At 34.0% G+C, this 70,383-nt stretch overlaps 8 protein-coding genes, 1 long non-coding RNA gene and 3 other non-coding genes across 14 annotated transcripts; 8 read left to right on the top strand and 4 right to left on the bottom strand.

Annotated features, from left to right (window-relative positions):
• Positions 1-2,293: 2,293 nt before the first annotated feature.
• Positions 2,294-5,470, bottom strand: LOC130499744 (uncharacterized). 2 transcript variants are annotated; one of them, XR_008938619.1, is made up of 4 exons: positions 5,313-5,470; positions 4,892-5,141; positions 4,189-4,489; positions 2,294-2,467 (listed from the first exon to the last, which is right to left on the bottom strand). It is a non-coding gene; the product is annotated as an uncharacterized LOC130499744 (long non-coding RNA). The 2 variants fall into 2 exon arrangements; XR_008938618.1 differs by having other exon boundaries at positions 4,892-5,134.
• A 20,506-nt stretch (positions 5,471-25,976) lies between these two features.
• On the top strand, positions 25,977-28,420 carry LOC130499509 (zinc finger BED domain-containing protein RICESLEEPER 4-like). Its single transcript, XM_056993642.1, has 4 exons — positions 25,977-27,400; positions 27,488-27,818; positions 27,889-28,036; positions 28,179-28,420. Exons 1-3 carry the CDS (start codon positions 27,110-27,112, stop codon positions 27,984-27,986), a joined length of 720 nt encoding a protein of 239 aa, XP_056849622.1. The 5' UTR covers positions 25,977-27,109; the 3' UTR covers positions 27,987-28,036; positions 28,179-28,420.
• LOC130500054 (zinc finger BED domain-containing protein RICESLEEPER 2-like) lies at positions 26,239-27,090 on the top strand. Its single transcript, XM_056994754.1, has one exon. The coding sequence runs from the start codon at positions 26,239-26,241 to the stop codon at positions 27,088-27,090; it is 852 nt and encodes a 283-aa protein (XP_056850734.1).
• A 350-nt stretch (positions 28,421-28,770) lies between the features above and the next one.
• Positions 28,771-31,238, top strand: LOC108828315 (uncharacterized). The gene is made up of 8 exons (XM_056994544.1): positions 28,771-29,140; positions 29,214-29,353; positions 29,419-29,518; positions 29,585-29,683; positions 29,822-30,169; positions 30,250-30,342; positions 30,436-30,642; positions 30,713-31,238. Exons 1-8 carry the CDS (start codon positions 28,820-28,822, stop codon positions 30,980-30,982), a joined length of 1,578 nt encoding a protein of 525 aa, XP_056850524.1. The 5' UTR covers positions 28,771-28,819; the 3' UTR covers positions 30,983-31,238.
• A 373-nt stretch (positions 31,239-31,611) lies between these two features.
• Positions 31,612-33,268, bottom strand: LOC108828314 (uncharacterized). Of its 2 annotated transcripts, none has more exons than XM_018601961.2 (6): positions 33,058-33,268; positions 32,882-32,974; positions 32,524-32,770; positions 32,330-32,426; positions 32,188-32,253; positions 31,612-32,056 (listed from the first exon to the last, which is right to left on the bottom strand). In XM_018601961.2, exons 1-6 carry the CDS (start codon positions 33,227-33,229, stop codon positions 31,859-31,861), a joined length of 873 nt encoding a protein of 290 aa, XP_018457463.2. In that variant the 5' UTR covers positions 33,230-33,268; the 3' UTR covers positions 31,612-31,858. The 2 variants fall into 2 exon arrangements, with proteins under 2 accessions (XP_018457463.2, XP_056850525.1); XM_056994545.1 differs by having other exon boundaries at positions 31,999-32,056; positions 32,188-32,248; positions 32,320-32,426; positions 33,058-33,261.
• Positions 33,269-33,602: 334 nt separating this feature from the next.
• Positions 33,603-33,712, top strand: LOC130500544 (small nucleolar RNA Z107/R87). Its single transcript, XR_008939165.1, has one exon. It is a non-coding gene; the product is annotated as a small nucleolar RNA Z107/R87 (small nucleolar RNA).
• Positions 33,713-33,834: 122 nt separating this feature from the next.
• Positions 33,835-33,932, top strand: LOC130500603 (small nucleolar RNA R30/Z108). The gene has a single exon (XR_008939220.1). It is a non-coding gene; the product is annotated as a small nucleolar RNA R30/Z108 (small nucleolar RNA).
• A 75-nt stretch (positions 33,933-34,007) lies between these two features.
• On the top strand, positions 34,008-34,100 carry LOC130500558 (small nucleolar RNA snoR31). Its single transcript, XR_008939178.1, has one exon. It is a non-coding gene; the product is annotated as a small nucleolar RNA snoR31 (small nucleolar RNA).
• Positions 34,101-43,086: 8,986 nt separating this feature from the next.
• LOC108825965 (putative lipase ROG1) lies at positions 43,087-45,651 on the top strand. The gene is made up of 10 exons (XM_018599330.2): positions 43,087-43,332; positions 43,416-43,483; positions 43,558-43,628; positions 43,703-43,951; positions 44,265-44,428; positions 44,516-44,571; positions 44,642-44,694; positions 44,767-44,878; positions 45,110-45,207; positions 45,349-45,651. Exons 1-10 carry the CDS (start codon positions 43,199-43,201, stop codon positions 45,418-45,420), a joined length of 1,077 nt encoding a protein of 358 aa, XP_018454832.1. The 5' UTR covers positions 43,087-43,198; the 3' UTR covers positions 45,421-45,651.
• A 564-nt stretch (positions 45,652-46,215) lies between these two features.
• On the bottom strand, positions 46,216-47,223 carry LOC108827265 (ethylene-responsive transcription factor ERF105). Its single transcript, XM_018600643.2, has one exon. It carries the CDS (start codon positions 47,088-47,090, stop codon positions 46,425-46,427), a length of 666 nt encoding a protein of 221 aa, XP_018456145.1. The 5' UTR covers positions 47,091-47,223; the 3' UTR covers positions 46,216-46,424.
• Positions 47,224-50,482: 3,259 nt separating this feature from the next.
• Positions 50,483-51,933, top strand: LOC108826614 (oleosin 14.9 kDa). Its single transcript, XM_018600004.2, has 2 exons — positions 50,483-50,873; positions 50,992-51,933. Exons 1-2 carry the CDS (start codon positions 50,557-50,559, stop codon positions 51,122-51,124), a joined length of 450 nt encoding a protein of 149 aa, XP_018455506.1. The 5' UTR covers positions 50,483-50,556; the 3' UTR covers positions 51,125-51,933.
• Positions 51,771-53,621, bottom strand: LOC108835383 (uncharacterized). Its single transcript, XM_018608642.2, has 7 exons — positions 53,369-53,621; positions 52,941-53,154; positions 52,691-52,857; positions 52,484-52,608; positions 52,336-52,396; positions 52,191-52,239; positions 51,771-52,034 (listed from the first exon to the last, which is right to left on the bottom strand). The coding sequence occupies exons 1-7, from the start codon at positions 53,531-53,533 to the stop codon at positions 51,967-51,969; spliced, it is 849 nt and encodes a 282-aa protein (XP_018464144.2). The 5' UTR covers positions 53,534-53,621; the 3' UTR covers positions 51,771-51,966.
• Between the last annotated feature and the right edge of the window lie 16,762 nt (positions 53,622-70,383).

Here is a 70,383-nt window from a genome sequence, read left to right as displayed (position 1 = left end):
GTTGCGACAGGTGTCACCATTTGCCCCTCTCACAAAGATATCGTGGATAGCCTAAGAGGCAGATTCTTCTACTTTATTGTATTAGATTATATTATTTTAATTCAAATCGGTGAAACTAAATCATTTTGATTCTTACTAAAAACATAATAAGTGGCATTTGGTAAACCAAAATATTGACCTCAACCATTAAGCCACATATGATATCAATTGAACCACGTAATAATACTTAATGCAAATTGAAAATTAACCCATTTCTCTCATCTTCCTCTTGCTTCTGCAACCGAAAACAAATGTTCACACAGCTCATAATAACTTTCATGGTTGCTTCAAACAATTCTTTCTTACAGAGTGCACCAGTTATGTGATTATAATATAGCTTTTCCTATTAAACATCTCAAGTGCTTCTTCGATCTTACCCGTTTTCAGTGGAATTCAATAATGTTTGAATATGTGACTGTGTCTAGAGATCAATGTTTGCATAAAAATCAGTTCGAACATGTGTAAAAATTTCAAGAGACGAAGAAGATATAGTAATGGGTTGATATTAGAGATATATTGGACCAGAAAATATGTATTTTACGGACCAAAATTGTGAAGCCTGTAAAACCCATGAAGACCCTCAAAACTAAAAGGAAAAAACTTGAAGAGTAAGTTAGTCTCAATATATTCTTAACATATTTACATTAAATGTTTAGGAAAGTTAACATTATCTATTGTTAAGATTATTTTAACGTTAGCAATATATATATGCATTTTGTATTCTTATATTAAACACAACACAATAATATTATTCATATTCTATTCAATTTTATTTTACAGACCGGGTAAATTGGTCCTATGTATCTTACGGGTACCATAAACCCCTGATTAATATTAACCCTTAACCCGAGTTAAACACAACACAACACAAAATCAGAGTCCAAATCCTAAATACTTTAAACTCTTAATTAATATTAATCCTTCCCGACCGGATATATAGGTCGTAATTAACTCGTTCGACCGAGTAAAACTGTCTTAAAATTCCGAGATTTCTGGCCGATAAGAGCCATCATCTCGAGGAGGGGTATTACGGATATATATCCCACATCGGGAATTCTAAGAGACAGTAACTACTATATAAAAGGTTAGTGCGAATCCACTAATCACCAATTGTTTTTAGGTTGGAAGCCTATAGTAAACCCGATTTTTACATGGTATCAGAGCAGTCGATTTATTAGAGATCAAAATTAGAGCTTTCGCAAGTTTTAGAATTTGATGATTAAGGCCATCGGTGGTGTTGACAATGAAGATGGTGAAGATGATCCGGGCGACGACGATGTTGATTCACGTGAATTTGGTCTTAAGATTCACGTGTTTTTGCTTTAACATAAGTTATTAGGGTTTGATTTTTTTTAATTATTATTAAGGTAAAAAAAGAAAAAAAATGTTAGTGGTTGGGTACGTCCAATTTCATTAGACGTGAGGCTTTTTTTATTATTAATGATTTGGTTTTAATATATGAGCTACAGTGTTGGTTGGTGCAAAAGAATTTAGAGGGTTTTAGTATTGCTAAGGGTTTGTGGTTTCACATGGGTTATTGTTATCTAAGATTTTCAATAGCTTAGAATTTTTTAAGATGTTTTTTGTTATTCCATAGTTTGGAATTTATTGGTTATAGTTTAACCATTAAAAATGAGTTTTAGTAGAACACTCGAGTTTTTATGTCAATTTGTTAGTCCTAGTTACGGACTGTCCGAGATAAGGACGATATTTGTTTTTTCCGGAACTGCAGTTGCGCTCACAGGATGTATTCCTATTGTTTAGACCAAAAAAGAGCTGAATTTTTCATCCCCATTGTCGAAGTTGAAGTCTATTCCCGGAGAAACCTACTGATTTTTGTTTTCTTGGACATAGTGTCCACGACATATATAGTCTTTTTTGTGATTGCAGATTTGCGTGTTGCATCCCATGTTAGTCGTGCGGGGAGTACTAGAGATATATTGGACCATAAAATATGTATTTTACGGACCAAGATTGTGAAGCATGTAAAACCCATGAAGACCCTCAAGACTAAAAGGAAAAACTTGAAGAGTAAGTTAGTCTCAAGATATTCTTAACATATCTAAACTTTTAAACTATTAAAGGGGAAGTACAAATTGTATTTACCCCTTAAAGTTGCACAAATATTACAAATAATGCCACTGATGTTAAAACATTGTGTTTTGTATTTGAATTGAACCGACACGATGAACTTAAACCATTCAATTGTTGTGATAATTACAGAACCATTTCAAGGCTTTAGTCATTCATATTTACAATCTGATGCCATTGCCCTTATACTCTGCCGTTTCATTAACTTCAAGACACATCGATTTTGTTTATTTACTTTACTAAACCGGTGCATTCCCAATTTAAAATAAACCGACATAGCCCAATTTGAATTAAAGGCAACTCTCCCTTCCCGCTTCCTTTTGCCTTGCTGGTCAAACTGAAAATAAATATATAAATAATTATAAGCACTTAAATCTAAATATCATTTATTAGTTTCCAAAATAACTTATTCTAAAATTGTTACCTACATACACGCAAGAATAAAAAAATTGACTATATCAAACAATATTATAGAACAATTCTAACCAATAAATTTAGTAATTCCTAAACTATATCGCATTCAATTTTTTTAACCATATTTCAAAGATCTTACTATCACAAAAGATATCATTAACTAACAAAATCGGAATATTCTTAAAATCAAACTTGCAAATCACGTTTACCTAATCTTTATTATAAAATATCCTCTTTTTATCATGATTAAACCAAACAAGGAATGTATAATTAATAATTGTAAAAAGTATATGCCGATATCTAACTTTCGAATCACACCTAAAAAAATATTTACTTAATATCTGCCATTTAATGTACCTTTTCATAAGTACCTATAAATACGTCTATTAAGTTGCATCAAACGTAAAATCAAACCTTCCTCAATCTAAACATGTCTTTAGCGATCAGTTCTGTCCACTCACAAAAGTCAATGTAACGCCCCGACCGCCCACGGCTAATGAACCACCCACGTCCACTCTCTCAGCCCGTGGGCCCCATTCCATCTGACGGTCGGTCGTTAATTTTCTAAGACTCGAAATCATTGTTTACTGACCCTGCAATCACCACCCGACCTTTCCCGTGCTTTGGCCTCACTTACACGGTATCGCGAATCACTTCTCGATAGGTCACCCATCCTTCCACTACTCCAGCTCAAACACGCTTAACTCTGGAATTCTAAACGAATGTGTAACGGAAAAGGTAAGTCAACTTTGGTGACATAGATAGCCAAATCAATTCTCTTAAGCTTTTTCACATATCACAACTCGGGATGTTACAATTCACCCCCTCTCAAAAAACGCAACGCCCTCGTTGCGCCCCACGGCAGGTCTCAAGACGCCTCTCAGATCATAAGTGAGACGGCTAACCAGCTCTGATACCACTTGTAACACCCCGACCGCCCACGGCTAATGGGCCACCCACGCCCACTCTCTCGGCCCGTGGGCCCCATCTCATCCAACGGTCGGTCGTTAATTCTCCAAGACTCGAGATCATTGTTTACTGACCCTGCAATCACCACCCGGCCTTTCTCCGTGCTTTGGCCTCACTTACACGGTATCGCGAATCACTTCCCGATAGGTCACCCATCCTTCCACTACTCCAGCTCAAACACGCTTAACTCTGGAGTTCTAAACGAATGTATGACGGAAAAGGTAAGTCAACTTTGGTGACATAGGTAGTCAAATCAATTCTCTTAAGCCTTTTCACATATCACTACTCGGGATGTTACAGTCAAACCTTTCAAGAATAATTGGCAAGTCCAAGTAAAATGCTTACATTCATATAAGCAAAACACATCGTTTGGTTGGGAGACCTTCGAGTTGGTTCTAAAGGATCCAATGGTTACTTTTATTTCTAAACTTCTGAAAATTCTATATATTGCTTTCTAACTATAATCTAACTTTTCATCTGTTTCTTTGTAGGGTAATAAGATCCATGCGAGTTGCAAAAAACTCACATGGCTGATTAGATATCCATAAATCAGTCAAACCAGACGAAGTAACAAGTATATCTAAGGCAGAGTTATTTTGATCTTATAACTACTTCTAAACTGTCCTACATTGTTTAATCTTATAAATGATTTAGGATAGATAAGTGATTACTAACCGGAGTGATGTTTATTTTCTTCCGCAATGTTGACGTTTACATTTGCACCTTGATTCCGAAAGCTTGGTTTTCAGAACGTCCAATAGCTCAGTAAGACAGTTTAAAAGCTGATATCAGTATATAATTTATTCTATAAATTATCAAAACAATATAGCAAAACGATATGTACGCATACAACCAATATTTTTGTCAAAACAATTACTTACCATTTTTTTGTTTCTTTGCTATTATTCTGAACTGATGGTTCTCATCTTCTGTCCTTCTACCAAAACCTAAGCTTTTCTGTGCATCACCTCCTCATCTGAGTCACACAATATGAATACCCGTGTTAGTAGAATTGATTATCTAACTTTGAACTAAATTGGATGGAGCCATTTAAACAAGATTATATTCAGACAGTTTCAATCTCTAGCCACTTCATATCTGTCGCATTCTAACATCTCTCCACTTTTCTTCACTGACTGATGTGAATAAATAAAGTTACCTTTATATGTCGATTCTGATTGAATTATATATGTTTGTTCTTCACTTCAGGAACTCATAATCATATGATGAACACGTAAATATATAATAAAGAGTAAATTTAAGAAACTATGGTTTAGTTTACAAAAAAAAACACTATGGTTCCAAATCAACAATCTGAAACCTCACAAGCTAACATAAAGTTTCAATCTTAAAAATCACATAAAAACGAAAACTTTACCTTATACACAATTGGTCTTTAGCTTTGGCAGCAGCTATACGTTAGCCAAGCTTCGATCTTTGAAGCTCCATCTCATATCCACCGACATGTTTATTTGTTGCAACTCAAGCCCCTTTGCATCTCCCTTCCTCTGTTTCACCATCCTTTGCTTTGAACCTTTGATCCTCCCGTACACCTCTGCTAAATTCTGAATCACACTCGCCAGCTCCGGAAACGACGACGATCCTTCACCTTCACTCGGATCTACATTCTCCATGACCCAAATAAAGAGATTAGTTTTATCTTCTTCGGATTTTGGTATATATCATACATACTGGTGCTGATTTACATGATTTATATCAATTTCCTATGTAAGAAAACAAAACCCTAAAATCACCAGAAAAAACGATCACAAAATAAAGAAAATAAACCAACTACAAACCTTAAGTGTTATTGACTCAAGATCTTGCTTAGTTGATTCGCTTCCACTGTTTGGTCTTTATGTCTGGAGTTGTGGTAAATAGAGAGGAGGTTGAGGACAGAGATAGCCTCTGTTCAGAAAGAAACGATCAATTTTTTTTTTCTGAGCAGGAAGGGTCGTTTGTTTCCCGGAGAAAAAAAAAAACAGAAATCTAATGGGCTAATGTCTTCTAACTGATAATACTATGGCCCAAATTAAAATTTGTTTTTTTTATGAATGAGTATGGCCCAATTTATATACATATATAGCACTAACATATCACTTATATATATACATAGATATATTTGTATTAACATATTAATTATTTATATACGGAATTTTTACAAAGTATAAATATATTAATAATATAAACCGTAAACTATAACATATAAAAATAAGAATGTTTATCGTAAACATTAAAATAAATAAAAATATATTTGATTTTTAAAGAAAATTATTAATAGTCACAATTATATTCTAAACTCAAAAAAACATTACTATTTATGTTTTAAAAAAAAATATAATCCCATGTCCATGATCAAATTTCTGCATTTATATAGTTTTACAGTTATAGTTTTATTTTGTATATGCAGTTTTATACCACTATTCATGCTAATAATATTTTATATTTAAATTTTAATTTTAAAATCACAAAAAGATTAACTCTAATACAACCATTCATGTTTTTTATATATAAACTAAAAGCTAATGCAAAACCACTTTTTCATTTATATTTACATAATTTTTTTTTACATCATTTTGTCGTATTATGTCAATCTTTAAATTAAAATCCAAAAATTAAAAATCAAAATCTAAAATCCAAAAACTAAAAAACAACTAAAATCCATAAACCATTTAAAAAATCGACACCCTAAACAAATATTAATTATGTACATCTTTTATATATATAAGATTGAAATGTTGAAAATGCTATTTTATTAATAAAAACATAGATAGAAAAAACAATTTATTAAAAAAACATCTGCGCGGGTCAAAATCTAGTTTACATTAAGTGTTTAGAAAAGTTAACATTATCTATCGTTAACATTATGTTAACGTTAGCAATATATATATATATATATATATATATATATATATATGCATTTTGTATTCTCATATTAAACACATCACAATAATATTATTCATATTCTATTCAATTTTATTTTACAGTTGACTTTGGTACCGTACAATTTAGTACTAAGATGATGTATTGCATAGATTAAAATGCAAGTGGCTCAATGGTTGAGTTGAAAATTATCGTCACCCTGGTTGATGGTTCGAACCAGCTCAAACAAAAATTTGTTGCGCTTTTAATAAATGTCAAAACGACGTAGTTTCACTGATATTGATATAGACTTCTTTTTTTTAGCAACATCGATATAGACTTCTAAACCAAATTAAAACGGTTTCATGTTTAGAAAACCATGTCAATAATAGTCAAGCCATGTCAGCAATGGACAACAATTAAACCGAAATTAGTTCCGGTTATGTAAAAATTAACCGCATTGAAATATTTTGTGTAGGAAATTTAAATTTTCATTAGTTCGTGTGATATTTTAGGACTCGAACGTTTATATATGAAAACAATGAAAGAACTAATTTTATGGTGGAATTGGCTGTCCCCCCCCCCCCTCGGCATCATAATTTACGATAATTTATGTGTCAGCAATCTGATTGACCCACTCCCGAGAGAAAAGGAATTAATTCCTTGCGATATCTAGCAATTCCAGAAGACATTCCACTGAATTGTAGCCTGATACCAAACTCGTAGACTGTCGAAGACATACAAAATTGGGTAAAATCAAGACACTTTTTTAAAAATAAATTTAGAGGCATCAAAGGAGGTCCCCAAGATATTAGAACCTTGCACCAATAGTTTGAATTCTAAGGTGCTGTCGATTAAAACTTCGAGGAAGATCAATCATTTCATGTGACATGATCTATCAGATTGTATTCCAGTATGCAGCTGCCTTTCAGATCGTCGTTACAGCACTGATAGAAATTGCCCTAGGTGTAGATCTGACAAGAAAACTATTAACCATATGATTTTAATACTCGTCCTGTGTCCAAGCTTAGGCTTAATATAATGTACCTTACTCTTGGGGTGCTTTCCTGAACACCTCGATTTATAGTAATCTCAATCATCTATTTTAGCGTGCCAAAAATCAAGGTGTTTCAGTGTTGATCCTCTCAAATGCGCCATGGATCTTGTGGTATCTTTGGAAATCACAAAATGAAAAATCCTTCAGAAAGAAAGATATTTCCCATTTAGAAATCATTCAGATCACATCGTCTGATTATATGATGAGATTTCTGAGGGAGGAAGGATCTCTTCCACCCTCCCAAGCACCACATCCTAGGCCTAAATGTCAGATCAACGCTTTGTGGCGCAAAGATGACATTTATTTTGGTGGAAGCGTGATCCTGGAAACTGAAGATGGGACAACGACTTTTGGTTGATTCATTAGTAACTGAGTCTTAACCTCCCTACATACAGAGTTTTATATTCTGTTGTGGACTATGAATCTTTAGCTTAACTAGACCAAATTTAATGGTTTTCATCTCATTCACTATACGTTTAATATTGCTCATAAATATATGTAAAATTAGTAATAATTACATTCATAATTATATATATATATATATATATATATACAAAAGTTGTTAGAAAGAATAGTGTCAATATTTAGTTAATTAATACAAATCAAACTAATTTTCAAAATAATTATTATTTTTAATAATACTTATAGTATACTGTTTTCTTTAAAAAATGCTCATATATAAACATTTAATTTTAGGTTTATTTTAAACTAATTAAATAAATATTTTTATACTAAATTTTTTTTTTGAAATTATTAACATATACTCTTTGTTTATACTATGTATGAATTAAAATGTTACACATTTTCTAATTTTAGTAAATAGTTAAATATGTATATGTACTTTACACATTTTCTATTTACATGCATGTATTATACGTGAACCAAAAAATATACAAAGATATAAAGTTATTAGTTAAATCTGCTATATTTTAAAATCATTATTAAATATTATATAAATATACTAAATTTTAGTACAATATATGAAGCATATAACACAACATTTTTTTGTTGAAGTATAGAAATAATAAGTATTTATATTATTAATGATAATTTAATATTTTCAAAATTAATTTATTGTAGAAAAAATATATATTGGTTAAAAAGAAAAGTGGAACAAACAGCATGAAAAAAGAGGTGGGTTAAATTCGAGGAGATGAACTGTTTTTCTGTAGAAAAAGATAAAAGTATGCAGTTCTCATGTTTTTTTTTTGTAACTTCAAAAAAACATGAATGAGTAAAAATATGGAGGAGAAAATATATGCAGGACATTTGTTATTGTACTGCCTCCCCATTCATACACTAAGGCTTCGAATGGGTAACGCAGATCAAATAATGCAGATCAAACAGAAATGCAGATCAAGCATAACAAATGCAGATCAAGCATAACAAATGCAGATCATGCTGATCATGCAGAACATATGCAGATCCAACTAATTTAATAAAAAATGTATATTATGTAGAACAAATGTAGATCAAACTAATTTAATAAATTATTGTATTAAATAAATGTTAAAAACATTTATCGAAAATTTAAATATTTAAAAATAGAAGTTACTATAAATAGATAAAAACTATCATGTTGACAAAAATAAAAAATAAATATCATTATTTAATAGTGAAATTTGTAACTATATTAAAATCCTGTATAATTACAAAAATTATAAAGAGTACTCTTGTTTTGATCTTATTTTTTTGTATCTTTATTCATTTTTTTGTTCTTTCTTACGATTTGGTTCAGCTATCAAATTAATATTGTCGACTTTATATATGTTATTGTAACAACAAATCTTAATTTAACAATTTAACATAATGTGTATAATATGTTTATATAAATAAAACATAAATTTTGAATATCCAAATTAAGTATATATGTCATTATGAAATTGTATATATATATATATATTTGTATACAAATTATCTTAAAATTCTTTATAAGTCCATAAATTGTTTATAAGAATTTTGTATATTTAAAAATAGTTTTGCATTTATATAAGTATTTTTAAATTTGATTTGGACCCGCAGTCAAAATATCCATGTATTATATATACATATATTATTGTACAATATAGTTATTTTCAATGTATAATGTTTTATACATATATATATTTTATGTAATGGCTATTATTAAATTATTATGTTACTTCAATAAAGGATATGACCTTAATTTATGAAATATAAATAAAACAACCTGTTATTTTAATTGATTCATTTTTTTAATTTATTTAACAAAAAACTTTAAAATAAAATTATGTCCAATACAATGTTTTTTGTTTTAATAAGATAGATTTTTTTTGTTGTGAAAAATAAATAAACTAGTTTAATAAATAAACTTGTAGTATTTTCGACAAAAAAAAACTTGTAGTATTTAATATTTATAGATAAAAATAAAAACAAAAAACAGTTACTCAAAAAATGATAATTAAAAGACAAAATGCATTGATTGGGCCCCTACACTTGGTCCACACGTTTTTTCCATGTTCTTGCAGGATCATATTTTATCACACAAATCTATCCTGCATGCAGTTTTATTTATTATTTATTATTATTATTTCATCTATATTTTTTGTGTTGATTGGGAACTAATTTGCAGAACAAACTGCATATTATTTCCCCTGCTTTTTCTCTGAATTTCTCCTGCTCCCCATTCAAACCCTAAGCTGAACGAACATTATGGCTCCAAATTGTACGCAGATCATAAAAATGCAGATCAAATATAAAATGCAGATCAAATAGAACAAATGCAGATTATGCAGATCAAATGCATATTAGATGCAAATCAAACTAATATATCGAATTACCTTATTTAACCGAATATAAAAAAAATTGTGAGTTAAACATGTAAAACAAAAATACAAGGGAACATTTGGAAAATGCATTTAAATAAGATTCTAATTCGAAATATACACCATCTATTTTAGTTTTTGGAAAAATACACTTGTGTATACAATAATTTACCAAATGTCCAATCTTAATATTTCTTAATTCCAAATATATATTTTTAAAAATTGTTTTAAAAAAAGAGTCGTTAGAGAATCTACTTAATATCTTTTTAATATACCTAACTAAACAATATATTTTCATATATTTTTAATATATCTAAATGTTTTTATTATTATGATACCATTTAATTTTATTTTCTTGTTATCTTTCTTTATTGTTTAAATTATTGCTACTTTAATGTTATTTGATAAGAAAAGTTTTAATACGTATTAAAATTCTAAAAGTACACAGAATATGCGTAAACTTACTTTTATTGATTTTGAATTGAGATACAAGGTTTTGTTTACAAAATTGCGGGATATCGAAAACTTAAAACTTTAGAGAATTTTTTAAAGATTTTAGAGAGAGGGGAGAGCTTTTAGAGAGATAAGGAAATCGCTCGTGTCCCTCGACGTTGCATATGGCTTCGTATATATAGCGGAAGTCTGCTTGCATAGTGCTTTGCATAGTGCTTGAAACGTGTTGCATTTATGTGGTGCCGACACTGAGATGATAATGCTTGAAACGTGTCTCATTTTTGTGGTGCCGACAGTCTTGAACAGGTGATTGATGGAGATATTTTCTTTCATGCCTTTTGTAGATTGCTTTTGCAAGTAAGTCTTGTTGTGGGTCTCATCTTTGTCGGATGTGGATTTCCTGTTGATGGAGTCTTGCATAACTTGTCGTCTGGCGCTTATACAAATTTTACTATGTATAATTATTTTGTACCTAATACATACAAACATAGTAATATAAAAAGTTGAAATAAAAAATAATTTATAGAGTCTACTAGGATATTTTAAGAAGAAAATTATAGACATAGGATATATTTTTACGTTTTTTAATAAATATTTTTAAAATTAATTTATTTTAAAAAAATAAATATATTGGTTAAAAAGAAAAAAGGAACGAACAGCATAAAAAACATGTGGGTTAAACTTCCAACAGATGAACTGTTTTTCTGTAGAAAAATATTAAAGTATGCAGTTCTCCTGCTTTTTTCTTTTGTAACTTCAAAAAAACATGGCTTCGAATGGGTAAAGCAGATCAAAAAATGCAGATCAAACAGATCACGCAGAACAAATGCAGAACATGCATATCAAACAAAACAAATGCAGATCGAGCTAAATTAATAAAATAATATATTTAAAATAAATATTGAAATTATTTTAATTGAAATCAAATATTTGAACAAAAGGAAACTTATTATATTTAACAATAAATATCATCATTTTAATATATATAATGAAATTTAAAATTATATGAATTTTTTTATGAATCAAGATCCGGATATCCATGAAATTTAGGTAACCGAATCGGGATCCTGATTCGTCGCATCGGTGAATTTAGTTTTCGGATTCGGATTTCTGGCTTTCAGATATCCATCTAAATATCGTACTATTCGTGATATTCGGATCTGATCGTAAAAATAATTTTTAAATTTTTTTGTTTAAAAAATATTAAAATTCTAAAGATAGAACATAAACTAAATATTCATACAAGATTTATAAATATTTAGATGTATATAATATTAAAAGATTAGAATATATGATTATAAAACTAACTTTATGTATAAATACTAATATATCAAATATAATTATAAATTAATTTTTATTGAATATTATTAAATATTTATTTTAACTTATTTCTGATAAATTAAGATTTTCATAATTTAGCTAAAATAATTATTATTTTTAATATTGGACAAGCAATAATGTGTATAAAATCATTCTACATGAAAACTATATGTTTTTATATTATTTTTTGATTTTTCTATTTTTATATAAATAACGGATCTAATTGGATATCCGATAAAAATCCACAATTTTCTGGATATCTGAGACATCGAATATCATGATGGCTACGGATCGAATCGGAATGAATAGTTGATTATTCAGACGAAACAAATCAGATTACAAATATTTTTTTTAAAAGGATATCCTATTCGTGCCCATCTCTATTTTTAAATATGTAAATTATATATATATAAGTGTTTATCAAATTTAATAATATTTAATATATATATATGTAAATAATATATTTTTTGAAATATTTGTATAAGAAAATTCATCTTACATTCTTTATAAAAAACAAAAAAAAATTACACTTAAAGAGGAATTTTCGTGAATGAAGGAAATAAATTAATATAAAATATTAATAGGTAAAGGAGAAAAGTAATTGTTTAAAAAAAATTAGAGACAAGCCTTTCATTGGGCTCCTGTGTTTGACCAGCCCTTTTTTTTACTCACCACTTGCAGATCAGTTTTCTATCACATGAATTGTTCTGCATGCAGTTTTCTTAATTTTTTAATATTATAATTTCTTTTGCATTTTTAATGTTGATTGAAGATTAAATGCAGATCAATCTGTACACTAATTTTTCATGCATTTGTACTGCATTCATTATGCACTTCATTCAAACTCATGAATGGGTAAAAACATGCAGGAGAAAATATATGCAGGACATCTGCTATTGTACTGCCTCACCATTCATACACTAAGTTGAACGAACATTATGCCTCTGAATGGTACGCAGATCATAAAAACGCAGATCAAATATAAAATGCAGATCAAATAGATCAAATGCATATTAGATGCAAATCAAACTAATATATCGAATTACCTTATTTAACCGAATATTAAAAAATACTTTTGTGAGTTAAACATCTAAAAATAAAATACAAGGGAAAATTTGGAAAATGCATTTAAATAAACTTATGTATATAATAATTTACCAAATTGCCCAATCTTAATATTTCTTATTCCAAATATATATTTAAAAAATTGTTTTAAAAAGAGTCGTTAGAGAATCTACTTAATATCTTTTTAATATAACTAACTAAACAATATATTTCCATATATTTTTAATATATCTAAATGTTTTTATTATTTTAAAAAACATAAAAGGAAAAAACTCTAAACGCATCTCTTCTTCTCGTCTCCTTCTTGTATCATCTCTGTTTCTAAACTTTTTTCCTTTTTCTCAATTCTCACAGATTCTTCCTCTCATTTCATTAAGAGGTTTTGTGATTCATGAATCAGGTTTTTCAAAATTCTGCTCCTATTTTATTCTGTTATAGTTCTGTTTTTTTTTTAGGAAAATCATGTTGCATTTGGCTGGAGTTTTAGGAGAGTGAAAGATGAATAAATCATAGAAATTCATGGTAAATGCAAGAGCATGAGGTAGATTATTACCATTAAGGAAGGGTTGAAGTTTGACGAAATGGTTCAGATGGTTCACTAAGATAAAATAGGTCGGGAAATGAGTTAGAACTCAGCTATGCACTACCGGAATCAATGCTTCGAGATATGCCAAAGGATACACCTCCTTTTTTGTGAACAATGATAGGCAATTAGATTTTATGTGATTCTAGGTTATGGTAACTGTTTTAGTTTTTATTTTGCAATAAGGTTGATTATTATCACAATATTGGTTATGTTTTCCATTTGTTCTACTCTTTTGAAGAACTCTGCTTCTGTTCATGTTCGACGTAAGTGTCGTTTATGCATCTAGATGGACTCTGAAATTGCAGAGCACAAAATCTGCAAATGCTCGTTTTAGTTCCATACTCTTATCTGATTGATACACTAGAGATTGTGTCTAGTAACAATCACTTGCACGAGGGTGAGCTAGGATTTGTCAGAGAACGGCAGCTAGCTCCAACTATGCATCAAAGGAACAATTTAAAATTTATATATATATATATATCTCATTTTTCTTATAGATGATATATATATATATATATATATATATATATATTTATATATGAAATTTTATCATCTTTTTTTAGCAACGAAATTTTATCATCTAAATGATTAATTCAATCAAGATTCTACGTAACCTAAGACCTAAGCCTAACAACTAAGCCTAACAAGGGTCCTGAGTTTCAACGCTCAAATGAATTAATTGGTTCTGCAAATTTGTACGGAAAGGCAGATAAAGCAAAGGAGAAAACAACAAAAGACATTACAGAAGCAGTCACTATCAAAAACGTATTTTGCTCTCCTTTCATCCACAACTGATAGATCTTAACAAGTTAAGAAGATTGAGCCATGTGGCATTAGGGTTTGTGACTAGTTCTTCTATAAAAAACTACTTGTCTCAAGAACAAAACTTCAAGCGAACTTTTTTGAAAAAAAAAATCGCTTGAAGTTTTGCAATATATAAAACATGCGATATAAAACTTCAAGCGATTTTGCAATATATAAAACACGTATTTCGTTTCTTTTGAGAGTTTATGTTTCACTTTCATTCTTCTCCTCTTCCAAGCAGAAGCATGATGATCCAATTCATTGAACCTCTCCCTCAATCCCAAGGTAAACCCTTAATGATTATTATATATATATATATATCACTATATAATTAGTCATAAAATGATATACTAAAAATTTGCCACTCAAGAACTAAAACATGTTTTAAAAATAATACATGACTCATATTATCAACAAAATTATGTATTATATGTAATGTTTTTAAGTTTGAAACTTCTCATCGTATATATCATTTTCTCCTGTGTTATAATCTCAAGAATTTATTTTCTAGATTTTTGTTTTTATCAGGTTTTTCTTCTTCTAGTCTATCATAGAGTTTTGCCACTTTTTATTACAATGTTATCATAAATTTTTGTGTTTGATCTGGTTGTTTTGTTTGTTTTGTACTCATCATGACTATGTTATCATAAATTTTCTTTTTTTTTCCAAAAAGGTTGCATATTTGTAATGTAAGTGACAAATAATTTAGTAGTACAATCAAATTCTATATTATTTTAGCATAATTCCTCTTTTCCTTTCATTTCAGCTAACATAATCCTTTGTGTTTATAAAAATGGTTCTTACAGGTTAACATTGGTAATGTTAGTTACATATGATTTAGTAGTACAAACAAGGTTTACGCACAGTTCCTATTTCCCTTTTCTTTAAGAGAAATTGGTGGCAGTGCACCCAAACTAACCGATAATTTGCATTATGCCCTTAACTTCAATAGTCAATTTCTCTTCCCGTTTTATCCCTACTATCTACTCTTCCTTATGGTTCAGAGCTCTGTGTTTCGTGTCAGTGGTCTCAGTTTTTACACATTGGTCGAAACTATGTCCATACGTTTCTCTAAATCTGAGTAGCACTTCTTCACTTTTGTCAAGCTCGATAGAATTTCAAGTTGAGCACTCATAACTTTTTTTTCTTTTGAAAATTCTCAGATGAAACTAATCTAGTCCCAAAAGATTGTGAATTGATTTAATATCAAAATTAAAACAGAACAGTTCAAGCTGATGATCTTCTTTCTGCAAGAGTAAGATTTCTAAAACTGAAATTTTTTCTCTTTTCCCTTTTTTTCCTTATATATATGGGTTTTATATTTACTTGTCAATTTTTTTAGAATTTTTTTTTGAATCAAGATTCAGAAAGATAAACAATGGTTTAACATTAATCTAAATGTTGTTTTTCAAAGAACAAAACTTTTGAAATAATTTATAGTGATTCTTGTTGTCATAATTAATATGCAATTATATGATTACTCAGTTATGGTTATTTAAAATCATAACTGAAAATCTCTTGTAGCATGTAGAAAATCTCTTGTAGCATATAACTCGTATTTTAGCTACTAATTGTATTGTTAGCTGTTAGTAATATTTGCTACTACTAAAAAAGATGTTCATAGATATGAGCTTTTATGCAGAGCCATGAGACTATATAGCTTCATATGCCAAGAGTTTAACCGGTGGATGCTATGTGTTGACTCTTCACAAAAGTTAACAGCTGATGATATTCTAAGTATGTCATCATATCGATCTTTTCTTTGAAATGAAAACTTGTTGTCTTGAAATGATGATTTGTCTGCAGTTCGCTCTTGGATGGAGAAGTTATCTGAATCAGACCAAAAACATGATCATGATGGTTTGGATGTGAAGAATATGACGATGGTGGTTGTTCGTCATCCACATAATATATTTTACTAGAATATTAGTTGTTAAATGTATTTTCCTCCACTAAAACATACATTTGCGTAGGTATTTTTAATATTGTTAGTCATATATGTGCATTAACAACTAGGGGTGACAGTTAAATGTATGTCTAGTCCGCTACAACGAGGCAGATAAAGCAAAAGAAAAAACAACAAAAGACATTACAGAAGCAGTCACTATCAAAAACATATTTTGCTCTCCTTTCATCCACAACTGATAGATCTTAACAAGTTAAGAAGATTGAGCCATGTGGCATTAAGGTTTATGACTAGTTCTTCTATGAAAAGACTACTTGTCTCAAGAACAAAACTTCAAGCGAACTTTTTTGAAAAAAAAATATTGCTTGAAGTTTTGCAATATATAAAACACGCGATATAAAACTTCAAGCGATTTTGCAATATATAAAACACGTATTTTGTTTATCTTGAGAATTTATGTTTCACTTTCACTCTTCTCCTCTTCCAAGCAGAAGCATGACGATCCAATTCATTGAACCTCTCCCTCAATCCCAAGGTAAACTCTTAATGAATTATTATATATATATATATATATATATATATATCACTATATAATTAGTCATAAAATGATATACTAAAAATTTGCCACTAAAAGAACTAAAACATGTTTTAAAAATAATACATGACTCATATTATCAACAAAATTATGTATTATATGTAATGTTTTTAAGTTTGAAACTTCTCATCGTATATATCATCTTTCTCCTGTGTTATAATCTCAAGAATTTTTTTTCTAGATTTTTGTTTTTATCAGGTTTTTCTTCTTCTAGTCTATCACGGAGTTTTCCCACTTTTTATTACAATGTTATCATAAATTTTCGTGTTTGATCTGGTTGTTTTGTTTGTTTTGTACTCATCATGACTATGTTATCATAAATTTTTTTTTCCAAAAAGGTTGCGTATTTGTAATGTAAGTGACAAATAATTTAGTAGTACAATCAAATTCTATATTATTTTAGCATAATTCCTCTTTTCCTTTCATTTCAGCTAACATAATCCTTTGTGTTTATAAAAATGGTTCTTACAGGTTAACATTGGTAATGTTAGTTACATATGATTTAGTAGTACAAACAAGGTTTACGCACAGTTCCTATTTCCCTTTTCTTTAAGAGAAATTGGTGGCAGTGCACCCAAACTAACCGATAATTTGCATTATGCCCTTAACTTCAATAGTCAATTTCTCTTCCCGTTTTATCCCTACTATCTACTCTTCCTTATGGTTCAGAGCTCTGTGTTTCGTGTCAGTGGTCTCAGTTTTTACACATTGGTCGAAACTATGTCCATACGTTTCTCTAAATCTGAGTAGCACTTCTTCACTTCTGTCAAGCTCGATAGAATTTCAAGTTGAGCACTCATAACTTTTTTTTCTTTTGAAAATTCTCAGATGAAACTAATCTAGTCCCAAAAGATTGTGAATTGATTTAATATCAAAATTAAAACAGAACAGTTCAAGCTGATGATCTTCTTTCTGCAAGAGTAAGATTTCTAAAACTGAAATTTTTTCTCTTTTCCCTTTTTTTCCTTATATATATGGGTTTTATATTTACTTGTCAAATTTTTTTAGAATTTTTTTTGAATCAAGATTCAGAAAGATAAACAATGGTTTAACATTAATCTAAATGTTGTTTTTCAAAGAACAAAACTTTTGAAATAATTTATAGTGATTCTTGTTGTCATAATTAATATGCAATATATGATTACTCAGTTATGGTTATTTAAAATCATAACTGAAAATCTCTTGTAGCATGTAGAAAATCTCTTGTAGCATATAACTCGTATTTTAGCTACTAATTGTATTGTTAGCTGTTAGTAATATTTGCTACTACTAAAAAAGATGTTCATAGATATGAGCTTTTATGCAGAGCCATGAGACTATATAGCTTCATATGCCAAGAGTTTAACCGGTGGATGCTATGTGTTGACTCTTCACAAAAGTTAACAGCTGATGATATTCTAAGTATGTCATCATATCGATCTTTTCTTTGAAATGAAAACTTGTTGTCTTGAAATGATGATTTGTCTGCAGTTCGCTCTTGGATGGAGAAGTTATCTGAATCAGACCAAAAACATGATCATGATGGTTTGGATGTGAAGAATATGACGATGGTGGTTGTTCGTCATCCACATAATATATTTTACTAGAATATTAGTTGTTAAATGTATTTTCCTCCACTAAAACATACATTTGCGTAGGTATTTTTAATATTGTTAGTCATATATGTGCATTAACAACTAGGGGTGACAGTTAAATGTATGTCTAGTCCGCTACAACGAGGCAGATAAAGCAAAAGAAAAAACAACAAAAGACATTACAGAAGCAGTCACTATCAAAAACATATTTTGCTCTCCTTTCATCCACAACTGATAGATCTTAACAAGTTAAGAAGATTGAGCCATGTGGCATTAAGGTTTATGACTAGTTCTTCTATGAAAAGACTACTTGTCTCAAGAACAAAACTTCAAGCGAACTTTTTTGAAAAAAAAATATTGCTTGAAGTTTTGCAATATATAAAACACGCGATATAAAACTTCAAGCGATTTTGCAATATATAAAACACGTATTTTGTTTATCTTGAGAATTTATGTTTCACTTTCACTCTTCTCCTCTTCCAAGCAGAAGCATGACGATCCAATTCATTGAACCTCTCCCTCAATCCCAAGGTAAACTCTTAATGAATTATTATTATATATATATATATATATATATATATATATCACTATATAATTAGTCATAAAATGATATACTAAAAATTTGCCACTAAAAGAACTAAAACATGTTTTAAAAATAATACATGACTCATATTATCAACAAAATTATGTATTATATGTAATGTTTTTAAGTTTGAAACTTCTCATCGTATATATCATCTTTCTCCTGTGTTATAATCTCAAGAATTTTTTTTCTAGATTTTTGTTTTTATCAGGTTTTTCTTCTTCTAGTCTATCACGGAGTTTTCCCACTTTTTATTACAATGTTATCATAAATTTTCGTGTTTGATCTGGTTGTTTTGTTTGTTTTGTACTCATCATGACTATGTTATCATAAATTTTTTTTTTCCAAAAAGGTTGCGTATTTGTAATGTAAGTGACAAATAATTTAGTAGTACAATCAAATTCTATATTATTTTAGCATAATTCCTCTTTTCCTTTCATTTCAGCTAACATAATCCTTTGTGTTTATAAAAATGGTTCTTACAGGTTAACATTGGTAATGTTAGTTACATATGATTTAGTAGTACAAACAAGGTTTACGCACAGTTCCTATTTCCCTTTTCTTTAAGAGAAATTGGTGGCAGTGCACCCAAACTAACCGATAATTTGCATTATGCCCTTAACTTCAATAGTCAATTTCTCTTCCCGTTTTATCCCTACTATCTACTCTTCCTTATGGTTCAGAGCTCTGTGTTTCGTGTCAGTGGTCTCAGTTTTTACACATTGGTCGAAACTATGTCCATACGTTTCTCTAAATCTGAGTAGCACTTCTTCACTTCTGTCAAGCTCGATAGAATTTCAAGTTGAGCACTCATAACTTTTTTTTCTTTTGAAAATTCTCAGATGAAACTAATCTAGTCCCAAAAGATTGTGAATTGATTTAATATCAAAATTAAAACAGAACAGTTCAAGCTGATGATCTTCTTTCTGCAAGAGTAAGATTTCTAAAACTGAAATTTTTTCTCTTTTCCCTTTTTTTCCTTATATATATGGGTTTTATATTTACTTGTCAAATTTTTTTAGAATTTTTTTTGAATCAAGATTCAGAAAGATAAACAATGGTTTAACATTAATCTAAATGTTGTTTTTCAAAGAACAAAACTTTTGAAATAATTTATAGTGATTCTTGTTGTCATAATTAATATGCAATTATATGATTACTCAGTTATGGTTATTTAAAATCATAACTGAAAATCTCTTGTAGCATGTAGAAAATCTCTTGTAGCATATAACTCGTATTTTAGCTACTAATTGTATTGTTAGCTGTTAGTAATATTTGCTACTACTAAAAAAGATGTTCATAGATATGAGCTTTTATGCAGAGCCATGAGACTATATAGCTTCATATGCCAAGAGTTTAACCGGTGGATGCTATGTGTTGACTCTTCACAAAAGTTAACAGCTGATGATATTCTAAGTATGTCATCATATCGATCTTTTCTTTGAAATGAAAACTTGTTGTCTTGAAATGATGATTTGTCTGCAGTTCGCTCTTGGATGGAGAAGTTATCTGAATCAGACCAAAAACATGATCATGATGGTTTGGATGTGAAGAATATGACGATGGTGGTTGTTCGTCATCCACATAATATATTTTACTAGAATATTAGTTGTTAAATGTATTTTCCTCCACTAAAACATACATTTGCGTAGGTATTTTTAATATTGTTAGTCATATATGTGCATTAACAACTAGGGGTGACAGTTAAATGTATGTCTAGTCCGCTACAACGAGGCAGATAAAGCAAAAGAAAAAACAACAAAAGACATTACAGAAGCAGTCACTATCAAAAACATATTTTGCTCTCCTTTCATCCACAACTGATAGATCTTAACAAGTTAAGAAGATTGAGCCATGTGGCATTAAGGTTTATGACTAGTTCTTCTATGAAAAGACTACTTGTCTCAAGAACAAAACTTCAAGCGAACTTTTTTGAAAAAAAAATATTGCTTGAAGTTTTGCAATATATAAAACACGCGATATAAAACTTCAAGCGATTTTGCAATATATAAAACACGTATTTTGTTTATCTTGAGAATTTATGTTTCACTTTCACTCTTCTCCTCTTCCAAGCAGAAGCATGACGATCCAATTCATTGAACCTCTCCCTCAATCCCAAGGTAAACTCTTAATGAATTATTATATATATATATATATATATATATCACTATATAATTAGTCATAAAATGATATACTAAAAATTTGCCACTAAAAGAACTAAAACATGTTTTAAAAATAATACATGACTCATATTATCAACAAAATTATGTATTATATGTAATGTTTTTAAGTTTGAAACTTCTCATCGTATATATCATCTTTCTCCTGTGTTATAATCTCAAGAATTTTTTTTCTAGATTTTTGTTTTTATCAGGTTTTTCTTCTTCTAGTCTATCACGGAGTTTTCCCACTTTTTATTACAATGTTATCATAAATTTTCGTGTTTGATCTGGTTGTTTTGTTTGTTTTGTACTCATCATGACTATGTTATCATAAATTTTTTTTTTCCAAAAAGGTTGCGTATTTGTAATGTAAGTGACAAATAATTTAATAGTACAATCAAATTCTATATTATTTTAGCATAATTCCTCTTTTCCTTTCATTTCAGCTAACATAATCCTTTGTGTTTATAAAAATGGTTCTTACAGATTAACATTGGTAATATTAGTTACATATGATTTAGTAGTACAAACAAGGTTTACGCATAGTTCCTATTTTCCTTTTCTTTAAGAGAAATTGGTGACAGTGCACCCAAACTAACCGATAATTTGCATTATGCCCTTAACTTCAATAGTCAATTTCTCTTCCCGTTTTATCCCTGTATCTACTCTTCCTTATGGTTCAGAGCTCTGTGTTACGTGTCAGTGGTCTCAGCTTTTACACATTGATCGAAACTATGTCCATACGTTTCTCTAAATTTGAGTATCACTTCTTCACTTTTGTCAAGCTCGATAGAATTTCAAGTTGAACACTCATAAACTTTTTTTCTTTTGAAAATTCTCAGATGAAACTAATCTAGTCCAAAAAGATTGTGAATTGATTTAATATCAAAATTAAAACAGAACAGTTCAAGCTGATGATCTTCTTTCTGCAAGAGTAAGATTTCTAAAACTGAAATTTTTTCTCTTTTCCCTTTTTTTCTTATATATCTGGGTTTTATATTTACTTGTTAAATTTTTGTAGAATTTTTTTTTTGAATCAAGATTCAGAAAGATAAACAATGGTTTAACATTAATCTAAATGTTGTTTTTCAAAGAACAAAACTTTTGAATTAATTTATAGTGATTCTTGTTGTAATAATTAATATGCAATTATATGTTTACTCAGTTATGGTTATTTAAAATCATAACTGAAAATCTCTTGTAGCATGTAGAAAATCTCTTGTAGCATATAACTCGTATTTTAGCTACTAATTGTATTGTTAGCTGTTAGTAATATTTGCTACTACTAAAAAAGATGTTCACAGATCTGAGCTTTTATGCAGAGCCATGAGACTATATAGCTTCATATGCCAAGGGTTTAACCGGTGGATGCTATGTGTTGACTCTTCACAAAAGTTAACAGCTCATGATATTCTAGGTATGTCATCATATTGATCTTTTCTTTGAAATGAAAACTTGTTGTCCTGAAATGATGATTTGTCTGCAGTTCGCTCTTGGATGGAGAAGTTATCTGAATCAGACCAAAAACATGATCATGATGGGTTTGGATGTGAAGGATATGACGATGGTGGTTGTTCGTCATCCACATAATATATTTTACTAGAATATTAGTTGTTAAATGTATTTTCCTCCACTAAAACATACATTTGCGTATGTATTTTTAATATTGTTAGTCATATATGTGCATTAACAACTAGGAGTGACAGTTAAATGTATGTCTAGTCCGCTACAACGAGGCAGATAAAGGCAGATAAAGCAAAGGAGAAAATAACAAAAGACATTACAGAAGCAGTCACTATCAAAAACATATTTTGCTCTCCTTTCATCCACAACTGATAGATCTTAACAAGTCAAGAAGATTGAGCCATGTGGCATTAGGGTTTGTGACTAGTTCTTCTATAAAAAGACTACTTGTCTCAAGAACAAAACTTCAAACGAACTTTTTTTGAAAAAAAAAAATCGCTTGAAGTTTTGCAATATATAAAACATGCGATATAAAACTTCAAGCGATTTTGCAATATATAAAACACGTATTTCGTTTCTCTTGAGAATTTATGTTTCACTTTCTCTCTTCTCCTCTTCCAAGCAGAAGCATGACGATCCAATTCATTGAACTTCTCCCTCAATCCCAAAGTAAACTCTTAATGAATTATTATATATATATATATATATATATCACTATATAATTAGTCATAAAATGATATCTAAAAATTTGCCACTAAAAGAACTAAAACATGTTTTAAAAATAATACATGACTCATATTATCAACAAAATTATGTATTATATGTATTAATATATATGTAAAACAAAAATATTTATATATTGTTTTATTAGTAATAGTAAGTAAATTATTGTATGAAAACAGAAAATATAATAAAATTAAATATTTAAAGAGAATATGTGTTTATTTTAAAATAAAGTAGTTTCTCTATACATTAATAAGTTATTGTATCTAAATAAGTTAACAATAAATTAATTTAAAACATTAATAAAGAGAGAGAGGAAAAAAAATCTGCATGCATGGTGATTGGTCCTCCGCATGGTTTCAGCATCTATTTTCTCTTATCTGCAAGATAAAAAAAATTGCACTAACATTAATCTGCATCTAGATCATTAAATATTTTATAGTTTAGTTTTGTTCTGCATTTAAATTATTGAATAGGAAATAAATGCAGATTTATATGCATCATAAATGTGATGCATTTAATCTACATTTCTATTGTATTTCATTCAAAGCCTATGTAAGAGGGGGTTTTGCGAATTAACAAGCTTTGTCTTGGCATATTGATCGTCCGCTATCTAGTCGACGTTGTTTTTTTTTGTTTGGCTCAACATCAACTTATATTTATCCAACTTTTGGGTACAACGAGTTCAATCCATAATAGATTTCACCGCATTATGCAAATGGGAATTTAGTATCACCCTGAATCACTATAGAGGATCCAACGCAATCTGATTTAATCTCATTGCATTTTAAATCCATAGGAACATAAATCATCCCACGACACAGAATGAGATCATCTCCTTAAACCATCTAAATCGACCTAATGATACGAAGACATCTACTTACATAAAACACAAAAGATACAAGTCTAATTCGGACACAGTTATGACCGGATTGTTGGTTCCAAAAGATAAGAATGGAGCTCATGTCCCGAAAACAACTTCGCCGGAGGCGCATCTTCGAAGCTCAGCTCACATAACCCAGGGTTTTGATGTTTCGATCCTCAGCCACAAAGCGGACATGTTATCCGCACTGAAAAGGCGGACTTTAACAGCGAACGTAGTAGGCACCGCAAATCCAAAGCTTCCAACAGTGCAGAGATGCAGAGCCTCTGACACATGCCGTTGTAAGGTTAACTCTACCGGTTGACTACGCCGACATCATGAGCCTTGGCACATATTGCTAAGAATCAGAAGTCACACCATCTTTCACTCGCTATCATTTTTTCTCCTCCAATCGTTTCACTGCCGGTTACGAAGAGAGATCTTGGGTGGAAGAGACGCCTCGCCTCACCACGTGCCACCGTTTTGAAGGATTTGCTGCAGGAAAAAAAGATAAATTAAAATATGATGACGTGTCATGGGATTATCCTAATCGCTTCTCCGTCACTACTCCCAACTAGGGATGTTTAAACGGGCTCGAAGCCCGCGGGCTTGACGGGCTTTACTTAAACGGGCGGAACCCGTACCCGTTTATATATAAAAAATGTCATAACGGGTTCATTACGGGCCGCCCTTTAAGAGTGTTTATTAAACGGGCTTTACCCGTGAATAAAAGGGTGCCCATTAATTTTTTTTTTTTTTCAGAATATGTGAAACTACGTAGTTTTATCTTAGGTTTCCTTATCTCAAAACTAATCTAGTTTGCCGTCTCTCTCTCTTCTCTCTGTGTCGATGAATCTCAAATTGAGAAACCTCTTTCGTGAAACCTCTTGAATTTGTGGTGGGTCTCTTCGTTTTCTTCATTAAGAGAAACCTCTTTCTCTCTTTCAGTCTCTGGTTCGTGAGTTTCGGTTCTGATCTCTTCACCTCCTTATTCGTTTTGTGCTTAATGTACGTGGGTTGTTTTAAATTTCGGATCTTTGTTTGGATTTACAGTTCTGTAACTTGTGTCCGAATTTGGTTTTATTTGTGTCCGAACTTGGTTTCTTTTCCGTTCCTTATTACAATCTTTTGACCTCCTTATTCGTTTTGTGCTTAATGTACATGGGTTAGTTTAAATTTCGGATCTTTGGTCGGATTTACAGTTTCTAGATCAGTCAAGCGTATCTCACCTTTTTCCTGTCACTAAGTACCTTGGTTTGTTAGCCACTGTCAAGGGTTCTTTTGTGTTTGCGTTGTACCTTCAAATATTTCTAGTCTTTGGACAAACCCATTTTTTTTTACCATCAGATGAATTGTCTCATTAATGCATATTAGGCTTGCTTGGTGTTGAACTTAATTGATTATCTTTGTATTGTTCTGTGTTTGATTATCTTTTTTTTTTTGAATTGTGTGTGTTCAACCAGATTACTTATTTGTCATTTATTTTCACTTTTCAGGATGGATTTAGAGAGTCTCAACACAATTGCAATCCTTGATGCTCAAAGAGAGTACATGGACATGAATGAAGAAGATGCTTTGAATGAAGAAGATGCTTTGAATGAGGAAAATACGATGAGAGAAGGAGAAACAGAAATGCAAGAACCAGAACAAGGTGACACACAAGCTGCTGGAACAACTCAAGCGACACAACCACAAGGTCGACAACCACGTAAGAGACGTTTAACTTCTAAAGTCTGGGAGGATTTTACATCTGTTGGGGTTGAAAGTGATGGCAAGGAAAGAGGTCAGTGTAATTATTGTGGTAAAAAGCTAGTGATCAATACTAGAACACATGGTACACATCACTTGAGTCGCCATTTAGACACTTGTCCAGAAAAGCCTAAAGCGGTAGATAGGCCTGCATATGATCATCAGATTGATAGAGAGATGACTAGCGAGATCATTATCTATCATGATTTGCCATTTAGATATGCTGAGTATGAGAAGGTTAGAGCTAGGGATTTGTATCTCAATCCGGATTGTAAACCAATATGTAGACGAACTGCTGTCGCTGATGTCTTTAGAAGGTATGAAATAGAAAAGGAAAAGCTTAGGAATGTGTTTGCAAAGCATCAGGGTAGAGTTTGCTTTACTTCTGATTTGTGGGTAGCTCGTCCCACTACCATGGGTTATCTCTGTCTGACTGCCTCGTTCATCGATGATGACTGGAGGTTGAACAATAAGGTCTTAGCCTTCTGCGTTGCGAGGTGTCCACACACTGGTGGGGAACTTGCTAGCACGATCATTGAGTGTTTGAAGGATTGGGGTTTGGAGAAAAAAGTATTCTCTTTCACTTTAGATAATGCGACCAACAATGATAGTATGCTGAGAATACTTAAAGGGCAGCTTCAGATGATGAGTGGCAGTGGTTTGTTATGTGATGGGAAGTTCATGCACGTGCGATGTTGTGCTCACATCCTAAATCTGATAGTGAAAGATGGGTTAGAGTTAGCAAAGAACCTTTTACATGACATTAGGGAAAGTGTCAGGTACGTAAAGGCATCTCCACAAAGGATACAGTCCTTTGCTGCTTGTGTTGAGAGAGTTAGGCCTAGGATCACGGGTGGAGCAGGTCTATCACTTGACGTTTCAACTAGATGGAACTCTACATACGATATGCTAGTCCGGGCATTAAAGTTCAGAGCAGCTTTTGAAAGCATGGCCTCTTTTGACACCCACTATAAGACATTGCCTTCAGCCGCTGACTGGGACCGAGGAGCTAAAATATGCTCACTGTGATGATGATGGGATAAGAGGAATGATTCAGCCAATGCAAGCTAAATTCAGTAAGTACTGGGAGGATTATAATATGATTCTCGCTATGGGAGCTGTGTTAGATCCGAGAATGAAGATTGAGGTTATTGAAAAAGCTTATGAAGCTGTGGATCCTACTACTGCTGTTTTAAAGATCACATCGCTTAAGGAAAACTTGGAGAATCTCTACAAAGACTATCAAGCTAGAAAGTGGGCAAGCTCATCAGGTTCTTCATCTTCACAAACTCCATATGAGATAGTGAATGAATCACCACTAGAAGAAGAATATGATAATGTAAGTAAATCTCAATCTTCACTTCAATCTTCCATACTATTGTTATATGATTTTTTTTAGTTATTGATATGAAGCTTCATTGTATAGGATCTTTTTGAGTTAGAAAGAAGCATTGCAGCTGGTGTGGACAACCCAAAGTCACATTTAGATATTTATTTAGAGGAGCCAAGAGTAAACAGAAGAAATTATCCAAACTTGGATGTCTTAGGCTTTTGGAAAGAGAATCATCATCGACTGAGTGATTTAGCTGACATGGCGAGGGATTTGCTTACCATTCCTCTTACTACAGTCGCCTCTGAGTCGGCTTTTAGTATTGGTGGTAGAATTTTGACTCCATACCGAAACATGCTTCTTCCTAAACATGTTCAAGCCTTGCTTTGTGCTCGCAATTGGCTTCGAGGATTTGCAGAATTTGAAGGTGAATTAAGAAATTTTGCAAGAACAGTTTTATAGCTAAATGATTCTGGTACTTACATTTTAAACTATAGGTACCATTGAAGAGGATACTGATGGCACTGGCACTGGAAAAACAACAAGTAACTCAGGAGCAGAAAGTTCAAGGTCAGGAGAATCAAACATGTCATGAGAATGAGCATGAGCATGAGCGTGTCATAGACTGTGACACACAGTGAAGAGGTAACCTTGTTGTGTCTTGTCTGAATGAACCATTTGTATAAGTTTGGTTGCTTTTGGATCATTGATATTCACTGTCTTATAAGTTTGGTTGCTTTTGCTTTTGGATCATTGATAAATTTGGTTGCTTTTGGTTTCTTTGCAGATCAAGAGAGGTCGTTAGTTTGAGATTAAGAGAGGTCGTTGGTTTGTCAACTAGGAAGAAGTTGGTTTATGTCTTGTTTCTATCCATGACTGTTTATTTTTTAGTTCTGTTTTTAGTTCTGTTGTTTGTAAGGTCTGGTCGTTAAATTTCAGATACAATCTTTATGTACTTTTAGATTCTCTATGGTTTGTTGTATTCCACTTTCTAAGTTTTAGATTTTATGTATTTGCAGATTTTAAATATGTATTAGATAAACTACAGATTTTAAATATGTATCAAATACACAATATCATATCTTAAGATAACTAAAACTGTATTTAAAAAAAAGAAACAATAACAATAAAAGAAATAATTAAAGACAGCAACATTCAAAAAAAATATAAGGTTTAATGTTATTAAAAATTCAGTAAACTGTAATTAGAAAAAAAAAAAAAATGGGTTCACGGGTCTAAACGGGCATCACAATTGTAAACGGGTCACATTTAAACGGGTTTCGACGGGCAGGGCTTTAAACGGGCGACAGTTGACCACGGGCAGGGCTCTAAATGGGCAGGGTCTAAACGGGCCTGGGCCGCCCGTATTAACATCCCTACTCCCAACGTTGATTCATTTCTTTCTTCTCTGAATTGCTGCAATCATCGATGCCTTCGTCCTTCTCCAAGCCGCCTTTGGATTCTCCTCCTCTGTCCCTGGACAGCGCGGAGGCTGAGAACCGGCTCCGTGAGGCGGAGGAGAGGCTACGCGAAGCCATGGCTGAGCTTCATCGTAGACAGCGTTCGGCGGCGCGTGGATCTCACGCAGATCTCTGCGATCACGCTGACGTCTCCTGCGTCGCCAATGCCATAGGCAATCTCTGCCAGAGCTTTCTCCTCTCGTACGGCGTCAGAGTAGGGATCGGAATCCTTCTCCGCGCCTTCAAGCTCGCCAGAGGGCAGTCTTATTCATCCCTGCTCGATCTCAAGGTCAGCAAGAATCGAATTAGACGCACTTGTGAGATGATTGATTTTCAGCTACAGTCGTTATATGGTTTTGCAGCAACTAGTGTCAGAGAAAGATTTGATAGTTAGGGAAGAGGCATGTCGTATTGGTTTACTCTTTGGTGGCTTTACCGGCTCCTATCACGCACTTAGATGCTGTTTGAGGAAGTGGAGAAAGCAAGAGACGCCATTTAATTCGTAAGTTTTTTTTTGTTTTTTTTTTGTATTCATTTACTTGTGCTGTTTGATTAAGGGTGGAGCAGAGTTTTAGCAGGTTCAATTGCGGGTTTGTCGGTTCTCGCTTTAGATGATTCCAACCAGCGTCGCACACTTGCTCTCTACCTCTTGGCTAGATTAGGCCAGGTTTAATCATAGATTCATTTAATCACTAAGTATCTTTGAGAGTCTCATCTTCCTTCTTGTGAACAGGCCGCTTACAATTCCGCAAAGTCAAAGAACAAGTTCCATCTTTGGGGAAGCCATTGGAAACATGGAGATTCTTTACTTTTTTCTCTTGCTTGTTCCCAGGTATTTTTTTTCTTGCGTGTCCTAGTAGTCTGAAGTAGTTGATGATATCTAGTGTATAAGTTCATGTAAATGGAAAAGATAAGCTTTTACTTATTATATTTATTTCTGATTGAGTTGTGCTAATTCTGTTGGGTGCAGGTTATGTATGCATTTATAATGCGTCCTGAAACCTTGCCGAAATCATATAGAGAATTTATTCAGAAGACAGGTCCAGTTGCAAGGCCTGTCTACCAGGCTGTAAGAGAATGCTGCAGAGGAGGTCCGATCGATGTAGCCTCCTTATCAGCCTATATTTCTAGTAAAAACGAAGCCAGTGATGTGAAGGTCGAAGAGTTTGCTTCCATCATCCCTTGTTCAGCTATTCATCCCCACACTAATTCTTGTCTGGCTCAAAATGCTAATGCAATGTCTGCTACATTCAAGAAAACTTTTCCCTTGTACTTCTCCCTGACTTTTGTCCCATATGTCGTCCTACACCTGCAAAAGGTAAGGAGTCTTTTAGAATCCTATTGGTTTATGCTCTAGTCAGAGATAAATGTGTGTTTGCCATCCTACTACACTTTCAGTTCATGGCTTCTCCTTACCGGACATCTTGGCATGCAATCAGAGATTCAGTTCGATCCACTTCCTTCTTGTCTGCTTTTGTTGGGATTTTTCAGGTAGCTGATCTTGATATTTTGCTCGTCTCTTTTCATTTCACACAAGTTAGTTTCGTAAAACACTTCCATTTGCGTCTCTCCATTTTGCACTAGGCTTTCATATGTGCCCATCGAAAAGTTGCATCCAAGGACCACAAGCTCGTTTACTGGTTTGGGGGTGGAGTAGCTGCTCTTTCGGTTATGCTGGAGAAAAAACCAAGACGCTCTGAGCTTGCTCTATATGTACTTCCCCGTGCAGGAGATTCTCTGTGGGAGATACTTGTTAACCGCCACATTCTTCCCAATATTAAAAACGCCGAGGTATAATTCAACAACAATTCTTGTTTCAAACTTTCTTCCCCTTTGAACAATAGAACTTTAATGAAATCAGGTTGCTGTATTCTGTGGATGTATGGGAGGAATCATGTATTACCTAGAACATGAGCCTGATACATTGGCTCCGTTTCTGAGAGGACTCATCCGTCGGTTTCTTGCTAGTCAAATAAGCAATCCAAGTAGCAAAATCAGTCAGAGTTCTTCCTATACGTATCTCCACACTCTAGATGCATTGGAGAAGCCGAAACCGTCTCCAGAGAGCCGAGAAGGTGAAACCCAAAAAGGTGAAGAGAAGTACAACCTGGAGGCAATTCCTGGTCTTTAGAAGCAAAGATATCTGATAGTTTCAACAGCTGTAGTAGCATCATGGATATGGTTTTGATTAAACTCCCCTGGAAAAAAAGGGTTCATCGACAGGAAAAAGAACTTGAGAGATTAAAGGTGTTTTTATAGGATTTTAGGAGTCTTTTTAGGTGTCTTTGTTTTATATTTGACTATCTTCCCAAAATAACAACAACAAACAAATGTCTCTTCTTAATTACAATGAGAAGATGCAGAACGGAGAAGATTTATGGAATTTCGTACATTCATAAGCTTCCTGAAACAGATATGTAAATAGTCTCAGTGATTGCATATTCTCGCTTATGGACCAGCAATTTATTATGTTGAAATTATGATATCTGATTCATTTACAGACTTATAATTAACTGAGGTTGTTGTTGAGTTTTAACACAGATGGGGAGCTTTAATGGAGTTGTTTTCACTATGTTTGTGTTCTTTAACACAATTGGGTTTTCTATTATCAACATTCTCACACTTGGGTTCCCATTGCGGTTCCAGCTTCAGGTCTGTATGCGTGCTCTATACTTCTCTCACAACACGGCTATGGCCAGGGTTGCACCTGATAGTATCAAGCTTTATTGTATTCTCATCACCTCCATCCTCGCTGCGAGAAGCTTATTGGCGTCCTGGGTCAATGCAGGAACTCAGTTCCAAAGAAAATCTGTTGATTTAACTTCAGTACAGAATATTTCATGAAGAGGGTTTTGTAACATAAAAGCCACTTCAATATTTATCTTTTCTTAAACACAAGGCCGTTGCTGCACTGTATCAGACAGACATATAAGTTATAAAGCCAATTCTCTTTGCTTCTATGTCGTTACAAATGCATATACCTGATAGGTATAATAACTAAGATATATTATTCATCTGGGAGTTTACATATTTTGTGTATTTTGTTTCCTATCTTACACTCGATTCCAGAAAATTTAGAGGTGAATATACGATTCGGCAGACAAGCACCAGCTCTAAGCTTCTTCAGTTCCCCGTCAACAGCTACCTTTAGGGAAGTTCTAATATCACCCAATGCCCAGACCAAGGAGATATGTGGTCGCGGATCCTATATAACAAATTGAAGCAGAAGAACCGATGGGTTAAGTGTTGGTGACAATGAATTCATTTTGCAGAATAATAAACTACCATTAAGCTTACTAGGTAAAGTAGTACTGTAAATAGAAAAGGAAAATGGACCTTGTAGAACTCTGGAAGATTGTGAAGCTTGTAAACTTCATTAACAGCATCAATTTGCTTGCTTATCTGAATGAGAGATATGAGAACTGAGTATACAAAAAGGCAACACATTCAAGGTAAATCTTGTTGTACAGGATGATACCTCGGAAAGTCCAGAAGTGGTGATTTCCAAAGAAAGGAAAGAGCGAGTACAGTCGTCATTCACAAAGACTTCCCACTTATTAAAATCGATCCAGTATCTATCGAAAAAAAGAGAAGAAGAGGAGACAATTCATAAACATCGTATACAATCAAACTGGTTTCATATGGTAGTAGACAAGGAACGATGTTTAATACCTCTTGTGTAACTGAAGTTTTTGCCTAAGCATAGAAACCACAGAGTTAATTTGATGAACACGAAGAGGAACGCTTCTTCCCAAGCTTATGTGGAACTCTCTCCCCAAAGCTTGGTCAAGCTTCTGGTCATCGTTGCAAAGAATGCTGAGTGGAACATCAGCTTCCACCAAATTAAGATGAGGAACAAGTGATGCAACCCTCTTTAAAACACACGCAATCTCCTTCTTCGCCAATTGAGGTATAAAAACTAAAATCACAAACAAAAAAAAAAGTAGCATGAGTAAAGAAAGAAAGAAAAGTGATACACTAAACAACCAACCACTTGAGAATTGAAGAAGCTTGAGACGAGAGTGATTACCAGGGATGTAAACGTGCAAGGCGTAGTTTCCATGGACGTGAGGAAAGTTCCTTACTCGAGTCACACTCTCCGTTGAGTAGACATCCAAAGAGCCTGAGACATTTTATAAAACAAAAAAAAAACGTGATTCGTATGAGTTAGATTGAAGAACAATCAGTGAGCAGCATCATCATCACCTGTGGATCCAATGGAATCGAGAAGCGAAAGCGGCGGAGGAGGCAACGAGATCGTCTCCTTCTCGTGCTTAACAGAGGTTGATTCCTCGCCGGGATTTGCAGCGGCCGGAGAAAGATCATCAGTATCGGAGTCCGATGAAGAGTCACCGTATGAAGCTCTCAGTGCGTCCATCGCCGCGGCCGCCGGTCAATCAAAAGAAAATAACAAAGACGAGTAAAAAAAACCAAATATTCCAATTCCATCCCAAATAGAACCGAAATAAACCAAAAACCACCCTTTTTAAATCAAACCGAACTTTTTTTTTTTTGTCAACACTCGAACCGAATTTAAACCCTGAACATCCGGGAACAAATCTAATGGGCTTAAAATGGGCCTCCACAGTGACCCAGAGAAACCCTAACTATCATCACTATATATTTACACAGCAATCGCCCTTCAATCTCAAAATCATCAGTTGCTGCGTCTATCTATTTAGGGTTTTTTTCTGATCGTCAAGAATTCTCTATTTATAGTTTCGTTTCTTTAATAATTTTTCGATTAAAATGGGGGCAGTGATGACTCGGAAATATCAAGCTCAACAGACCGGAATGAGTCGTTTCTTCTTTTAATTGGAGATTCGTTTCTGTGTCGATAATCCCGCTGAACTGAGCCTTCTCTTATATTCAATTCGAGTTTTGAATTTTAGTTTTTTCTTCAATACTACTAATTACCTGTTTTCATCAATTAAGAATCGGTTTGATTTTGAAATCGTTTTACGTTTTAATGTTTGGGTGATTGGAGATGACGATGAGGATATAACGCTCCCTCTTCTGAGTTCAGCTGAAGTAACTTGCTGGCAGAATCGAACCTAATATTACTAGCCACCACTGAGTCATCTCCTTCTTCCCAAAGTATTTTATTTTGCAAGCTTGTTTTGTGATTTTTTTATTTTATTGAATGCACAAGGACGGCGATAATGATGAAGCAATTAATCTAATCCAACACTTGATCTGATTTATGCTATGTGCATCTGATGCTACAATATTTTAGCTTCTGAATCCCCCTCGAAATCAATTTCATCTTTGATTTTTATCAATTTATATTCGCTTATTTAAATTTGGAGAATATTTTCAATTTATCTTAAATTTTCCGGAAAATCTAAACTCCAAAATTGTATTCTTTTTATTTCAAAAAGTATTTCTTAATTTCAAAACGATATTTTAAACAAAATAAAATAATTTTTTTTGTTGTAAAAAGAATATATATAAAATCAGTATTCGAAAAATGTAATTTGGAACAATAAAAAGAAATTTTTTTATTTTTATTTTATATATTAATAAATCTAGGGTGAATTGCTCATAAAACAAAACAAATTGAATAAATATCATTAAAATATCGTCATCATATTATTTACCCATAAGTTTACTTGTCAGACCCAACGGTCCAGATAAACAATTAACAATTCCAACCAAGACAGATGTAACAGGCTTAAATTTGACATGGAAGAAAAGAAAATAACAGGAAAATAACAGCACCTTCGCTTGATATACTAAAGACATGATTTGAATCGATCCCGACCCACGTATGTGGCGCATGAAAAGTATTTGCCAATCCAAGTTTTAGCACATAACCCTTTTCGACCCGGAAGTCTTAAAATCTATATTTTCATTGAATCCGAAGATTTTAAGATTTAGCTCTTTTGGATTTGGAGGTTTTACGGCATGTACTTTTATTAAATCTGGAGGTTTTAGGATGTAGTTTTTTTGGACTTGGAGGTTTTAAGGCGTATTTCTTTATTGAACTTAGAAGTTTTAGGATGTTTTATCGAGCTTTTCTACTGTGAGTAATTTGCTCTTAATCGTGTGCGATATTGCACTCTGCACCGGAGGTAAACCACAATGTCGATTTAGATTTTGCATTCTGCCATTTAGAAATAGGCCATTAACAACATTGTTTAGATGTTGCACTCTACACCCAGAAGTAGATCAATTGAAAGTAGGCCGCTGTCAATAGTGTTTAGATTTTCGTCCAGGAATCTGGAGGTCGGATGAACTTTTGTCTTGGAATCCAGAGGTTGGATACCAGAAGTTATATGGACTTTCGTCCAGGAACTCGGAAATTGCAAGGACTCTTGTCCAGGAACTCGGAGGTTGGATGGATTTTCGTCTAGGAACCTGGAGGTCGTATAGACTTTCGTCCAGGAATTCAGAAGTTGAACCCGGAGATTTGAGGAAGTATCATTCATTAAACCCGAAGGTTTTAGCACAAAACTCTTTTGGACCTGAAGATCTTAGGATGTATCCTTTCATTGAATCTAAAGATTTTAGGATGTAGTTTTTTGGACCCGGAGGTCTTAGGGCGTATCTTTTTATTGAATCAGAGGTTTTAGGGTATATCCTTTATTTAACCCTGAGGTTTTAAGATGTTTATCAGGTTTTGCCCCCGTGAGTAAACTGCTCTTAATCGTGTGCGATATTGCACTCTGCCCTCCAGAAGTAAGCCACTATTAATGCCGGTTTAGATATTGCATTCTGCCACTGCCACTTGAAAGTACACTATCAACATTGTTTACACACTACCATAACAATTAGAGAGCCAATTCCATATCCGTAAAAATAAAAACAGGAAGTGGAAAACCTGTATCTTTTTAAAGACCTCAACAAAGCATATCTGAAAGATAGTTTTCTGCTCCCTCATATTGACCTGTTTGTAGAGACAATATCGAAGTTTATTGTCTCCTTATATAGAAACCATGGTTTCCTCCATGCTTTATATAAGATTTATATGCAAACTCATCGGAACTAAACTCCATTTCAATATAGAGTTCATATTTCTTCTGATTTTCATTGTTTACCTCTAAACCATCATTATCTTCAGTCTGAAGATAATCGTCATTGTTGCCTATGTCCTCTTCTTCATTGAAATTACAGACTGAAGCATCATCATCGCTGACTAAAGAATCGTCATCACTGAATATAGCATCTTTTTCCTCGGCTAAAAACTCATCTGAATTATAACTTAACAAACTGGTTTCCCTTAAGACTTGCAATCTAGATTCTTCCTGACTAGCAGGAATAATTTCTTGACCACTAAAATGACTAATATATATTGCAACTATATAGCAAAATACAAAAATCAGTCAAATATTATCCTAGATTACATAGAACAATTATACCTTATTGTAATCATATAAACCGATATATAACAAGATGAAAAAAAATTAAGCAACAGTAGCCTAGCAATAGGAGACATGAAAGATTGAAACGTTACTGGCTCAATTTTTTTTGTCACCATGAAAATAAAGCAACAATATCATAGCACAACGTAATTGACTCAGTTTCCTATTTGATAAATAGAATTGATAAAGAAGATCAAATATAATCATACATAGATGTGACTAAAGAAGATCTAACAACTCTAAGCTTATAATTATATGATTGCAAGATATATAACAAACAACAATTAGATTTGAGGTTAATTATGTTGCTCTAACGAATTGACGTGATCTAAAAAAACATCAGTTAAACTGGGGGACCATCGCCTTGCTCAAAAGAAAAGGCGATCCCTTTTGCGACAAACACCAACAAAGTGACATCAATCGCTGCAACACGCCGCCGTCTAATCCGACGCCGGTTTCAAGACTCTCCTCCTCCGATGGGGAAGGGGAAGAAGAAGAAGGGGCCCAAACAAGGCTCTCCGTCTTCGTTGTCTCCATCTCGCTCTTCGTCTCCACCACCCAAATCTCTCCCTAAGGTCACCGGTTCCTCCGTTGAGCCTGCAATCTCCACCGAGTCCCTCATTCCTCCGACCTCTGCTTCAGAACATGCTTCCGATGCCCAGATTGTAGATCTGGTTGCTCAGCAAGTTCAGACTGCCTTGGAGAATGAGGCCTCTCTACTGGACTCTCCTAAGTTTGCTTCTGATGCCCTAACTGGTGATTTGCTTCCCGACTTGGTTGCTCAGCAAACTGCTTCAACCTCAACCCAGCAGTCTCCCCCAACGGAAACCCTACCTCTAGCTTCTGATGCCCAAATCACTGACCCATCGTCAGTCTTGGCTGCTCAGCTGGATGTCGAAGCAGGACTGAACGGGTCATCTCCCATCAACAACATTGAACCTGTGATTGCAACTGATTCAGCTGCTCCAGGATTAAAATCAACGGAAGCAGAGTTATCTGAGAAAGCTCTACCTGCGACAAACCAACAGCTAGGATCCTTACCGGAACCGAGCGCTAAAGAGCTAGGATCCTTACCGGAACCGAGCGCTAAAGAATCTGACACTTGGTGTGCTCGAGCCAAAGGAAGGAAATACCTGAAAAAAAGAAATGATGGATTCACTCTCCCATCAGGTGAAGCCTGTGTCAAGATCCCAAACTCTGTGATTGAAAAGAACAAGAGGTCATGGGATTGCTTTGTCATTGGGCAATTCTATACAGATCCACCGTCTCAAGGAACAATTCACAACATTGTCAACGGCATCTGGAGCAAACAATATCGAGATATTGCGGTCTCTAAACTGGAAGGCAATGCTTTTCTTTTCAGGATTCCAAATGTATCAACAAGGAACAGGGTCATCACACAGGTCTTATGGCAGATTGAAGGAAAAACCATGTTTGTGGCTAAATGGGAACCAGGAGTAATCCCGGCGAAGCCTGAGCTGAAGTCTGCACCTATTTGGTTGGAGCTAAGGAAAGTGCCATTTCAGTTCTTCAACGAGGATGGGTTAGAGCGCATAGCAAGCCTGGTTGGAGACCCAAAATTCCTACACCCTGCTACGGCGAATAAAACGAATCTCGAAGTCGCCAAGGTTTTCACCATAATCGATCCTCGCCAGCCGTTACCAGAAGCAGTAAATGTCCAATTTGACTCTGGTGACATTTGCCGGGTTCTGGTCTCGAGCCCGTGGATGCCTCCTGTGTGTGATTTTTGCAAGGAGATCGGACACAATATCAAGGGGTGTAGCAAGTCGCCAAAACTCTGCAATAGCTGTTCTTCGAAGTCTCATGGCACACTTAGCTGCCCAAACAACAAAAGGCGAGACGAAACAGGGACAGGAAAGAAAACTCGTAGAGGAAGGTCCAAATCAAAATCAAGAACCACTACTACTGGCCCGAAAGACCCTCAAAAAGGAATCATCCAGGTTTACAGGCCATTAGAAAAAGCAAAGGAAGCTTCTAAGGATAATCAAGGAGTATTTGAGATAGGAGATACCAGTGGTTCCTCTCAGCAGGTTGCGATGGTAAAACCAATTGGTTTCATCTCTCGGGCATCTAGTGCTACTTGTTCTGATGTCGAGCACGACTCTTCTGACATTGATTCATCTGACTCTGATAAGGAGGAAGGGGAAATCTTGGAATACGACACAGAAACAACCCTGAAACAGATGAATCGTCATTCAGGGAGGAACCATGCTGGGGGCACAACCCCAACCAATCTCTAAATATGTGTAGTAACCTTTTTTGTTGGAACGTGCGAGGTTTTAATAATTACAGTCACCGCACCGGTTTCAAAAAATGGATTCGGAAAAATAAGCCTCTTTTTGGAGGTATTGTGGAAACTAGGGTCAAGCACCCGAAAATGGGAAAATTTATAAACTCCTTACTTCATGGATGGTGTTTTGAGGATAATTATAGTTTTTCGGCACTTGGAAAAATCTGGATTCTTTGGCATCCTAGTGTCAGAGTGGTGGTCTTGGCTAAATCCCTGCAACAGATAACTTGTGAGGTATTACTCCCTGACCACACAACTCCTATTATTGTTACCATTGTCTACGCAGCAAACTGTGCTTCTCTCCGGTCTGGACTTTGGGTTGAGTTAGAATCTATGGCGGCTTCTTCGTTCACTGCTGATAAGCCATGGTCAGTTTTGGGAGATTTTAATCAAACGCTGCTTCCGCAAGAGCACTCTTCTCCAAAATCGTTGAATGTTGACAAAAGAATGCGAGAACTTGGTCAGTGCTTCCTCAATGCTGAGCTGGTGGACCTTAACTTCAGAGGAAACACCTTCACTTGGTGGAACAAGCAAAAGAAAGCACCAATAGCCAAAAAACTGGACAGAGTTTTGGTTAATGAAAAATGGCAAGAATCTTTTCCTAACTCTATTGCCTGTTTTCAAGACCCGGATTTTTCTGATCATTCCTGCTCAACAATCTCTATTCAGCCGGATCTGCAAAGAAAGAAAAGACCATTCAAGTTTTTTAATTATCTCCTCCAGAACCCAGAGTTTATTCCTACTGTTACAGAAGAATGGTTCTCCATAAATGTGACAGGGTCTGCTATGTTTAGGATCTCAGAGAAGCTGCGTTTATTGAAAAAATGTATCCGAGACTTTAGCAGGGAAAATTACTCAGAGCTGGAGAAACGAGTGGCAGAAGCGCATGAAAAATTGTTGTATAGGCAGAATGAAACTCTCAGAAACCCTAATGCTATAAATGCTGAGATGGAGCTGGAAGCTCAACTGAAATGGCAAGAGCTAGCAGCTGCTGAAGACTCCTTCCTCCTGCAACGCTCTCGAATTCTCTGGCTTGGCAAGGGTGATGCGGGCACTGCTTATTATCACAGAATAGTTGCCACTCGTCGTGCTATTAATCATATCCATTTCCTTATTGACAGTGCTGGCAACAGGTTTGATACCCACGCAGAGATTGAAGCTCACTGTGTGGATTATTTTTCTGAGTTGTTGGGTGGTGAGGTTGAGCCTAAGTTATTTGTCCAGGATGACCTGAATTTGCTTTTCGATTTCTCATGCTCCCAAGAGGATCAAGCCAGGTTCTCTGCAGGGTTTACCGCTACGGAAATTAAAGATGCTTTCTTCTCCTTGCCTAAGAATAAAACGAGCGGACCAGATGGCTATTCAGCTGAATTTTTTAGGTCTTGTTGGCAGTTCATAGGTCCTGAAGTGACAGAAGCAGTTCAAGAATTTTTTAAATCAGGAAAGTTGCTTCGACAGTGGAATGCAACTACTCTTGTCCTTATACCAAAGATCACCAACGCCTCATCTGCTACTGATTTCCGCCCAATCTCTTGCTTGAATACAACATACAAAGTGATCTCAAAGCTGATTGCAAACAGACTTAAAGAGGTCCTTCCCCAAGTGATATCTCAAGCTCAGTCAGCTTTCATGCCTGGGAGGCTTCTGGCTGAAAATGTCCTCTTAGCCACTGATTTAGTCAAGGGGTACAACACAAACAGCTTGGATTCCCGTGGTATGCTAAAGGTTGATCTCAGTAAGGCCTTTGACTCCATTCGATGGGATTTTATCTTGGGTATTCTAAGAGCTATATCGATACCTGAGGTTGTTATCAATTGGGTTTCACAATGTATCTCAACAGCGTCCTTCTCAGTATCTGTAAATGGTGCGAGTGGTGGTTTCTTTAACAGCACAAAGGGCATAAGACAAGGTGATCCGATGTCACCGTACCTCTTTCTTCTTGCGATGGAAGGTCTGTCTCGGCTTCTCAGATCACGTTATGACTCGGGTTCCATTGGCTATCATCCTGGCACCTCTGATCTTAAAATATCTCACCTGATGTTCGCTGATGACGTAATGATCTTTTTTGATGGTACCAGCGACTCTCTTCATGGCATCACTGAATGCCTTGACGACTTTGCGTCATGGTCTGGCCTCAAAATGAACCGCAACAAAACAGAGATATTCACCTCGGGACTGAACCTTATTGATACCGCTGCAATCGCAAATTACGGATTCCCTACGGGTACTCTTCCTGTCCGATATCTAGGCCTTCCTCTGATGAGCAGAAAGCTTCGTGTATCAGAATATGAGCCCCTCATGATAAAGATCCAGTCTCGTTTTAGTTCCTGGGCAGTAAAGGCACTTTCTTTTGCTGGTAGACTACAACTAATTGCAACAGTTATATATGGAACTGTAAATTTTTGGATGTCCACTTTTATTCTACCAAAGGGATGTATCAAGAGGATTGAGTCTTTATGTTCGAGATTCTTGTGGTCTGGAACTACAGATGTTACAGGGAAAGCTAAGGTCGCATGGACTACGGTCTGTCTACCAAAAAAAGAAGGAGGGCTTGGACTGAGAAACATGTCCACCTGGAACAGGGTGCTGTGTCTACGCTTCATTTGGCTCTTGTTCTCAAGAAGTGAATCGCTTTGGGCACTTTGGCACAGACATCACCATCTAAACGAGAGAAGCTTTTGGGCTCTGGAAGAGGAAGCTACAGATTCATGGGTCTGGAAACAATTTTTAAAGCTGCGCCACGAAGGTATAAAATTTATCAAGCCTATCCTCGGTACTGGACGCAGCATCAGCTTCTGGTACGATGTTTGGACCCCCTTTGGGCAGCTCATTCACTTCCTGGGACAACGTGGACCCTCCCAGCTCCGGGTCCCGATCAATGGTCTGGTGGCAGATGCCTACTCCCTTACGGCTTGGTCGCTACCATCTCCTAGATCCGACAAGGCAGTTGAACTCCACATCTTCTTAACCTCTATTCAATGTCCAATTTACTCGTCAGATGCAGACAGATATGAATGGACAACCTCTGCTGAGCAAAATGCAAACTTTAGTGCTCTCAATACTTGGCAAGATATGCGCCTTTCAGCTCCTGTCCAACCAGTGGCAGAGTCTATCTGGTTCAAAGGAGCAATACCGAGGAACAGCTTTAATATGTGGATAGCAAACTTGAATAGGTTACCAACCAGAGCAAGACTAGCAGCTTGGGGTCTTCAAATAAACACAGCTTGTTGTCTCTGTTCAGCTTTTGAAGAAACCAGGGATCACCTCCTTCTCTCTTGTGATTATAGCATGGAGGTGTGGCGTCTCTCCATCGGCAGACTAAACCCTCCGAACTCTCTGTTCAGAACTTGGGCAGAACTCCTTTCTTGGATTAGAGGTACTTCAGTTGCAGTGCCTTCTCTCCTGCGGAAGTTAGCTGCCCAATGCATCATTTACCACATATGGAAGCAACGCAATAATGTGCTGCACAATCAGACTGTTTTACCACCTACCACAATATTCAGAATCATTGACAAGGAGATGCGCAACACGATTACAGCAAGAAGGGAAAGGAAGCTCTATCTCAACCTTATGGTCAAATGGATGCGATGAACTACGTTTGTCTCATATTAATCTTTGTTACATCCAGTTTTTTCTTACTTTTTTGCCTAGGTGTAACAAGACTTAGATCTACATTTCTTGTAAATCTTTTTTCATTTATATGATATTTACCTTTTAGCAAAAAAAAAAAAAAAAAACATCAGTTCAAAAACTTGAAAGACGACAAAAGAGAGTAGCACAATGTACCGGTGCAAAACGTAGCTCGAACATGTAAGTTTTATTAAGAATTACTTAGGAGCAGTTTTCTGTTATGAAATTTAAAGATAATTCTCCAAACAAAAAGCCAAACAAAAAGCTTGTTCTATTTCTTCTCAAAATTGTTAATGGAGGTGTTCCCTATTTTCAACTTATTTAAACTAATTTTATATGACATTTTAACCGGTGATAAAAAAGTGGGGTGAATTAGATACTTTGCTATAGGGATGAATGCAAATTTTGTTCATGTTTCTCTAAATGTAACATTTGGATAAAATCGTATTTCAACTAATAATGTACCAGCTGAAAACTGTGATTCAAATGACCAGGACAAATACAATACCAATTGTATGCACTATATGAAGGGAGTTCGAAATCAAATTCTGCATCTATATGATTTATGATAATTTTATTTTCTATTTGCTATTTTTATTTTAAAATAATTTTCTTAAACAAAGTATATGTGGGTTTTTGATGATAAAATTTTGTTTTTCTTATTTTCAGTATATATATTTATTATTAATATTCTTTTTTTTTGTATGGAGTATTTTAAAAGGAAAACAAAATTTTAAAATTAAAATTTGTTGTTTTGGGTCTAATTTACTTTTGGTTTAGAAAAATGACCCAAACTTATCTTGTAATCTAATTTACGAAAGCCAAGGCGTAGAGACTAGAGAGAGAGAGAGAGTATTTGTTGTTTTGGGTCCCTGGAAGTCGGCAACTCCGTCTCGAAGCCGACATCCCTCTTCACCACCATTCCTTTCTTCATTCCCACTCCCCCCCCCCCCCTGTTTCTATTAATTCAATCCCCTCAAATCGATCATTTCTTTGCTGGGATCGAATTCGAATTGCAAACATTCTCCGTTTGTTTTTTTTGATGGAGAAGCATGAAGGCGGCGTTTGCTCGGCGGAGTCTGTGGCCGATGGGAGCCTCGACGTTTGGAGTTGCAAGAACTCCGATTCCTCTTCCGCCGATCACCTCGTCGTTATGGTCCATGGGATCTTGGGAAGGTTACTTACTACCTGCTTGCTTCATTCTTTCTTTTCCAATAATAATCAGAAATTGATCTTTTTTTGATGTAATGTAATTTCAGTACGGACGATTGGAAGTTTGGAGCTGAGCAATTCGTTAAAAGGCTACCTGACAAAGTCTTCGTTCACTGTAATAACTAACTATTTGGTAGGTGAGAACTTAATGTTTATTCAAGACTCTTAGGATCTTCTTGTTTAAAGCAGGTAGTGAGAAAAATGCATCTGCCCTTACTCTAGATGGTGTGGATGTAATGGGTGAGCGTCTTGCATCTGAGGTAACCAACTAACCATCATCACGTTCTTCCCTCCCTCTTTCCTTCATTGACACTCTTTGCTTTGCATCTCTCAGGTCCTTGAAATTATTCAATCGAGGCCAAACATCCGTAAAATCTCCTTTGTTTCGCATTCTTTGGGAGGGCTTGCCGCAAGATATGCAATTGGGAAGCTTTACAAGCCACCTACTCAGCAGCAAGATTCTAATGACTCTTCTGGGGGGGACTGTAGTGAAGGGTCTTCCCAAGGCACAATTTGTGGCTTAGAGCCTGTCAACTTCATCACTGTTGCTACACCCCATTTGGGTTCTATGGGTAACAGACAGGTAACTCTGCTTATGCCCACTTTTTTTTTCTTGTTTCCAAGTTGTTTGAAATTGAAAATAATATTCTTCTGCAAAAACTTCATTTCATAACATTGATTCCTGTGAATGCAAAAAGCAAACAATAAAAAAAACAGGACTTGTATACTATTTTAGTAAAGTTGCTTTTAACCTTGCACTCTGTCATTTATATAAAACATAACTGACAGCTGTTTTCTCTAACATGGATATCTATTTGTGCGATTGTATTACCATTTCACTTATGTCAAGATGTTTATTCTCACGGTATCAAAGATAATTTGGTATTTGCTTCCAGGTTCCGTTTCTCTTTGGTGTTTCTTCCTTTGAGAAAGTTGCAGGTCTCGTTATCCACTGGATATTTAAAAGAACGGGACGTCACCTTTTCTTGAAAGATGAAGAAGACGGAAAACCGCCCTTGCTTCGACGCATGGTGGAAGACACCGGTGATTGTCATTTCATGTATACCCCATTTTTCACAAGTTATTAGTTTCACTTAACCATGTCTGGAAGACCTTCCCACTAAAAGATGTTTTTCCTCTATTGCAGATCTGCACTGCGTGCCTTCAAAAGGCGGGTGGTTTATTCAAATGTGGGCAATGATCGTATCCTCTCTCTCTGTTGCTTGTAGTAATATGCTCTCTACCTTTATTTTCCTTTACTAGATCTGAATAGACATCGTTGGCTGGAGGACGGCTTCTATTAGACGTGACTCTGAATTGCCTAAGGTATTTGACTTACACTCTATTTGGTTAAGGATTTTGATACGATGAATATTAATTATTTTCGTGGTTTACTAGTGGGAAAATTCTCTGGACGAGAAGTATCCACATATTGTTTACGAAGAACTCTGCAAGTCATGCGATGCTGAGGACGTACCAGATGGCGAAAATCATTCAAACGACATTGAAGGTAAGCTTGCACTGTACCTGTTTTGGTCTTTATCGGTTCTGTTGTAGAAGTGATTGGTCACCACTGCTCCTCTTATTTGTATTTTCGTTTTCTATGTTTTAGATCTCATTAGCTGCTAAAAGAAGTTAGCGTTAAGTATAAACAATTCTTATGAGGGTCTACCCATATGCAGTGCTTATGATTTTTTTATGTACATGTTTTAATAACGTGGTGCCTTTTTCGATTTTGCAGAAGAAATGATCAAAGGACTCTCCATTGTCTCATGGGAAAAAGTTGATGTTAGCTTTCACAGTAGTAGGCAGAGATTCGCTGCTCATAGTGTTATACAGGTCTCTCACTCTTCTAAGATAATAACATTTGTTTATCCTCCCTCCTAATAGTTTTAAATTCATTCATTCAGATAAGATTAGTGGCCACATTACCTCTTGTATAAACATTAAATCTAATAGCATGTGTTATGCCGTTTGCAGGTTAAAAGCGAAACTATGCATATAGAAGGAGCAGATGTCATAGAGCATATCATCGATCATTTCCATGCCTAAATCAGTATAATTTTCATCCCCCACAACAACTAAGGACTGATTGGCGTCAGTTATGGCCAGTTCACGTGATACACTGAAAGGAAATTTTGTTCAGTTCAATTGTATCATGTACTCATGGATGTGATGCCCTGAAAGTATAAAGTAGCATAAACGGAAGTTTTGTGCCTATATATTCGTTCTACACTTAAAAAGAACACTTGATAATCAACGTCTTAACTCTGATCTTCATTATTCTCCACTGGTTGTTTCTTTTGATTTGAGTGTAGTCAAGGTAGTAATTTTATCTTTGTTGTAAGAATAGACGTTAGCATAAACGTACATCTGGAAGCAGAAGGTCTGGTTGAGGAGGTGACAGTGGAATGGATTTGTTTTTCATTATCATATTGAATCCAGTGTGTCTTGACCTCTTGAGTGTTCTGTGTCTGCAGTCAAGACACTGATAATGCTCTCCTATAAACAGTCATTCTTATGTGAAATTTCTACTTCAGATGTTTAGCAGAGAAAGAGAAGCTTAAGGATCTGAAGTTGGAACTCTGTTGGGTTTTAAGTAGTTTTCTTGTCTTTGTAGGACCAGTGGGTCGGTCACTACCAAACAATGTTGCTAAGACTTTCCTTTGTTCTGTGGTGAAAGGTCAAAGCAAGGGGCATCTGCATATGGTTGTCTGTCCTTTTAGATGACCACCACACAAGTCTTGAATTAGCGGCCATCATTTTGTACGACGGTCTCATTAGCATCGTCTTGTAAGTTTGGATATCCTCTTTGTTCTAATAGAAAGCTGTTATCCTCTTGAGGTATTTTATAAGGAAGAGTTGTGATTATTGCATTGAGAAGAACGAATGAATATAACAAAGCAGTTACAATCAATCAAGCTAAAAAAACTAATTCACTCCATGAGGAATCTTGAGTACAGTCCTTTATGTGTATATAATTACTATCTTATTTGTGTGTTTGCTTGCCGATGGTTTATAATCCAAAGTTGCGGATGTCACCTCCATCAATAAGCTTACTTAACCCCGAGTTGAGAATGTCCTAGAGATGGATAAGGAGATAACGGAGGCACAGAGAATAGTCCCATCCCTATACCGTCTACTCCGTCCCAAAACCCCATCCAACTTGACGGTGTCAACGGACAAGCCTCACCCTGAGCTTCCGTCTCTTCCCTTTTCACAGCTTTATGGCAGATCAGGTTTATCCCACGGTCTTCATCCTCTGTTTCTGGTCGCTTCCTCTTAGCTTTCAAAGCCACAGTCTTCTTGTTGTTGTCGTCATCTCCAGAGTCCTCGTGCTTACCTGCTTCGAGTGGGAAGTTAAGAATGGCTTTGCTTCCTCTTAGTTTAAAAGCAGCTCTGTCGTAACCTCTTGCAGCTTCCACGGCCGTGTCAAAAGTACCTAGCCAGACACGAACACCTTTCTTGTTTGGGTCTCTGATCTCAGCCGCGTACTTACCCCACGGTCTACGCCTCACGCCTCTGTAATGCCTATGATCATCCTCTTTAACCACCGGTGCAGTAGTAGGAACTAAAATGGTGGCAAGAGATGGCTTGCGTTGGCTAAGAGTGGAGGTGGTGCTCTGATGGATGCTAGAAACGAAAGTCTCCAAGGAAGGGGAATCGGTAAGGAGGTGTTGAGTTATGAGGTCCAAAGCTGATTGGTCTTGTGAAGAAGCCATAAATGAAACTTTGGAGTCGTTGGTTTGTGGTTTTGATTGTGTTGTGTTGTGGACTTTTTGATTTGAGATTGGGGGAGATTATATAGAAGAAGGAAGTGAGACTGAGAAGTTTCGTAGTTAGCTTCTTCTTGGGTTTGGAAGGAGAGAAGGAAGGATCCTTTTCAATTTTATTGACTTGTTTAGTTTCACTCTTGCTTTGGAGTGTGGCAAGTGGACTATCTTTATTATTTTTGTCCTTTGTCGTAAGAGGGACCACTGCTAGTGTAGTGTCTATCTACAAACTTGTTCATATCCAAGAGACATAAAAAATGTTTTTTTTAAATTAGTTTTTTTGTGTTCTGAGTTCTTTTGGAGAAATTTATTTTAATATATTATTTTGAATGTTTAATTTAATACATCAACTAAATTTTATTTTTAAGATTAACATCGGTTAACTTGTAGTTTGAAAATAATAATCCATTATTTTAAATGTTTTATTCAAAATAATAATTAGTGAGATCTTAATGATAAAAATAAAATCTATAGTTATTTCTAAAAAATAAAATTTCCCTAAATATATTTAATTTTATTTCTTGCTAATTTTTCATCGTTTTAAAAAATTTAATATATTTATTTAATATTAAACTAAATATGAATTTTAAAAGTAGTTTTCAAATTCAAATTTCTAAATTTTAATTTTATTTAAATAAAAGTAAAAGTTAATGACTACGTTAAATCTTTAATTTTTAATATGTTAAAATATATGTTCTTAAAATATTATTGACGTGTAGATTATTATAAAACAAAATAGAACATATATAAAAGAAAAAATGATTTTTAGGTACACCTATAATACATTAATACATGGTTTTATATTTTGACAAAATTGATGTATCGTAAACTATACAAATTATATGATTCATATGATAAAATTCTTGAGTTATTATGTATTATTTTGTTAAGACTTATTCTTGGGTTCACTTCCTAGGGTGAACCTCTAGGTTCACCAACCAATAGGATTGTGTCATTTAAGATTCAGTATCTTTTAAAAAAGGAAACAAAATATTATCGAATTATATTATACTTTTAAAATAAAAATTAAATAAAAATTATACTAATCACAAAAAAACTTTTTAATCTAAAAAAAATATTTTCAAAAAATATTTTTAACGCTCCCAACAAACATTAAATCTTAGACTTTTGGATAAATCTTAAATTTTAAGATTTATCCAAGAATTTCGGATTTACCCGAGGGACTTTTTAATCTAAAAAAAAATATTTTCAAAAAATATTTTTAACGCTCCCAACAAACATTAAATCTTAGACTTTTGGATAAATCTTAAATTTAAGATTTATCCAAGAATTTCGGATTTACCCAAGGGTTTAGGGTTTACCCAAGGGTTTAGGGTTTAGCATTAGGATTTAGGGTATAGTTTTTTGTTGATTGTGTAATAAATAGTTTTTTTTTAAATCAAAGTTTTATAATTTATCCAAAGGTTTACTAAAGGATTTAGGGTTTAACATTTAGAGATTAGTGTTTTTTTGTGGTATTAATTTATTTTTTGAAAAAATATTTATTTTTTGCATTTTTAGTATTATTTTATTTATTTTTACTTTATTTTATTTATTTTTACTTTATTTTTATTTTTAAAACGTAATATAATTTGACAATATTTTGTTTCCTTTTTTAAATGATGTCAAATTTGAAATAATCAAATCCTATTGGTTGGTGAACCTAGAGGTTCATCCTAGGGAGTGAACCCAAGAATAACTCTTTTGTTAATACAATATACATCATGTTGCGAAAAATTTGAGATACATGATGCAGTATCCGTGGCAATATCAATCATATCTTTTTAAAATGTCCACCGATTTTGTAAATATGGATCTCCTCGAAGATATCCCTCAATCTAGATTTGGTTGATTTCTTACTTGTGATTTTTTTTTTACAACTATGATTGGCAGAATAAATATTATACTCTTTATTATCTAATCAACAACTTTTAGGAAAATATTTAAAAGCATTTACAATATACTAATGCTCTTCAAAAGATTTTGGCTAAAATGTATAAATTTATAAAATAATTAATATATTTATTTACTAATATAAAAAAATTATATCAAAATATTAAATTTATATTTTTAAAAATAATTTTGTTTCACATTTAAAATATAATATTGTTTATTTAATTAAATATGCATCACTATTTTAATAACAAAAAATAAAATAATATATATTTTATATTAAAATGATATATTGTATTATTTGGAAATAAATAATTTACATATCATATATTAATTTTAATGATAATTTATATATTAATTATTTATTGTTCTTCCAATCATATTATTGTATGCATAAATAAGAAATATAATTTCTCTAATATACTGCTTTTATAGTATATTATTACTCGCGGAAACAGAAGCTAAGCTTTGGGCGGATGCACAATTGCTCGCTATCCCGGTGGTAGATCGCCCAATTCCGAGTCTACCATCAATACCAGGTCGCTGGTGTTTTACAGATGATTCTTGGAAGGAGAACGATGTGTTTTCTGGGCAAGGATGGTATAGTACTCTTCAAGGTTTTGCGGGTCTAATGGCTAAAAATGTCAGAGTTTCCTTTTCTCCTCTTTATTCTGAGGTGGAAGCATTAATTTGGGCAATGGAATGTATGCGAAATTTTTGCATCAGTTTAGAGTCACGTTTGCAACAGACTGTTCTCAATTGGTAAAGATGATGTCGGAATCAGAAGAATGATCTGCTTTTGTATCTTATTTGGAAGATATCAAGACCTTACAGGAAAATTTTCACAGTTCAGAGATCATTTATGTACCATGCACACAAAATATGAAGACCGATGGACTAGCACGAAGAGATAGGACTCAAGCGTATTTTGTTGTGTACATGGATGACGAGCCACCAATTTAGTTTACAGAGAGTATGAGTTTGTAAAAATCAACACAAAAAAAGAAGAGTATATTATTACAGCTCTATCATCAGTTCTACCAATCTTATGAAATGTATGTAAAGGAGGCAAAAACCTAATACCCTAAAATCACTAGAGTTCCGACCGCTGGGTAGTTAACATTTCGGTATCGTTGAAAACACGAGACAACGAACTATTACTACGCTCTGTGGGCTATCTAAATAAATTGGACTGATTACAAACTTGTGTTTATAGGTAAAGATCAAGCCCATAACTATGCCCGATCCCTCTGTGTTCCGATTGGTCTTATTCACGCAGACGACGTACAAATTTCAAAACACAAAAATACGTGTCGCAAAAGGGAGCCCTCTTTTAACAGATGCTACGGCTGCATGAAAACATTCCCAACACGTGTAACGGTCAAGCAAAGGGGACTCACCAGCTTTCTACCCCATCTCCCTTGTTCATATATCATCAATGTCACGCCCAATATATTACTATCTAGTCTCTCTCTGCTAATTTCTTATATTATTGTGTTGGAGAGATCGTAACCAAGAATCAATGGCGGATCAAACAGGAACCCGTCAAGACATAATAGTCCGAGACAATAGAAGTACCCTAGACAGAGACCATCCGAAGACAGGGGCGCAGATGGTGAAGGTAGCGACTGGGGTCGCAGCCGGTGGATCTCTCCTAGTCCTCTCCGGCTTAACACTCGCCGGTACAGTGATATCACTCGCTGTAGCCACTCCTCTGCTTATTATATTCAGCCCTGTCTTGGTCCCAGCCTTGATCACCGTGGTTCTCATCATCACTGGGTTCCTCGCATCCGGTGGCTTTGGTATAGCTGCCATCACCGCCTTCTCTTGGCTCTACCGGTAATATATATAGATGACGTAAAACACAAAACTGTGACCTACGTTTTAAAATCATTCTTTGCTCTTCACGGTACATAGTGTATATTGGAGAAATAAAATATATGGTGAATGTGTTTAGGCACATGACGGGGTCTGGATCGGATCAGAAGATAGAGAGTGCTCGGATGAAGGTGGGAAGTAGAGGGCATGATACCAAGTATGGGCAGCACAACATTGGAGTCCATCAGCAGCACCAACAAGCAGCTTCTTAAAAATAATGTCAGATAAAACTATTTCCAGACAAAAGTGTCATCCATCGTTTGATATCTTTTCTTCGTTTTCTCAACGTTTGTGGTGTAACGTAACGTGTAATAATATGAGTGTATGCTGTCAACATTGTTCAAAACAAATGTATCAAAGTGGTGTTTTCATCCAGTTTTCTTGTAGGAGTACCACGCAAGGGTGCTATACGGTCAGACATCGACATGTGTATGGTTTAATTTACCTTCAGTGTGGTTATAATATATGTGGGACTCCATATCATACCAAGAGAAGCAAATCGATGAGCCTTTTTAATCATAAAAATATATTATTAATTAAGGGTTTTATACAGAATCAGAACCTGAATGATCATTGCATCTAATATTAGAGTTAGCTATTAACAAACAAGATCTTCTTGAGAAACAGACAAATTCAGGTGACATTTCTCTGATATTATTGCGGTTTTGAAGTCTCTTTCTGCTGCATGAATCGTTCTGTATCTAAATCTTCATAAATTGTGCTTGTTTCTTTACATACAGCGTTACACTCACAAGTCACCAACTTAGCTTGATTCCACTGACATGACTGATTTGTTGTCCTAACCTATTACTATTGTCGAGTTGTCTTTCTAAATACCCCCAAATATTGCATAATACAAAAAGACCAGATGTACAAATGAAAGCAAATGATACACAGCAGTAATCTTATTCAACTTTCACCATGTTTTCGTGATTATCCGGCTGTTAACAACCAGCATACTCTCTTGTGTAGGTTTCTCTTGTTGGTTATAAAGAAAATATTTTAAAAAAAAAGAAACAAATGAAAGATTGATGCTCAAAGCGCCACAGCTCCTTTAAGTCATCGAGGCTTTGTTCTCCAAGGGGGTGAAGGAGAAGTTGCCGGAGAATATGGACTCTTTATCTGTGCATCAAAATACAGATCATTATACAATGCGAACATCTGTTTCAACTGCAAATGCGAGTCACTCTTCAGCTTCTTAGGTTGCTATAAATCTAAAACACTTTGTACGTTGCAGCTTATAAAGCATTAGAAGAATAAGGAGGTTAGCGTATGCACCTGTTAAAGAAAGAGAACCAACTTCTCTCCGGACATATCTTGCCATTGCCTGTAAAACACAAACCATGTCTCAAAACAGTTTGGTATAAAATGACTAAACTTGTATGTAATGTTTATGTGTCTGTGAGAGAGGGGAAACTCATGCCTTTGCTGCTTTTAATTCCGTTTCATCAGGTGTTGTTGCTCCATCATCAGAAAATATATTCCTACAGTTCAATTCCATTTAAGGTTCTGTCTGTTATAGACAATTCAACTTAATGAATAAAACATTGTTGTTATAGAAGAAGCTTTACCTCCATAATTTGATTTGTAGATCATTTGGTTTAGCATCTGGAAGTAGTGCCGCATCATAGGCAACAACGTTTCCGTAGAATATTCTCTCCAATTCCTTCATCCAAGTCAAGAGAAGCAAGTTAACCTGCAGTTTCAAGAAAGATGAAGACCATAAGAAGTATGTATATCGGAAACAATAGTATATCAAAAGCAAGTCTGGAGCGTACCCCGGCTTTAGATACCCTGACTTCCACATTATGATTGTAGATCTCATAAACATATTGACCAAGATCAACACCTTCCTTTCCCTCTGCCTTCAAGCGTCGTAATACAAGCCACATATGAAGGACAAGAAACGAATATGTTATTTTGAATGTTTTCTCCAAGTTGAACACTGCAGCAGCAGAGACAAAACACACAAAAAGGTAAAAAACATAAAATTTTTTTATCTTATTGTGTTAGAAAACCAAATGATACCATCATAAATGGCAGGTGTGTCGACTTGAGCAATGATGCGCTTGTAGATAACGTTTGCGCCACGGATAGATGTGCTCTGTTTGCTGTAGAACAAAAGCATCTTTAGTATAAAGCGACGAACCCCTTGGTAGTCAGGCTCATCAATTCTGAGAGGAGAGTCTTTAGGCAGAGCCAGTGAAGATGGCTTTGACCAAAACATCTTATCCAAGTTCACCTATTAGAGCAAATAGGTTTCTGTCAAAATACAGACTCCAGAACCAGTAGAGAAGCACGAATCAAAAACACCAGAAGATTTATCTTTTATGAATCCATGATACAAGAAGAATACAGATTCAAGTCATGCTGTGAGTGAAACCTAGAAACAATCGGCATCAAATATGAATTTCTAATAAACGCTTCGGATTCCCTAGATAATGCGAACATGTTACCGGAGATTTGGTGGGGAAATCATTCGGCGAGGGAGCATCATCCGCGTGAGCTACAGTCGCGTAGCCACAGCGCGAGAAAAAGGAGAGATTTTTAGGCGATCCATTTGAGGAGAAAGATGGGAGCTTTGAGATTTGAGTGACAGCTCGACCTAATCTCGGAAACATTTGGAGACAAAGCCCTTTGACTCGAGTGATGGAGTTTCTAAAACCCTCTCCGTCGCCGACTTGGGTCTCTGTGTGTGTGTGGATCTTACTCGTCTACGTTAGCGACTATTCAGCCTTATATTATTTTCTAACTTACGCTAACTTACGCTAACTTACGCCTTCGCCAGAAAGACCATATAGCGTAGTGTGCACATCAATTTTGCTCAAAACCATTGGAAAAGTTTGAATTAATAATGTTTTTAGATATTTCATCCAGGCTCTCGTACTATAGTGATTGCTTGTCCTTGGTAACATTGTAAACAATCTATTATATTAAAAACTTCTAATTTATGTGTGATTTTTTTTTTTTAAATGGATTATCTACTAGACTTGGTCACACTACATTTTTAATCATTATTAACTAGATCTTGATCCGCGCTTGAAAAACGAGGGTTTTTTTTGGAATATAAATAAATTTAATATAAATAAAATTTTTGAAATTGCTATATATTTATATTATAAAGTCATATTATAGTTAAAAAAATGTTTAAAATTATATAATTTAGGAATTATTTTATTTAATATTTTTGTATCTATACTTTTATATAACTATATTAGGTCTGACATATTATCTGGATCTGAGAAACCAAACCAAAATTGACTTAAAATACATGTTTTGTTCGGATCCGGGTCCACGGTAAAATACCTATTATGTATTTTTTGGGATTCACGAGTCATGGTTCGAGTCTGGATCGGGTCTCGGTTCGAGTTTGGGTCCTGCTTGAGACCCGACCGGATACCTAAAATGTGTTGCGTATATCTGGGTATTTCGAATATTTTTATGTATTATGAATATTATTTAAAGTTTTGGGTTTGGTTTTATGCATAGTTTCGGGTTTTTAATAAAATTTCAAATTTTAAAAATATATTTTGGGTATTCAGGTAAAATTCCGAATGTGTTTTTGGTTTCTTTATCAAATTTCAGATAAAATTTAGGAGGGAATTTGGTATTTGAATAGCTTCGGGTATTTATTTGGGTTTTCAAATATTTTGAGTTTTCAGAGGTTTCAAATATCTGGATTCAATTACATATTTAAAATTTTAAAAATATGAAATTGGGATTAAATGTCTAGGATTTAAAAGATCCGGATCCGGAATAAATCAATCGGTATCCGACTCCAAGATCCAAATATATCAATCATGGTGAATCAAGAGTCAATGAAAATAGGGGAAATATGTGTTGATCATATTTATTTTCATAGCTATAATCATAAGCGTTAAATTAGTTATAATAGTGAAATAATAGTACTAACTATTGTATAGTTAGAGAAATAAAAAGAAGGACCAAAAATAAATAGTTAATGAAATGATCCAACAATTTTATATAGGTAGTTTTTTTAAGATTCATTTTCTTTTAGTAGTATAGATCGATTATATCGAATTCAAATAATAAGAAGTATTTTCGTACTTGATTCCGACCCGTAGTCAAACTGGTAAATTCGGTGGCTTATAATCCGGTTCGGATTTAGTCAATTGTGAATCTCAAAACAAATTATGATATAAAACAACAAAAATCTAATATGGTTGATAGATATTCTGTGAGAATATTATACGGTTAATATATCTTTTCTAAAAACTGATTTTTTAAAAATATTCTTCTTATGAAATAGTCAATCGGTGGATATATTGTAGAAAGCTAATAGTCACTAAAAATTTATGTTACTATGAGTAATTTAACTAATTTTAATTAGATTTGTGAAAATATATATTTGAGTTTTTTCAACTTTCTTAGGTTTTAAAAAATATTTTAGGATGATTTCAGACATTGGTTATAATCCGATCCGACTCGAACGCAGAAGAAAACCATCCAAACCCGATCCGATAATTAATAAAACTCGAATAGAACTTATGAGTATCACATCAAAAATTCAAAAATTTGTATGAACCGAACCGGATTTAATGGACCCAAACGACCAGTCCTAAGAGTAATACTTGTTTTGCTAAGTATGTTTTGTTTTTTCTTTTCTGAATATGAGTAAAAATGAAACTATGTATATAGGAATTCTATATATTTTTGTGTTTAAAAAAGTAGAATTCTATATATATTGTTAGTATGGATGTGAAGATACAGAAGGAGATCTATACTAAATATTTAGTTTGGCGTGAAATGCACGTATGTTGAATAATTAGTAACCGATAATGATTTATTTTTTAGCTTGAAACCGATTAGGATATTTTAAAAAGTATTTAAATTTGGTTATTTCCCCTTTTAGATATTTAGATTAATAACAAATTTCCAAATTCGATTATGAAGTGGTTTAATACATAGAACTAAATTTTTACTGTGCGGATTTTTTTTATATTTTTATACTTGTATTTATTTGATTTATATATTAAAATTGTAATTGTATTATTTAAAATTTTCTGCTCTATATTATGTAACTTGATAACAATATTTTGTGTACATTTTTACAATATCTGGTACAAAGTTTTTAAATTTAAAATAATTAAATATATTTAAAATAATTAAATAAAAACATGTTCAAAATATGAAAATAATGATTTCTAAATTTGTAGGTTTATTATATTTTATTTTCAATGTGTTTATCTACACTGTAATTTTATCATTTTATGCATTATTCTTCTATTCTGAAAAAGTTTAAAAATTCAGTCTTGTATTAAACTTATTTTACATATTATATATATATATATATATATATATATATATGAATTTAGTTACCCTATGTCTGCATTTTTTGGTCTCATCTACTGATTAACTTCCCTGTGCAACACAAGTGGTTTATGTGTTATATTTTTGTTTAAAATCATCAAACACCAGTTACACCACTGATCATAAAATCACGAATGTGATATATATATATATATATATATATATATATATATATATATATATATATATATATTTATTGTTGGTAGTGTGTAGGTTAAATATAAAAACAGAATGTACGTTTTGAATTATTTAATATTAATTTCTTTTATTTTTAAGGGTTTATCATTTTTGGTTAGCTAAGATAGGAGATCTTAGATTTACTAACAAAATATAATAGCATCCATCCAATAAGAATGTAGTTTAAAAGGTGTATTATATATTTAGTTAAGTAAAACGTAATTTAAAAACAGAATATGCATATATTTTACTTGTTAAGATTGCTATTGTATTAGGGATTGCTTAAAAATAGGGAAGGTATTTGGAATGTTATTAATTTCAGGAACACGTTAATTTGAAAATAAGATCAATGGCATAAAGGGTTAATAGTTTAGATTAATTATGTCCAATTAATTAGGCTGGTTTAGTATTTAAGGCCAGTAATAAATTAATTATGATGATTTAATATAATGGCATTCACTTGTAATTAATGAGGAAAACTCAGGGTTAAATACTATTTGTACTCCTGTTTTAATAGTTTAGATATAAAATATTTTATTTATAAATTGTTAGTATCTATACTATTAAAGTAAAATACCTAATAGGTTTTTGTCACTGTCTTTTCAATATATTTACAACCACTGTCTTTTTCCTTTTTTAAATGATTTTCGACCACATTAATTCAACCAATCAGAAACAAGAGTTTTTATGGCCTATCCAATTGCTGAACAATGTAAACCCAAACTAATTAAGCCCATTTCAGAGAGAGTTTTTTATTTGACATGTTAAGACACATATCACTTGAGGCACACTTTCTTCCATTTTCCTCCTAGTGTTTTTACTCCAATACCCTCGACACCTGGTTAAGAGAAAAGAAGAGGGATACACTTAACTAAGAGAGGGACAAGTTTGTTTTTTTTTAATATATTAATATTGTCTAATTGAAGCAATTAAATTGAAACAAAGAAATTTGTGAGGTCCGCCGCTAGTGTGTGCTTGTTATCGTGTATTTTTGAAATTAAATATAGTTCTCGAATATATCAGTCAATGTGTTTTTTGTCTAATGAAATTTGAAAATCGTCTTGAGAAATGAATATAATATTTTTTTTAATTTATATTGTTTGAGATAATCGTGGATGTGGTCATGTAATGGTGATGGTCAGCATCCACATTGTTTCGTGGATGTGGACAATGATGTGTTCAGAGTCCAATTATCGATGAAAATCAAAGTTGAAATGTACGTCATTTGAGTTTGTTGAGAACGTAGAATTAGAAATAGTAAAGATAGATTTACGAACCTAAAATCTGGACAACTAATTGGATGTGGTCATGTAATGGTGATGGTCAGCATCCACATTGTTTTCGTGGATGTGGACAATGATGTGTTCAGAGTCCAATTATCGATGAAAATGAAAGTTGAAAGAGTTGATTACTCCAACAGACACAATTTTATTTTTTTTAACACTTTTAGACACTTGCCATTTGAGAGACACTTTCTCCTCTCCTCCCCCTAGTGTTTTACATTACTATCCTTTTGTCTTGGTTTAGAAATCGCAGACCTGAGTTAGTTTTCTAAAACTACTTTAGCAATCTCATCTATTTCTTTATGTGATTATTTTAACATATTTAAAATATAAATAAATAAATTTGTTATAATAAATTATGTCTTTTTGTTCTCTACATTTTAAGATCCATTTTGGTATATTTTTGCAATTTAAATATGAAAAAAATTGTGGACATGGACACCCTAAATGTATTCAAAAAATGTATATGATTTAGTGTTGATTTGAGAAATGTGGTTTCATATTAACTAAATTAACCAACATCGTATTTTGAGTCTTTGAACCTAATATGTCTATGAGTTACCGTGTTGAATAAAGTTTCTCTGATATGCATATGTGTATACCTATTTGTGGATGCTGAAAATGGTTGTCGTTTGTGGATGTGGATGAAAGTTCTTGTTGCCAATGGTGGATGTGGATAATTGATAGAATATCAAGAAACTGTAGTCGTCAAGTTAAGAATTGACATATCCAACTAATAGAAGGTCCACAAACTGTTTCATTGAGTCAAAACATTTTCTAAATCCAATCAACTAAACAAAATATTCAATAAACAGATGAGGCTAATTTTATTAATCATGAAAAAGGGTTTATAGTCACAGACACAAACAAGAGTTTGCAACTGAACGCGAAAGGTCTCGTCTTTCCCTCAGTTATGATATTTGTCTATTGCAATCAAAGTTTCACTTTCAGAGTTTTTACTCAATCTTGTGTTATCCAGTCACCTTAACAAGGTTACTTTTAATTATTTGTAGCCAAAATCTTTATCTTCCATCTATAGCACAATGTTGTGGATAGAGTTTTGTGGACAAAATTCTCAAACCTGTAAAATTTCGTGTCCACAAAATATCATGTTCAAAATTTTGTGGACAAGATTTTGTGGACAAAGTTTTGTGTTCACTTCTTAGCTGAACAGGTTGATGAATTCAAAGAAAGAGAATAAGCTTACAAAAGCTGATACCTTTAGGATACCTTTTGGAGCTCGTTCTTCTCCTATGGACAAATGAGAAACCATCAAATTGGTAACGCCAGATTTAGGACTTGGCATTTCAATTTGTCATTTTTCTTTTTTACAAGAACTTCCAAACCAAGCCCCAAGCTTTCTTCTCCATCTTCTGTTTTATCCGATGTATCCTCAGCTGCTTTTAAATCCTCTCTATTCCATTGTCGAACTCGTCATTATCATCTTCTCATTCTTTGTTGTAATGTTCTTCCTAGCTCACTTTGTCTTCTCCAAGATCGCCGTTCTCAGCTTTGGTCCAATTCGAGTCTCCTTAACGGATTAATTGTTTTAATCACCGGAGCTGATTCATCGGAATTGACGTCTCTCTACTACATCACCGAAATCTCCAAATCTCATCCATTCAAGAAAGAGGATTAAATAAATTGGTAAATAAAGAGGAACGAGTTTCAATCTCCTCATACATAGATATATATCGAGAGAACAACATAATCAAAAGAGAAAAAAAATCAAGGAAGAGTAAAGTTTTGTATTTTTTGGGTAGTGGTTCAAGAAGATTTGGAAAAGAAAAAAGAAAAATAAATAAAATCAGATATATCTTTAGGCATATAAAGTAACAAGAGAGATAGAGCCAAATTTTAGCAAAAAAGTAACAAGAGAGATGGTTAAGGGATATATTCGTCATTCACTACACATAAAATGTGTGACAAGCAGAAAGTGTCTATTGGAGTAAATAGAAAGACATAAAGTGTCAGTGAGTGTAAAAAAATTTTTCAGAGAAGTGTTAAGCCAGCTAAAGTAAGCCCATTTCGTCTATAATATCAATTTAATCTGATTTTTAAGATAATATTGAGAAATATAAATTGACCAGTCAGATGTCATCGCTTTTTCAAGACCAATCACATTCCAACAATTGAAAATTCAACCAGCTTTTATCCAACCAATCATCGTATGTCACCAAACTTTACAACCAATGTTTATTAATATGATTATCAAACGAATTTTTACACAAACCTTTACAACCAATCATTTAAACAATGTTTATTTACAATAAACACACCTCTCGATCAATCACAATTTCTTTTTAGAGTTTAGAAAATATCTGTCAATTACTCACTTTATGATGGTTATAATATATTTGATTTACATTGTATTAAACATTAAAAATTAACAATTTAAAAATTTATATTTGCTCAATTCGCTGGATATGGATAATAACAGAATCCCTAATCTTGGTCACCAATCGAATATATTTGCTATACGATTTATGGAAAACAAAAGAATGACATATCTATAGTATTAAAGCAGAATTCTATTGTTTTTTTACTAAAATATCATTTTTTACTAACATTGCATATTTAATCAAATAATATTAATAACATATTTATATTGGGTCATTTTTTTTTGGATCCAGCCCACTGTCCATATCAGATTTCTTGAGTCATTTGGGCCGATTAATAAATCAGATCCAATTCTTATTTTTTTTCTCCAAGTTCAAATAATTTATTTTCAACCATTCTTAATATTATGTTTTTTCTTTTTTTTTTCAATATAATTTAAGCATTCATAAAAAATTGAATTTTTTCATTGAAAAGTATAAATCTTTATTAAAATTAAATAATTTTTTATTAAAAAAATTAACCACATAATAAAATTAATTTATCAGAGTTATAACAACTTAATTCACTAAAAATAAAGTTTAATTTTTAAAACATAAATACTCTTTAGACCTGGACGTTCGGGCACCCATTCGGGTATCAGATTTTTTGGATTTTGAAATTAAACCCCATTCGGGTATTATAAAATTTCGGATCGGGTTCGAGTCGGGTCTTTCTGGGTCCAAGTGGTTCGGTTCTCATGCATAAGAACCTGAAAAATAACCAAATAACCAAAGTATCTAAAACGAGTTCGGTTATTTGTACTCAAAGTAACCAAAGTATCTGATTCGGTTCAAATTTTTGTATCCAAATTACTCAAAAGTAACCAAAAATATCTATTCTATACAGTTTTTTGGGTAAACTTTTATCCAAACTATCATATTTTATCTAGAAATACTCAAAAGTACCGAAAATAACTACTATAGTTAACTTATAATATTAATTTAAAATATTAAAATAATTATAAATATAGTTATAACATATATTTTTAGATATATATTCACATTTCGGATATCTTCGGGCACTCATTCGGTTCTCGGTTCGGATCGGGTTCGGGACCGGTTCTTCGGATATAGCAATTTAGAACTCATTCGGATATTTACCCTAGGTCTGATTGGGTTTAGGACCCTGATTTTTGGGTCGGTTTCAGGTTAGTTCTTCGGGTTCAGATATTGTGCTGAGGCCTATACTCATTTAAAATGTAACACGATATAGAAAGATAAAAAACCTTAAGTATTTTATAAAAAATAAATATATGAAAATATGACATTTACTAAATATTTGTCAATTTAAAAAAAAAAAAGGAAAATAAACCCGCGCTTTGAAAGCGCGGATCAAAATCTCGTAACACTTTTATAATATAAGTCCAATTAGTTATAAATATTAGATATTATATGATACACTGTGATATAATAGACGATTAAATCACATAATATAATTATTTAAAGTCATAAATAAAATTTTTGTTTTAAAATGTTATACTAACAATTATGTAATACATATTAATTTACACACACACACACACACATATATATATATATATATATATATATAGATATTATCATTAGAACAAAGAAAAAAATTGAAGTGAAAGCAAAAATTTATACGGCCACGGATCAAACTATAGAAATAAACAACAATGGCGTAAGATTTTTTTTTAATAAATTTATTTTAGTTTCAAATATGTTTATATATTTTATGTATTTATAAATTATTTTATTTGTTATTAAGAATGCTAAGATTTTGGAATTGGAAAAAATTATGACTCATCTGTATATTATTTTAGTTAGGAATTTAAAATTTATAACAAAATATTTTTTTAAACTTTTAATTTTTATTATAACTACAAATGTTAATTTTCAATCTAAATTTATGTTTAAATATTACAAATATATCATTTATAAATAAAAAAAACTAAAAACATAAAATAAATACCCGTCCGGTTGGGCGGGTCAAGATCTAGTTTTTCTTTATATCCGTTAGGGGTGGGCACTTTACCCGATATCCGAAGTGACACTCGAACCCGATCCGAAAAACCCGAACCAAAATCCGAACCGAAATAACGAAATATCTGAACGGGTATTGATTTAGGAGAGATTGGATATCCGAACCCGAACGGGTAATACGCGAACCCGAATGGATATCCGAAGATAACCGAACATATATACTTACCTTTATATTTCTAGTTTTCATCTCTTATTTTATTTAAAATATTTATATTGATGTCACACTTACTTTAAAATTATATAATATACAATATATTGATGTCACACATACTTTAAAATTATATAATATACATATAATTATGGAGAAAAATGATTTGATATTTACTTAAAATGAATATCAAGCTTTTTGTTTCATGTATTAACAAAAGTTACATCCAAATTCTAAAAATAATAGTCAAATGAATGTCTATTTATTTTTAAAATATACCTCGAAATCTATTAATAATTCAATCTATTAAAAAAAAATAAAAGTTCAGTTAACCGAAATAACCGAACCCGAACTAAAAATATCCGAACCCGACCCGAAATTCAGAAATACCCGAACGGGTATTATACTCCTATACCGAAATACCCAAAAATCCGAAATACCTGACCCGAACCCGAACGGGTATCCGAACGCCCACCCCTAATATCCGTTTTGTTGTAAAATGAGTGTTGTTGTTAATGCTCTTGATATGTTTATGCCATCTTCGCTGCCCCCTTGCTTCATCGCATTGTGCTTGATCAGAAACGCGGTGAAAGGCGTTTTGCAGAGTAATAGTCTTGTTCACGTAGAAGTCGTCCTGAAACTTTAAGTTTATCAAGAGTGCATTGCGTAAAGCCTCCACTATTATATTGTCTTGGACATGTATTCTGGATACCACCTTCTTGAACTTCTATATAAATTCTATGAGCCTCTCATTGAAATCTTAGAATATCTTCTATAAGTCGGATGTCGAGGCTCTCTTACGAGTGAGCATTACATATTGTTTCAGGAATTTAACTGATCGTGGAAGCTTTCTAAGGAGTCTATCAAGGTTTACAAATGGAGATGCGAAAAAGATGACATGAACGAGAGAAAAGGGTTTGTTATGAATTATGAATCTTCACATTAATAAAATTGTACAGTATGGTTCAGTATATATACAAGATAATTTTAGCTATTGTACACGTAATCGTATTAGTAAATGCTAAAGCACGCATAGATGCATATACACCTAATACGCCCTCCTCAAGCCTTAATCTGGAGGTGATGGAAGATAAATGTTTAAAACAGAGAAACGACCAAGCAACGAGTTAAACGGTCCTGGATGAAGAGGTTTGGTCAGTATATCTGCAAGATGGTTGTCACTAGTCACATGAATAGCTTTGAGAACCAGCCTTGAGTTGATTCCGAACAATGTGACAGTCCAGCTCAACATGTTTGGTGCGCTCGTGGAAGACGGGGTTCGTGGTGATATAGATGGCGGATTTGCTATCACAAAACAGATTAGCAGTCGCCACTACATGAACCTGAAAATCTTTGAGCAACTTCTGGAACCAGATTATCTCCCGTGTAAGATCAGCAAGCGTACAATACTCTGCTTTTGTACTACTGCAGCTCACCACCTTTTGCTTATGAGAACGAGCACAAACAAGAGAGGTACCGAGATAGACACAAAAACCAGTAGTAGAGATCCTTGTATCGCGACATGTAGCCCAATCAGCATCAGCAAAGGCATTGATACAAATATCAGAAGAAGTAGAGTAGAAAAGACCTTGACCAGGATTGCCTTTCAAGTAGCGTAGAATCCGATGAGCACCTTGAAGATGGACATCAGTTGGAGCCTGGAGAAACTGACTGAGTTTGTGAACCGCAAAGGTTATGTCAGGACGTGTAATAGTCAGGTACAGCAGGTGACCAATAAGCTCCCTATAAGGACGAACACATGGTAAATGAACACCATATTCAAGACTTAGATGCACATAAGGATCAATCAGCACAGACACTGGTTTGCAAGCAAGTAGACATAGACTCTCCAACAAGTCCAAAGTATACTTGCCTTGACAGATAGGGATACCTGCAGTCGTGCGTGCAATTTCCAAACCAAGGAAAAATCTCATCGGACCCAAATCCTTGATCTTGAAAGCAGAAGCCAAAGTCGCCTTAAGAGCAGCCAAGTCTTGATCATTGTTGCTAGGAATCGCAATATCGTCAACATAGACCAAGACCGCGCAATAAAAGAAGTGGAAGTAGCTTTCACAAACAGACTTGTATCAGACTCCGACTGAGTGTATAGAAAAATTAAAGGATACTTAAATCTTTACCAGCTTGATCTTGTTGCCCCTGCCAGCGTTGAGAAGAACAGTCGTAAAAGTCTGATTCCACTGACGAGAGGCTTGTTTAAGTCCATATAAGCTCTTGTGTAATCTACATACAGCGTTAGGAGGTAAGACGACACCATGAAGAGGTGTGTAACCCTGAGGGAGAGACATGTAAATCTCTTCATGAAGTACTGTACTATGCAGGAAGGCATTAGAGACATCCATTTGAGTGAGAATCCACCCTTTGATAGCTGCCAATCCCATCATGAGTATAACACTTGTAAGCTTGATAACCAGAGAGAAGGTTTCATTGTAGTCCACACCCTCTTGTTGAGTAAAACTTTTGGCAACCAAGCGACCTTTGTATCTCTCGATGGTGCCATCTGCATTGAACTTGATGGAAAAGACCCATTTACAGCCAACAACATTCTTTCCCGGAGGCAAAGAGACAATAGATAAAGTCCCATTTTCTTCCATTGCATGAAGCTCCACATTTACAGCCTCTTTCCACCGATCAGATGCCATGGCCTCATGGAAGTTTTTAGGTTCGGTTTCAAGGGAATATGAAAGAAAAAAGGCTTTTTAATGGGGTTTTATTTTGGTATAAGAAAGAACAGAAGAAAGTGGGTAAGGGGTGCTATGGTGAAGAGGAATACAGGGTGAATGAGATTGTAAAAGGGCCCAATGATAGTTTTGTAAGTAGCTAGGGGCTTTAGTTTGTCTGCGTGGTCTATCAGCATTCCCAGAAGCCGCGGGAGCACCCGTCCTAACAACCTCATTAGACGTTGGAACCACATTTGGAAGAGAAGAAGATGTTGCAGGTGCAATACAGATGATGATGTAGATGAATGAGGATGAGAAGAAGACAATGGTAAAGCGGATGTAGATGCAGGGGGTAATGTAGATGAAGAACTCCATGATGATGATGGACAAGGAGTAGCATCAGAGAGGTCATTAACAAAATAAGCAGGAATAGGAAGAAAAATAGTAGGAAAGAAATCAAACATAGAAGAATCCTTATCAACAAAAGGAAATATCTTTTCATGAAAAATAACATTTCGTGAAATTGATATAGATCGAGTATCAAGATCAAGTACCTTGTAACCTTTATAACTACTAGATGGATATCCCAAAAACACAGAAGGTCTAGCTCTAGGAGTGAACTTGTGACGATCCTTAACAAGAGTACTAACATAACATAAAAACCCAAAAGAACGAAGCATAGAATAACTTGGAACTTTCTTCATCAACAATTCATAAGGGATTTTGTTATGTAAAAGAGGAGAATGAGTTCTGTTAATCAAGAAAACAGCAGTGAGAATACAATCAGTCCAATAAGCTAAAGGAATGTTTGATTGAAACAATAAAGCGCGAGCAACATTAAGTAAATGCTGATGTTTTCGTTCAATAACCGAGTTCTGTTGTGAGGTGTATGCACATGAAAAGTAGTGAGTGAACCCATGTTTTGCTACTAAACTAGTGAATTGCAACTCTGGAGCATTATCAGTACGGATAGATTTGATGGTCACTTGAAACTGAGTAAGAACATATGTGATAAAACAAGTAAACATAGTTGCAACATCACTTTTATTACGAAGCATATAGACCCAAGTTACACGAGTTGTATCATCAACAATGGTAAGAAAATACTTGTAACCAGCAACATACTCAAAAACAAATGGACCCCAAACATATAAATGTAAAAGATCAAAAGGATGATCAGATATGTGATTATGAAAAGGAAAAGACAACTGCTTTTGTTTAGCTAATGGACAAATCAAACAATGATCGTGAGATAAACTAGACCCAGATAAAACCTTCAATCTTTCAGCATAGGGATGACCAAGACGATTATGCCAAATAACACTATCAATAGAGAACGAAGCGCAAAGAGCAGCACAACTGGAAGCAAACGAATGTTGAAGATAGAGAATGTAAAGACTATGGAAGACATCACCCTTCCCAACCATCAAGTCCTGAGAAAGGTCCCGAAGAAAACAATGAGTAGGATAAAAATGTGCAGAACAATTGTTTTGAACAAGTAAAGAATGCACACTGATGAGATTAAATTGAAATGATGGAACATGTAAAACATTATGCAATGTCAAAGTATCAGAAAGTTTAATAGTGCCAGTATACAAGATGGGAAATGTAGTTTCATTGGGTAATGAGACTGTCAGATCAGATGCAGCAACAACTTCCTGAAACTTTGATAAATCAGCACAAACGTGACTTGTAGCACCACTATCTATTATCCATGAACCAAGAGATAAGGAGTTGTAAAGAGTTGATAGACAATGATGTTGAAAAGTGAAAGAGTGGTTTTGATAACGAAGATTAGAGGATAGGGTAAAGATTGTACCAGAAGTGGATTGTTCAGCCATGACATTATGCTCAGTGATCGAGGAAGTAGAACATGAAGCAACAGTAGCAGAAGGTTGAAGACGAGACTGGAGTTGTTGAATGATAAACTGTATTTGAGAGGAGTTGAGTTGATTAACATCCACAGAACTCGCTGAGATAGGTGGTGGTGGCAAGTAAGGCATATGACCACCAGCTATTCTCGCCCTGCGTGAGAATGACAATCGCGACCATGCTTCGCGGAGTAGTGTCGATCGGTATACGGTTAGAAATATCGATCGATGTAGATCGGTGAACGGTATCGGTCGACGGTGCTGTCGGAGTGTCGGTCGACTGTTGAACGTGAGTATCAGTCGACGGTAATGCGGTTCTATCGATCGATGCGGAGCGTAGGTCTTTGCGGATTGAGCGTTCCAAGTGTGCAGGATCCTCTGAGAATAATAGTTGATTTCCCTTGTTGCTTTTGGTACTGCTGGGCATGTACCTGAAAAGACAAGAAAGAAAAATTTAAATAAGAAATGGGGTAAAAGAAAAACCTAAGATTAATAAGATTAAATCTAATGGCGATCAAAGCTTCCCGGCAACGGCGCCAAATTTGATAGTGCTCAAATTACCCAGTAGAGCTTACTCTCTCAAATAAGAGGTACAACTGTAGTACTTAGGGATCGAATCACGAGGAGCTAGGGAACCAATTAAATAAAATCTACTAATCAATCCTAGGCAAGGTTGGTTTATATGATAGAAATGAAAATAACAAATCCTAAAATGAGTAAGGCAGTTGCTCCAACTAACAATATGAAGGGTTGTTTAAATGGGATAAAGAGTGCTAGACATAGGGTTTCTATTCAGGGATGGAGATTATAATCTCTATAAATGCTTTAATAAGTTGCTTGCATGATACTATAGATATCAGCCGCTTAACATATGTGAATGAATCACTGGTTAAAATATCTAGATCTCTGGCCACACCTTTCGCATGATGACACAGAAAAAGAGTTGGTCGATATCCTTTTGAGATATCGAGCGATACACCTTTCGCGGCGCCGATCGATTTACCAGTAGGGTATCGAACGACGGCTTCTAGATCTGCCTAGGCGCGAACCGAATATGACCGCGAGGTCTCAAGGAGGAATTGTCGTTCTTCTCAACGGGAAACAGGCATCGCTCAAATGGATAATTCAAGATAATCTAAGATCCTAGTGATCTATGTTCTAGTTAGCTACTCTAAAACAAGCATAGGGTACAATCCATTTGATGAGTATCACAACTTAGCAATTATAGCTTGGGGCTAATCCCACAAACCTATTTAAACCCTAGATCTAACAAGTAGACTACTCAGACATAGCTAAACAATTCATAACAATAGATAGATGAAAGAATTGCATAGATAGAATAAAGTAGAAATACAAAAGGAGATGAGAAATCTCTCCAATCTCTCTCAAACAAATAAAACTCTAGTCTCTCTCTCACACTCTCTGCTTTGGTTGTGAAAAGCTTCAAGCTTCAAAGGGTTTCAAAACTTGCCGTCAAAAAGACTTTGCAAGAGTATTTAAGCATTTCCATTAGGTTAAAAACTCGTCAGGGGCAATCTCGTAATTTGGTGAAGTCTTGGTGAAGTAGTCGGCTAAACCATTTCGTCCTCGATATCGATCGACAACACTGAATGTGTATCGATCGATTATAATCTTCTAGTACGCGGATCTTCTCAGCTGCATCGATCGACGACTAAGGATGAGTATCGATCGATTGTAATCGAAATGTTGACTTCCGACTTAGTCTTGAATGGTCAACTCGGGTGTATCATCTCTTGTACTCCAAAATGCTCCAAAACATCACTTTCTCACGAAATGCTCCTGAACCTGAAAACATACCTAACATGCTAGAAAACAGATTAAATATATAATAAAATACTAGTATACCATGGTTAAAAACGGGTAAAATCCATGGTATATCAACCATCCACAAACCCGAGCTTGTTGCGGACGTTTAAAGCCATACAAACGGAATGCCTCCAAGAGTGAAAATCCACACCAGAAGTCAATCGATCAGTGACTAACTTCAATCCCTCATGATCGGAGTTTTGGAGGTAGTACAGATTGTCATAGTGATCAGTAGGAATCATCAGATCCGGAATCGCCTTATTCGCCATCGGAACAGGAGATGTGAAAGCTCAGAAGATAGAGATTCCAAGAACCACCGTAGATCGAAGAGAAAATGTCAATCGAAGAACAAAGAAAAATATAAGAGTCACAATCGAAGCTCAGCGAAGATGAGACAAGCTTCAATCAGAGCTCAAAATCAAGAAAACAAAGAGAGATCGAACGAAAAAGAGAGAACAGTACGAGTGACGATGAGAAGGAAGAAGAGAAGCTGATAGAGAGCAAAATCACGGAGAGATGTACTCATGATTGTTGATGCTCTGATACCATATCAAGGTTTACAAATGGAGATGCGAAGAAGATGACATGAACAAGAGAAAAGAGTTTGTTATGAATTATGAATCTTCACATTTATAAAACTGTACAGTATGGTTCAGTATATATACAAGATAACTTTAGCTATTGTACATATAACCGTATAAGTAAATGCTAAAGTACGCATAGATGTAGATACACCTAATTGAGTCTTTGTGTAATCTAGAGAACTAAGTCAAGGTGGGCCTGTTATGGTTTTCAACAAAATAGCTGGCAATATCCGACATCATTCTCTTCATTGATAAAGTATGCTCGTCTCTGGCTATATATTGAACGTAGTTACATAGTCGGTGAGATCTTTTTTAATGTAGTGGGACAGGTTTTGTAGCTTGTCCATTTGACAGATTTTGATCTAGGTGATTTTCTTTCAAAAGGGAGTTTTAGAGTTGTGGCGAGTAGGGTGGGTACTTCTGTATTTTATCGGTTCAGTTTGGGCTCAGTTCGGTTTGGATAATTCGGTTCTAAAATTATTTCAACTGAAATAAATCATAATTAGTTTGGTTTGGATCAGTTTTGGTTCGGTTCAATCAGGTTTCCTAGAGTTTATTTTTTAAGAGAAATCATGTTTTAGAACATAAACGCATGGTCAGAAAATAATATGACTATGAAAAAAAATTATATAAACTAAATTCAATGTAAAACTGAAACAAAACCTCTAAAACAAAAAAAGAAGTTGATAAAAATACAATCAAATAAAAATTAACTAAAGTAAATCAAAAATTAAAAAAACATTGTTTATAATGCCTTTTATAAATGAACTATGTAAATTAAATATAATATAAAACTGAAATAAAAACTTTAAAAATCACAAAATTATAAAAACACAATCAAACCAAATTTAACTAAATTAAATAGAAAATTAATAAAACTAACATAGTTAATAATGTTAATTGTGACTTTAGTCTTATATTTTAGTATATTGTATATTGCTAGTATATTTAATTCAAATAATAACAAAAATACATTGATTTATTGATTCAGTTAAATTCGGTTCAGTTCGGATCGGTTTCGGTTCGGTTGGTTCGGAAAAATCTTAAACCAAACTATTTGATAATAGACTTTGGTTTGGTTTAGATCGATTTCGGTTCGGTTGGTTCAGTTTGGTTAGTTTTTTCCCCACCTCTAGTGGCAAGGACGCGCTTGATTTCCGGGGCCGAACTCGTCACTTGATATATCTTCT

The sequence above is a fragment of the Raphanus sativus genome, chromosome 9 (assembly GCF_000801105.2).
Source record: "Raphanus sativus cultivar WK10039 chromosome 9, ASM80110v3, whole genome shotgun sequence".
Lineage (NCBI taxonomy): Eukaryota > Viridiplantae > Streptophyta > Magnoliopsida > Brassicales > Brassicaceae > Raphanus > Raphanus sativus.
Note: the sequence above shows the minus strand (reverse complement) of the source record. Positions and strands in the feature narration are given on the sequence as shown.

Coding starts and splice junctions, on each gene's coding strand:
- LOC130500054 (XM_056994754.1), top strand. CDS start 26,239: ATGACTAGCGAGATCATTATCTATCATGATTTGCCATTTAGATATGCT.
- LOC130499509 (XM_056993642.1), top strand. CDS start 27,110: ATGATTCAGCCAATGCAAGCTAAATTCAGTAAGTACTGGGAGGATTAT. Junction 27,401..27,487: donor TAGAAGAAGAATATGATAAT/GTAAGTAAATCT, acceptor TTCATTGTATAG/GATCTTTTTGAGTTAGAAAG. Junction 27,819..27,888: donor AGGATTTGCAGAATTTGAAG/GTGAATTAAGAA, acceptor TTTAAACTATAG/GTACCATTGAAGAGGATACT.
- LOC108828315 (XM_056994544.1), top strand. CDS start 28,820: ATGCCTTCGTCCTTCTCCAAGCCGCCTTTGGATTCTCCTCCTCTGTCC. Junction 30,343..30,435: donor CTTTTGTTGGGATTTTTCAG/GTAGCTGATCTT, acceptor ATTTTGCACTAG/GCTTTCATATGTGCCCATCG. Junction 30,643..30,712: donor CCAATATTAAAAACGCCGAG/GTATAATTCAAC, acceptor TAATGAAATCAG/GTTGCTGTATTCTGTGGATG.
- LOC108828314 (XM_018601961.2), bottom strand. CDS start 33,229: ATGGACGCACTGAGAGCTTCATACGGTGACTCTTCATCGGACTCCGAT. Junction 32,254..32,329: donor CCACTTCTGGACTTTCCGAG/GTATCATCCTGT, acceptor TCTCTCATTCAG/ATAAGCAAGCAAATTGATGC. Junction 32,057..32,187: donor ATCTTCCAGAGTTCTACAAG/GTCCATTTTCCT, acceptor TTTGTTATATAG/GATCCGCGACCACATATCTC.
- LOC108825965 (XM_018599330.2), top strand. CDS start 43,199: ATGGAGAAGCATGAAGGCGGCGTTTGCTCGGCGGAGTCTGTGGCCGAT. Junction 44,695..44,766: donor GTGACTCTGAATTGCCTAAG/GTATTTGACTTA, acceptor GTGGTTTACTAG/TGGGAAAATTCTCTGGACGA. Junction 44,879..45,109: donor TCATTCAAACGACATTGAAG/GTAAGCTTGCAC, acceptor TCGATTTTGCAG/AAGAAATGATCAAAGGACTC.
- LOC108827265 (XM_018600643.2), bottom strand. CDS start 47,090: ATGGCTTCTTCACAAGACCAATCAGCTTTGGACCTCATAACTCAACAC.
- LOC108826614 (XM_018600004.2), top strand. CDS start 50,557: ATGGCGGATCAAACAGGAACCCGTCAAGACATAATAGTCCGAGACAAT. Junction 50,874..50,991: donor GCCTTCTCTTGGCTCTACCG/GTAATATATATA, acceptor GAATGTGTTTAG/GCACATGACGGGGTCTGGAT.
- LOC108835383 (XM_018608642.2), bottom strand. CDS start 53,533: ATGTTTCCGAGATTAGGTCGAGCTGTCACTCAAATCTCAAAGCTCCCA. Junction 53,155..53,368: donor ATTTCCCCACCAAATCTCCG/GTAACATGTTCG, acceptor TTGCTCTAATAG/GTGAACTTGGATAAGATGTT. Junction 52,240..52,335: donor CGGAATTAAAAGCAGCAAAG/GCATGAGTTTCC, acceptor TGTGTTTTACAG/GCAATGGCAAGATATGTCCG.